Source organism: Carex rostrata, chromosome 18 (assembly GCF_964058835.1).
Source record: "Carex rostrata chromosome 18, lpCarRost1.2, whole genome shotgun sequence".
Classification (NCBI taxonomy): domain Eukaryota; kingdom Viridiplantae; phylum Streptophyta; class Magnoliopsida; order Poales; family Cyperaceae; genus Carex; species Carex rostrata.
In genome coordinates this window covers 9,281,135-9,352,217 of record NC_135935.1, presented here as the reverse complement: position 1 = coordinate 9,352,217, position 71,083 = coordinate 9,281,135, and the positions used below count along the sequence as shown (strand labels likewise).

The 71,083-nt window shown below is 36.4% G+C and overlaps 6 protein-coding genes and 1 non-coding gene across 9 annotated transcripts; 3 read left to right on the top strand and 4 right to left on the bottom strand.

The window, feature by feature from the left end:
• Positions 1 to 14,586: 14,586 nt before the first annotated feature.
• LOC144569673 (alpha-1,6-mannosyl-glycoprotein 2-beta-N-acetylglucosaminyltransferase-like) lies at positions 14,587 to 16,288 on the bottom strand. Its single transcript, XM_078320127.1, has one exon. The coding sequence runs from the start codon at positions 16,071 to 16,073 to the stop codon at positions 14,736 to 14,738; it is 1,338 nt and encodes a 445-aa protein (XP_078176253.1). The 5' UTR covers positions 16,074 to 16,288; the 3' UTR covers positions 14,587 to 14,735.
• Positions 16,289 to 25,936: 9,648 nt separating this feature from the next.
• Positions 25,937 to 33,057, bottom strand: LOC144569323 (binding protein). 2 transcript variants are annotated; one of them, XM_078319613.1, is made up of 10 exons: positions 31,632 to 33,057; positions 30,496 to 31,134; positions 29,956 to 30,261; positions 29,526 to 29,720; positions 29,103 to 29,194; positions 28,665 to 28,752; positions 27,911 to 28,025; positions 27,701 to 27,809; positions 27,278 to 27,452; positions 25,937 to 26,641 (listed from the first exon to the last, which is right to left on the bottom strand). In XM_078319613.1, exons 1-10 carry the CDS (start codon positions 33,054 to 33,056, stop codon positions 26,042 to 26,044), a joined length of 3,744 nt encoding a protein of 1,247 aa, XP_078175739.1. In that variant the 5' UTR covers position 33,057; the 3' UTR covers positions 25,937 to 26,041. The 2 variants fall into 2 exon arrangements, with proteins under 2 accessions (XP_078175739.1, XP_078175740.1); XM_078319614.1 differs by having other exon boundaries at positions 25,939 to 26,641; positions 29,962 to 30,261.
• A 5,890-nt stretch (positions 33,058 to 38,947) lies between these two features.
• LOC144569446 (uncharacterized) lies at positions 38,948 to 40,304 on the top strand. The gene is made up of 3 exons (XM_078319799.1): positions 38,948 to 39,182; positions 39,283 to 39,373; positions 39,964 to 40,304. Exons 1-3 carry the CDS (start codon positions 39,113 to 39,115, stop codon positions 40,094 to 40,096), a joined length of 294 nt encoding a protein of 97 aa, XP_078175925.1. The 5' UTR covers positions 38,948 to 39,112; the 3' UTR covers positions 40,097 to 40,304.
• A 1,649-nt stretch (positions 40,305 to 41,953) lies between these two features.
• On the top strand, positions 41,954 to 42,056 carry LOC144570797 (U6 spliceosomal RNA). The gene has a single exon (XR_013517022.1). It is a non-coding gene; the product is annotated as a U6 spliceosomal RNA (small nuclear RNA).
• A 2,686-nt stretch (positions 42,057 to 44,742) lies between these two features.
• Positions 44,743 to 49,780, bottom strand: LOC144569273 (proteasome subunit beta type-7-A-like). The gene is made up of 9 exons (XM_078319541.1): positions 49,538 to 49,780; positions 48,749 to 48,890; positions 48,087 to 48,228; positions 47,570 to 47,666; positions 47,182 to 47,251; positions 46,641 to 46,745; positions 46,278 to 46,376; positions 45,430 to 45,520; positions 44,743 to 44,994 (listed from the first exon to the last, which is right to left on the bottom strand). Exons 2-9 carry the CDS (start codon positions 48,887 to 48,889, stop codon positions 44,918 to 44,920), a joined length of 822 nt encoding a protein of 273 aa, XP_078175667.1. The 5' UTR covers position 48,890; positions 49,538 to 49,780; the 3' UTR covers positions 44,743 to 44,917.
• A 3,057-nt stretch (positions 49,781 to 52,837) lies between these two features.
• LOC144569386 (putative L-cysteine desulfhydrase 1) lies at positions 52,838 to 54,758 on the bottom strand. Its single transcript, XM_078319713.1, has 2 exons — positions 54,060 to 54,758; positions 52,838 to 53,753 (listed from the first exon to the last, which is right to left on the bottom strand). The coding sequence occupies exons 1-2, from the start codon at positions 54,685 to 54,687 to the stop codon at positions 52,972 to 52,974; spliced, it is 1,410 nt and encodes a 469-aa protein (XP_078175839.1). The 5' UTR covers positions 54,688 to 54,758; the 3' UTR covers positions 52,838 to 52,971.
• A 9,041-nt stretch (positions 54,759 to 63,799) lies between these two features.
• Positions 63,800 to 67,991, top strand: LOC144569472 (hydroxyproline-rich glycoprotein family protein). 2 transcript variants are annotated; one of them, XM_078319839.1, is made up of 6 exons: positions 63,800 to 63,889; positions 64,386 to 64,447; positions 65,016 to 65,962; positions 66,054 to 66,197; positions 66,934 to 67,119; positions 67,685 to 67,991. In XM_078319839.1, exons 3-6 carry the CDS (start codon positions 65,111 to 65,113, stop codon positions 67,763 to 67,765), a joined length of 1,263 nt encoding a protein of 420 aa, XP_078175965.1. In that variant the 5' UTR covers positions 63,800 to 63,889; positions 64,386 to 64,447; positions 65,016 to 65,110; the 3' UTR covers positions 67,766 to 67,991. The 2 variants fall into 2 exon arrangements, with proteins under 2 accessions (XP_078175965.1, XP_078175966.1); XM_078319840.1 differs by having other exon boundaries at positions 64,383 to 64,447.
• The last annotated feature ends 3,092 nt before the right edge of the window (positions 67,992 to 71,083 follow it).

The following is a 71,083-nucleotide window of genomic DNA, read 5'->3' as shown; positions in this document are numbered from 1 at the left end:
TAAGACATATTCTTTCTTTTCACGTCTTAGTACAATGGTGAGAGCACGGAACCAATCAGTGAAATTGGATCTGTCCTCTTTCAGTGTTTGTTTCTCGAGCAGGGAGCGTAGAGAGAAGGATGTTTCTTTAGCCATATTACTACAATGTTTAAAATGTAAAGATTTTAGCTTTGTTCATGTAATGTTTTATTCTAATGATAAAACTCCCACTGCAAATTTGTTCTATTCCCGTTTTGCAGTAGGACCAAGATCCCTATTTTCACTAACAACCAAGGCAGTGTATGCATATCTTGGCTATCAGTTATCTTAGGTAAGCAAACTTGCTAATCACATCTCTTTGCGATTCTTGGTTTCGTTAAAACATCACGTGTATTTAACGAAAACTTTGCCCCAAGCCCAAAACTGTTTTGGAAATCATTGGTAAGTAACCTCACTCTATTTGGTTTGATATGTCGGACATAACCCTCGACCACCAAAAGTAAAAGGCGATGTCTACTGAGTAGTTTAATCATCAACCAATGAACAATGGTTTGAGGAGGATAGAGTGGGAAGGGCATACTACTTAGTATTTAATGGGTTGGTGTTTATGCTTAACAGTGCCAGCAATCTCTAAAAGAGATATGTCAGAACGAATGAATAATGTGATTTTTATTCGTATCTAAAGAGACCTCTTTCATATGCTTCATTAAGCAGTCGTGGAAAGGAAGTCTAGAAAGAATACCGAATATGATTTCCATTACTTTCTATTCTTAACGTGCCATAAAGAACGATGTTCGCTTCTCAGAGTGTGCTTACAAAGTTTCAGGTACAACAAGTTGTACCAGTTTAAACCTTGAATTTACTCTCGTCTAAGGTTGCAAGTGCACAACCCTATCCGTGTAGTATATTAAGGTATCGATCCTCAGGGACGGTTTAATTCGATTCTAAATTTCTACAAATCCGAGTTAGGTACTAGAAGTGTGAAGGGTTTGGTTTGAATTCGTTTCAATTTCCTAATTTCGGGTGTCAATTCAATTAACAGTAAATGAAAGCAATTAAAGGTTTTGGTTTTGAATCAAAGATAAAAGGCGTTCCTAGGGTTTCAGGTTTCATCCCAAACTTTGCCTTCTCTGGACCTATCATGCGACTCGCATCATCTCTGATGCGACCCGTATGATGCGACTCGCATCATCTCTGATGCGGGTCGCATGGCCCTCGAGCAGAGCTGACATGTGTTCGTATCTAAGTTGATTTCTTGTGCGAGGCTTCAACCTGTGGCTCTCGCCTACTGGTATCTAACCTAAATTGATTGTCTGGTTAACTAGAGGTATCTACAACCTTTCGATAATAGAAATTTCACCTCTCGGCTACTATTGATCTTAGATCTACCTCAAATGCTCAATCACAATTACAAGATACATCAAGGCCAAATTACTAGAAGAGATGCTATAGACATCTAACAGTAGACAATCAAGAATCAATCAAGAAATCACAATCAAGCAAACAATGAATACTCAAACAACAATCACACAAGTTCAAACTTAGATCAAAACATCATTCAACTCAAAGACAAGGTTTAGAGACTACATCCTAACCCTAAGAACTAGAGATCTACTCAAGCATAGCAAAAGAAAGCATAAAAGAGAGAGAGAATAGGCAGATCATGATGAAGCTCAAAGATCCAATGTGGATTGGAGAGGATCTTGCAATCTTCTCTTCTTCTCCAAGCGATCTCCAATCTCCCTCTTCTCTCTTGATCTTTTCTCTCTCCTTGAGGCTTTGAATCTTTAAATTTCGGAACTCCCTCTCTGGTAGCAGGGGTGGCCTATTTATAGGCTTTTTAAAACGAGTGCTTCAATTCTGGGCCTTTGCTGTCTGCTCTGAAAACTCGCGATGCGACCTGCATCAGGTCTGATGCAACCTGCATCGACTCTGATGAGGGTCGCATCGACTCTGATGAGGGTCGCATCGGCTCTGATGAGGGTCGCATCGGCTCTGATGAGGGTCGCATCGGCTCTGATGAGGGTCGCATCGGCTCTGATGAGGGTCGCATCGGATGTCTCAGATTTCAGTAACTTCCCTGATTTTGCCCGTTTTCGCCTGATTCCTGCAAAGTAAGAACCAAAACATAGCAGTACCACATTCTATGGATATTCAATGTAAAAGGCACCATTTGTTGGTTCAAAACATAGATTTTTGTATGGAAACAAGTCGAAATAATAGGTCTAATAAAGTGATATCAAATTCCCCCAAGCTTAACCTTTGCTTGTCCTCAAGCAGAGATCTGTTCTTTGTTACCGGGCTGGACTCTAAATGCAAGTTAAGTTCCTAAATGTGAAAATTTACATGAGTTGCTTAAATCAAGAACCTCGAGAATCTTTATGGTATGATTTGGACTTTCCTTGATCAATTTTGATTCACCCCACAAATTGACTAATCAAACTTCAAGTTCTAGAATGTTTTAATACTTGCAAAGCTGAATACTCGAATTGATCAATCTATCATTCTTTTACTAAAATCAAGCTCTCATTTGTGGAGATTTTCCCTTTTTCTCCCCCAAGCTTGGAACAAGCTTAGGTTAGCAAGTCGCGGACTTCGTGTGTTGATATATGCAAAAGTTATTCTCCTTTTCTAAATTTGAGAGACGAGCTCAAAGGCGCCCAACAGGACTTATTGCCAGTACTCTTATTTTCTCCATCCTTTTATTTATTTATTTGGGAGACGAGCTCAAAGGCGCCCAATAGGACTTATTGCCAGTACTCTTATTTTCTCCATCTTTTTATTTTTTTTATTCTTTTGCTTTTGCACATATACCATGAATACACACATCCATTGGTATTCATTCATACCAATGAATATCCAAATCCCCATTTCCCTATTTAAAAGGCACAGTTCAGTTTCAAAAATTGATTTTTGATACAATTCAAGTTTTCATCCTTTCAAGTTCTCAAAACATCCCTTCCTAATCAGTTCTTTGATCAATTATGAGGTTAGTTCTAATTTTTCAAAGTCATCCAAATCACAACCAAAATTGTTCAAACAAGTCCTTAACCCAAGCAATCACACAAATTTATCACCTAAAAATGCAAATTTTGGAAAAATAAACATGACCTAAATGCAGATACATTTTTCTTCTATTCACCCCCCAAGCTTGAATGAAGCATTGTCCTCAATGCTTGAATTCACACAAGAAAAAGTGAAATAGAAGAAAATATGGAAACTAACCAGACGTGGAGTGGGGGGTGAGGCGGGGGTGCCTCACTGATTGGTGGGAGGTGGATCGGGTGGTTTTTGGTGGAGCGCCGTGTCGAATGTGTCGGAGGGATACACCATTCTTTCCTCATAAGGGTCGGGTGGTTTTTTCTTTCTAACACACCAAGGAACATAATGCATCGACCAGGTTGGTTGTGCATGGCCTGTATGATGGTCTGCATGGTCCGTGTGTCCGTGATCGTCCGCTGGTAAGGTCTTGTGCATGCATGTGGCTGGGTTCGTGCCCATCAGCTTCTCGATCAAGTTCGCGATCACATTTCGTTGAGTTTGGAAATCCTCAAAGTGTCCAGCAGTGCAATACGGGGGCAAATCTGAGTGGAACGTTGTGTTCTCAAACACTTGCAAAAGAAAAATCCACCCCATATCTTTCAAGTCTTTGATCGACCACCCGATCGCGCTTATGTGAGCTTTCAATTTCCCCAAGAGTGTGGCAGTCTGATCAGGGTTGAGATCTGCATTTAAGATCACATGACAACTTTTATCTGGATCTAGGAACTCATACCTGAAGTTTACCGGAAGAGGCTTGAGTTCAGGGGTCGGATTCTCTGTTTGGTCCTTGATGCGGGTCGCATCATGTTCTAAGCGGGTCGCATCGGGTGGACTCGGCTCGCATTCTGACCTTGCATCTGCTCCATCCGACTCGCTTCGACCAGCTTCAAGGCCTTCAGACCATGGCATGCGACTCGCATGAGGCTGATGCGGGTCGCATCCAAGTTCTCCCAGGTCAGCTGCTTTCACATCTGCTCCATACACTGATTCCAACTCGCTTGTTTTAACCTGCAACTCAGATAGATAATCAGGGTAATTTTTAATTGAGCTCCCGTATCCCTCGCGAAGTTGTCCCTTAGCCAATTGATCCTCCATGTTGATTGTGCAGCATGCTTCTGGTTCAGCTAATCGTCGGGGAAAGGGTACCGGTGGTCTGTAAGGTGCAGGTTTCTCAACCCCTTTCCCTTTCTCTTTGTCAGACTCTTTTGATGCGGGTCGCGTGGTACCATTGCGGGTCGCGTCCACAGGTTCTTCAGGTGGTGTTGCTGGTCACATTGGCTCGATGCGACCAGGATTCACAGGTTCCTCCGAGGTTGATGCGGGTCGCATGGTGGTGGTGCGGGTCGCATCAGTTGGGATCTGATCAGTTGGGAAAGCTGGTTCATCATACTGGGTCCCACTCCTCAGTGTGATCGCCTTAGCTTCTCCTCTGGGGTTTAGTTCTGGCTGCGCGGGCAGCTTTCCAGGTTGAGGTTGGCTCGAGGTGACGATGTGACTCAGTTGCTCCAACAATTTGCTTTGGGCGGCCATTTGAGTTGCCATCGATTGCATTTGCTCCCACATCATTTGGTTCATCTTCCCTTGCTCATGTGTGAAGTTGCTCACAACGGGATCAATGTACGGCTCGGGTGGATCGGATTGGAATGAGCAGTTGTTTGAGTTGTCGAATGGTGCATTGTTGTAGAAGTTGACCTGTTCGGGTTCCTCATCCCATTCCGCCAGTGGGCAATACTCGTAAGAGTGCCTCCTATCCCCACATATGACACATGGCTGTGGTTGATGGTTACCGACTGCCTTCATGCTCATTTTGATTAAAGCCTCCTCCAGCTCGGCAGCTCTAGCAGATAGAGCTGCGATCTGATCAACCCTGTATCGACCGCCTCCTCCTCCTCGAGAATTGTCGTGGCCGGACCACTGTTGGTATGTTGCCATAGCGTCTTGAACTTCTCTGTCTCTTCCACGCGAGTCGCGTCGGTCGTGATGCGGGGCGCATCGAGAGGTGGTTGTGCAGGAAGAGCTGTGTTCCTGTGGTAAGAGAAAAATAAAAGAAAAAGATACAAATTAAAATCTAGATTAACTTGGATAAGCAAAAATCTAGAAAAGAATTGATAGCCGTCCCTGGCAACGGCGCCAAAAACTTGTTCGCTTCTCAGAGTGTGCTTACAAAGTTTCAGGTACAACAAGTTGTACCAGTTTAAACCTTGAATTTACTCTCGTCTAAGGTTGCAAGTGCACAACCCTATCCGTGTAGTATATTAAGGTATCGATCCTCAGGGACGGTTTAATTCGATTCTAAATTTCTACAAATCCGAGTTAGGTACTAGAAGTGTGAAGGGTTTGGTTTGAATTCGTTTCAATTTCCTAATTTCGGGTGTCAATTCAATTAACAGTAAATGAAAGCAATTAAAGGTTTTGGTTTTGAATCAAAGATAAAAGGCGTTCCTAGGGTTTCAGGTTTCATCCCAAACTTTGTCTTCTCTGGACCTATCATGCGACTCGCATCATCTCTGATGCGACCCGTATGATGCGACTCGCATCATCTCTGATGCGGGTCGCATGGCCCTCGAGCAGAGCTGACATGTGTTCGTATCTAAGTTGATTTCTTGTGCGAGGCTTCAACCTGTGGCTCTCGCCTACTGGTATCTAACCTAAATTGATTATCTGGTTAACTAGAGGTATCTACAACCTTTCGATAATAGAAATTTCACCTCTCGGCTACTATTGATCTTAGATCTACCTCAAATGCTCAATCACAATTACAAGATACATCAAGGCCAAATTACTAGAAGAGATGCTATAGACATCTAACAGTAGACAATCAAGAATCAATCAAGAAATCACAATCAAGCAAACAATGAATACTCAAACAACAATCACACAAGTTCAAACTTAGATCAAAACATCATTCAACTCAAAGACAAGGTTTAGAGACTACATCCTAACCCTAAGAACTAGAGATCTACTCAAGCATAGCAAAAGAAAGCATAAAAGAGAGAGAGAATAGGCAGATCATGATGAAGCTCAAAGATCCAAGGTGGATTGGAGAGGATCTTGCAATCTTCTCTTCTTCTCCAAGCGATCTCCAATCTCCCTCTTCTCTCTTGATCTTTTCTCTCTCCTTGAGGCTTTGAATCTTTAAATTTCGGAACTCCCTCTCTGGTAGCAGGGGTGGCCTATTTATAGGCTTTTTAAAACGAGTGCTTCAATTCTGGGCCTTTGCTGTCTGCTCTGAAAACTCGCGATGCGACCTGCATCAGGTCTGATGCAACCTGCATCGACTCTGATGAGGGTCGCATCGGCTCTGATGAGGGTCGCATCGGCTCTGATGAGGGTCGCATCGGATGTCTCAGATTTCAGTAACTTCCCTGATTTTGCCCATTTTCGCCTGATTCCTGCAAAGTAAGAACCAAAACATAGCAGTACCACATTCTATGGATATTCAATGTAAAAGGCACCATTTGTTGGTTCAAAACATAGATTTTTGTATGGAAACAAGTCGAAATAATAGGTCTAATAAAGTGATATCAAACGACTAATGTGATTTTATTCGTATTTAAAGAGACCTCTTTCATATGCTTCATTAAGCAGTCGTGGAAAGGAAATCTAAAAAGAATACCGAATATGATCTCCATTACTTTCTTTTCTTTTAGCAGTATCTCTTTCATATACTTAGCTTTTGTTAAGCAGTCAGTTCTTGCAACTGACTTTAGACATTCTAGCGGACACGTGAAAGTCGTCTGCCAGAAAGACAACGGTGAGTTCCTTCACAAATCTTTCTTTGACATCACGTTCTTTCACGGTTCCATGAAAGCGATAAATCTAATTTATTCAGTTCATATCAAAGCAGTAAATCTAATTTACTTATATACGGGACCAAGTCAGGTATATATATTTATCAGTTCCTAATTCTTTATTTTGCAGCTATGCTCAGTTCTTTATTCTATACCGTTTAAAGCATATAAACAGTTTACATGTTTTTAAAACAGATATTCTTTTCGTTCCATAAAGCAATTTGGTAACGTGACAAAGTTCCTTTTCGGCCAGCCATTAGGACATGTAAAAGGGGCTCCCAGGAAAGATTGGGGTCACGAGGACCGCTTAGACTCAATCTTTCCTAGACAGAACCATCTCCTTTACGGTGTGGAAATGACAGTTCTTACTAAGGTACTTTATTGCTTCATCACATTCTTCGATGAACTTTATTTTCCGAAGGTTTTCGAAAAGGCGAAAGATTTACACTAAATTTTGTCATTTCAAAAGCGTTAAAGCAATTTGGTAACGTGACAAAGTTCCTTTTTGGCCAGCCATTAGGACGTGTAAAAGGGGCTCCCAGGAAAGATCGGGGTCACAAGGACCGCTTAGACTCAATCTTTCCTAGACAGAACCATCTCTTTTACGGTGTGGAAATGACAGCTCTTACTAAGGTACTTTATTGCTTCATCACATTCTTCGATGAACTTTAACGCGATCAAAAGTTTTTGAAAACGAAAATATAAAGAAAGCATAAAGAAAGCGTAAATCTAATTTAACTTTCTTAGTCGGAAAAACCGAACCAAGAAAATCTCATTTCTAATCGGTTTTGGACTTGTGCTGCAAATGTAAGAATTTAAACCGATACGCGGTACATGCACCTTATTTGCATAAGTTATAACTTTAGAAAATCAATCAGCGGGAGAGCCTTGAGCTCTGATACCACTGTTGGGTTTCGAGGAACGGTTCAAACCCATTTAATTAGCTTAAGCTGCGGAAAGAGTAAAACAAAAAATTTTACATCTAACTTAAGCTATGGATTAAATGAATCAAGAAGATTCGTTTAATCTTATTTACAGATCTACTCCATAATTGATTTCCTAAAGCATTAAATCTATTTACAAATTAAATAGATTAATATAACAATTTATACCTTGATTCCAAATCTCAGTTGGAATGCAGACCGAGCGAGTAGAGCCTCACCAGGGATGGAATCCACTCGCAGTATCACACGTGTGATACCTCTATTGGTTATCCACCAGGACTAACCGGAGAGCGATTTACTTCTTCTGCCAGAAATACCGTAAACCGCAGAATTCTGCAGAAACACTATTCACCGAGAAAATGATGAAATAAATATATTTGTGTCCCGAAGTAACTCGGTTTTGCTTAAAAGCTAAACCGCAGGATTACACAAAATATATTATTTCCTAATCTCGAAATAACCGAAATCAAGGAAGAGAGAAAAACCGATTAACGAAGTAATCAGATTAACACGTGAATTAGTGAGTCTTTCTCTCTACCCCTACCCCTCTATTTATAGACTTTTGAGGAGGTTGGCAAAAGACCAAAATACCCCTCAAAACAAATCTATTTACCAAAAGCCCTTGACACCTCATCCTTTTATCATGTGAAATGACCAAAATACCCTTGCCACCTCACATGACACATGTCAACACAAGGGAAGTCGGCATAGGGTGAAAATGACCAAAATACCCTTGGCCCATTAAGGCATGAATAGTGTTGGGCTTTGATTTTGGGCTTTGACTTTGGGCCTTTAATTTTAATTAAGGCTTTGATTATTTTGGGCTTTTAAATCCATAATTCAAGCCCATAATTAACAATTAAAATTCCAAATCATATATATATAATTGTCATGTACAATTATATTTCTTTTCGGTTATTGTTCGGTAACTTTTATACAACGTAACGTGTACGTTTATAAATTAACCGTTGTTTCTACTTGTCATTCTAAATGACATTTATAATTTAATTATATCACGTATAATTAATTATAACCATCTTAATATTAATTATAATCAATTTATAATTAATCAGTAAGATTCTCCGAGTAGCTCCTATATGGTGTGACCCAATAGGATCTGTGTTATGTTGGTAAACAGAGTTAAAACTGTTTTAACTTCTGTTAGTCATGGGTGGTATCTGGCAACACATCATGACCATCCAATTACACAGATGATGCTGTACTGTACAATATCACGATCCAGTAAACAATTTACTTGTGTCAGTTCTTCTGTCTCATAGCTATCAGATCAGTTTCAAGGTAGATGTGTGTCATCCTTGGTAACTGTATCTTTTCTTGATCTTGAGTAGATTATCAAATATAATTACTCTTGTAATTATACCGCATGCAGATAATCTAACTCTATCAAGGGGCCCAGTGATGCTATAGCTCGTATAGAGATACGAGGGACAAATAGTATTCTTGGCATACTATCACTTCCTCAGCTAAGTTATATATATGGAAATGCTACCGTTATGGCTGCTTTTTACGGACAGCGTTAGATAACACTTACTCATATATATTTCTTAGTGGGAATGATAAATACCTCATACTGTAGAACTTTGACACTGAATGAAAACATAAATGACACGAACACAATTCTATTTAATGTTTCATTCGGGGTCTGTCAAATACCATGTTCCTAGAACATGTATCCATGTGATTAAAATGACATCTCGTGTCAGGTGGTTTGTAAAACTTAACCATCTTTTAATCCACATGCTAACCTTATCGCGGTAATTAGTGTTCCTGCTAATTACCTTGGTCAGTGACTTTTAAGAGTATATATTATCTATATTATGGAGTTTCACAATTTCAGTCATGAACTCGAAATGATCCATAATTTCAATAATACTCAAGGCAACAAAATGATATATAAATAAACATTCAATTCATGAACAAAGCTTTATGATTAACTTATCGTATTATTGACTTCTAGATTATTACAAACTAACATAACAAAGGTTTAAAAGGTATAGCTTGCTATACTGAAACTTTGTAGCATATATTCTGTGCGAACAATGGCGCACTACAGCCAGGCGTTAAAGCAGCGAAAAAATAAAAAACAAAACCTGTCCGTGATGCGTAGTAACGGACGGAGGAAAGAAAAAAAAGGTGCCTATGATGGCCCATCACGGACAAGGGAAAAAAATAAATCGGGCCCTCCCAGACCCTTCTCTCTCGCTATTTCTTTCCCTCTCTGTCTCTGTCTCCGCCGACCACGCCCAGAAGAAGAAAAAAAATCGGTGGTCCTAACCAAGTCAAGCACGTGCACAGGACGTTATAGGAAGTAACGGCCAGGTCTTCTCTGCATTTATTCTCTCAAGTGAGTTTTTTTTCTTTTACTAAAATTAATAATTTCTCCATAATTGATTAATTTGATTTGTTGTGAAGACCATTATTAGGTTTAATTCGGTGAAATTGCAACCAATTAGTAATTTTTGAAAATTATTGTTAGATTTAATTATGTTAGGTTTAATTCGGTGAAATTGCAACCAATTAGTAATTTTTGAAAATTATTGTTAGATTTAATTAGGTTTAGGTTTAATTCGGTGAAATTACAACCAATTAGTAATTTTTGAAAATTATTGTTAGATTGAATTAGGTTTAGGTTTAATTCGGTGAAATTGCAACCAATTAGTAATTTTTGAAAATTATTGTTAGATTGAATTAGGTTTAGGTTTAATTCGGTGAAATTGCAACCAATTAGTAATTTTTGAAAATTATTGTTAGATTGAATTAGGTTTAGGTTTAATTCGGTGAAATTGCAACCAATTAGTAATTTTTGAAAACTATTGTTAGATTTAATTAGGTTTAGGTTTAATTAAAATTTAACAAATAGTATGTACAAAATTCATCATATTATGTATCTAAAAAATGTACAGTTGAATCCAAATTATTTAAAATATTATCCTTGCAGGATGGCAGAAATATTATGATTATGTATTTTTTTATTGTAGGTGTCCTGCAATCGGGGAACAATGGTGTTATAATCGTGACTATAGGTACCATTTCTAGTATCTCATAATAACGTCGAGATGTTGTACCAACATTAACCCGTGCAAGTATTTTTAGATTGTACTCACTCTCAGAATATCCAAGCTGACGATAAATTTCACCTTTCACATCATACCAGCCCAATTCATCAGTTGCCGTCAATGAGAATCGAGGACCAATGCTATATGCCGCTCCTTTACGACCGTGTCGTACTTCACCACCGAAATGAATCCTTAGCAAGAGCATGATTAGTTGTTTTGATAAATTAACCTACACAATAATAAATAAATTAGATATAATTTATTATTATGTTAATTAAAAATAAATTGCATATTATGTTAATTTATTATTATGTTAATTTATATTATCTACATATAATATTTATAAAATATAATTCAATTTGATGTATTTATATTATCGGTACCATTTCAAATTGAAAAAAAAACTTTAGTCAACTTGCTGTCCCTTCTTTTTTTTTAATCTAATCCTAATTAAAAAGATTTGCGCAGCAGTTATATTTTCCTCCAACGAACCTGGTTATCTAGCATATATTTTGTTTATAATAACCACTTCAACTAATTATGATTTTTTTAAGTTGTTTATGTGAGGTGCTTTAGGTACTAATAAAAATGTCCGTAGTCGAATATATGTTCACTTTAATGCACCTAAGGGCTAGGTAAGGTTCATCTATATTTTTAATCAGATTTACAATATTGATATTATGATTATTTCAATCTTTTGTCAAATATTATCATTTAAATTAAAATCACTCAACTCATACTTCTTTTAAGATAGTTGGATTATACGGATTTCATGTTTTAATTATTGGCGAAATTCAAAATAAATAATAATTATTTAAAAAAAAAAAACATAACATACTCTTAAGAAACAATCATAAATAAAGTTATTGACAAAACTCTAAAAGGAAAAATACATTGCTTAAGATTTAGCCATATTGATATATCTGATGTAACATATTCGATTTACACAACAACACAATTCAATCGAGTATTATTTGTATTATAATAAAAAAAAAGTATTTTAAACAAAAATAAAAGATAAATAAATTCAATGATGCATCTGCAAAATTTGTTTTCATAATTATGTTGATACATGTTTAGGTTGAGTTTAACGAACTAATTTTTTAAATCATAATTAACACTTATTTTTTAAAGATGCATCTGTTGTCATCACAGCTATTATTAAATAGAAAAAGAACACAAGTACATGTACTTTTTCCGGTTCTCCAATTGATCAATATACGTCTTATAAAAATTTATGAAGGGTAATTGCAAACATAAAAAAAATTAGTTCATTTTTATTGAGGATCAGAATTAAAACTTCATAAGTAAGATAATAAAAATATAATATGGTCATATATAACTCACATTGATTGAAGCTATAATTTACAATACGGGAACCTGAGAAAGTGATGGGGAGCTTTGTAACGTGAAACAAATATTTGTTCCCTCCATACCATCGTCAACAAATCTAGTTTCAGTCTATGACAATAATGACATAGAAAAATTCGAAAGTTGATGGTGGAACGGAGGGAACGAATATCTAATATATATTTCACGATGCAAAACTCCACAACATTTTCTACAATAAATTAATTACTTTCTCATAATTGAAAAATTACCTAAGAGAGAGAATTTTTTTTTCCGAGGAGATAACGTAATATTTTGGAATTAAGAGTGGATTCTGAAGTTCTGAATGTTCTGGGTTCAATTTATAGTGTGTCTGAACGTTATGGAAAATTACGGACAGAGTAGTGGCTGGGTCAGGCCCTTCACAAAGCATGACGGCCCCTGTCCGTGATGGCCCATCACGGCCTCTGGCCGGTACTAGGCATCACGGACTGCGTGCCCGTTTTAACCCATAACGGACAGGGTTTTTTCCGGTTTTTTTTTCTCTGGTTCAGTTAGAAGTCCGTTTAGGAGGGTAATTAAGTTCTAAACCTGGCCGTGATAAACCATAACGGCCAATGGCCGTAATAATTCATCCAGTTTTCTCTATTTTTGGATAAACCGCGAAACCGTTCTCTAATCTCGATATTTAATTAATATATTTTCTATTAATAAAAATTTCGGGTACTCAATAGGTTTCGTACTTAACACTAACAGGAGAGAGAATTTGTTAATAAACAGCCGAAACAGGCTATTGAGGAAAAAGGGCCATAACTTATTGGGCCGGATATTCAGGGCTTTCGTTGGTCTAACTATTGTTTTTTTTTTCCTTCATTAGCGGGCTCAAATGTCTCAAAATCTGAACCATCTTATACACACTAAAATTCGTGCAGATTAGAACGCTGTATCAAATGAGCCTAGAATTATGAAATTATTCAATATGCATATAATTCGTAGTAAATGCATTGCTAATTTGTTATACCTTTTCTGGCAGTGGCTTGCTCATTATTTTGCAGCTGTGACAGATTCATTTTTTATTCTGTTCAATTTACTAACTGGTGTCTTCAATTGAGGTGCAGTTCCAATGAAGTTTGTTTGGTATTGTAGGCTCACACCATAACCATTAAAAGTTGGACAGGATTAGTCAGGTTGCTTAACTGACAAGTTACAACAAGTAATGATAAATTATCTATTGTGGGCACTGACAGTGTGGCTTTTATCAGTTAGAAGGGTTATACAAATAAATGAGGCACCGTTCTTCAATTGTACAATTGAGCAGGAATAAACCTCAGTTCACCGTTGTGCAACTAAGCTTCATATTTTTCTCAATTTAACCAAAAAACAGAGAAGCACATAAAATTTAAAATTAAAGAGAAAATCCTAGCTACTAAAAAAGAAATTGGGTGGGAATCCATTGACAACTGATAACATGACAATTTTGACAATAGTAAAAGATAACATGATTTCAAAATGAAATGTAATCCATACTTAATGCATATCATACATGCACAATTAAAGTTATGAAATTTGATGGAAGTTTCACCGTCATCATTTGACTTGAGATCGGTCCTTATTGAACAATATTTTATAGAATATCAAATATAATTGCATCAAAATTGAGATACAATGTATATGTATATGGCAAAGAAGAAAGAACATGCCTATAATATTTATTCTATTTTAAAATTATTTTGATTCGATATAGGAAAGCACCCTCACAGTTGTCATGTTAAAGTTGTCAATGGATCCCTACCGAAAGAAATATACAGCCTCAAAATGGAGGCTACAGCAATGCTGGTATCATACTGATACCACATCTCACCTAAATGGTATCAAACAGGGTACACAACCTTCACAACTGATTTGAGCACTTAGTTGTAAATTGACAAACTTGTCAGTGATAGGACAGTAAAATGAAACATTGAAGTTCAAATTTATAACACAGCAACTGGTGTTAAGATGTTTGAATCAAGCTTTTCTATGCAGTATTTGGGATTGTTTCGGGCAGTCTGGTACAACTACTGGTACCATAATTTTTAAGCCGTTTTTTTCTTGCTTTCTTTACAACAACATCTTTGTTAATACAATTCTTTGGTTTTTTTTTTTTTTTTTTTTTTTTGGGAATTTTATTGCAGATACGACTGTATAACTGGAGGCTTGGGGCTAACTTTGGATAAAATGAGAAAACTGAACCTTAATGATTGCACAACACCATTTAAAATTAAATGTACTGGCAAGTGGCGGAAACATCAAACCAAACCTACTATTTACAGCTGTTAGAACTTGGGGTAAGCTCTAAATATTTGTGTAAAAAAAATATATTTGCACCAGACACTTGAGTTATGAACATCATTTAAGACCCTAAAATATAAACTAATCTGATACAAAAAATGAAAAAGCACTATGAGTTGCAATATATATAATCGTGTGTTACAACATACACCAGCTTGATCAGAGCCCAAATAACAACAACAAATAATGAAATCAAACCTACCTATTTAAGCCTCCATGGTTGTGTGACTAATCAATCGAAGCTACTGGTTACTATGGTGTAGATGATAGATGTATGCAAAACTCAAACAGAGTTGGCGGTCTCGCTCATCCCCCCACCCACCCCATCCTTTAAAACCCGCTTTGTACCCGCTTTGTTTCGTAAACAAATGCACTGACCAATCCGCATTTATGTTACAAACACGATCTGCTTCCTCCACCGCAAACTTGAGCTCTCCATCATCTATACAAGCAGAAGCTGCACCTTGACCCTGGTGCAGCCCGCACTTTCCAAAATGCACCGCACTAGCTCTTGATCCCCTAAGGCTATACACTGGCTTGCCAAATGAGGGATACACGGTAGACCACATTGTTATATCCCAATTATATTCATCAAAATTGCAAAACTCCTTGGCCTTCATGTGAATCTTTCTCCACACTGTACGGTTAAACGTGTACCCTATGTTCCCCATTTTCTCTGCGATTAGACTTTCCCAGCCTTCCCCTCTTGATTTTACATCTGATGGTGCCAAGTTCGCCGCATAACACTCGGGGCACTTCCGTGGCTTCAAATCAACCAGAAGCTGGAGATTCCTATAAGCATTGGGTAGTATGAAATGGTCCTCTTCTATGAAGAGAATGTGGCCATTGAAATTACGTGTCTCCGGCAAACCATCCCAGACGGTATTCATCATCCACCACCAGTGATGCTTTAAAGATACAATTTTGGGTGACCTGTGGTTGCCATACTGGTCGGCGTTGCCTCGGCACTTTTCCTCTATGGGATTGTCTTTATCTCTACAGTCCCCTGGTGACACCCCGGGGAAGCTGTCAGGGAAGAGATGCGGTGAATATGGGGCGAAGATTTGCTTCACTTGGCAAAACCGAATGCCTCGGATAATGTTATCCATCTCCCTGAAGTACCCGTCATGGCTGACAATTAACAGTGTCTCGCTGATACCATGAACCTTAGAAAGGCTTTTGACTACAATGTCAAGGTATTTGGGGCGATTGTGAACATAAAGCACGATTTTTATGTGGTCCTTTGCAAGAGACGGGAATAGGTGGGTGTTTGTAGGAGGAAGTCGATTTCTCTCTTCTAAAGATAGCGATAGGTCGTTTTGTTTAGGTAACGCTGGTTTGAAGCTGGGATCTAATTGTAGGAAAATATAATCTTCCCCGCTTTTAATAGAGGAGGAAGAAGGAGAATAAGAAGATGAAGAAGATGAAGAAGAAGAAGGGGCAGAGCCAAGTTTGATTCGCTGCTTGAGGATTAAGGTCAAGGCGAAAACAGCGGAGAGCGAGATTAGAGCTAGGAGAATAGCTCGCTTGGGACCATTGCTGAACCCATCCTTGAACCGATTTCTCCTCGTGAAAGCCATAAACAGTTAGTTGTTGGATTGATTCAACTGCTGCCCCCAGCTACACAGCCAAAAGATCCCACCTTTCTTTCTTTCTTTCTCTACATGAACCAGCAATTGGATTTGGAGGAGAAACCCAAGGACCGATTTCAATTGAAGCTCAACTCAAGCAGATTGGATCGAGCTGAGCTTGATCTGAGACGAGGTCCCTACACTCCAACTCCAACCAACGAAAGGGCGAAAGGGCGATAGGGAAGGGAAGGAAGGAGGATTAAGACCACCTCTTCTCGCAGTAGAAAGTAGAAAGTAGAAACTCCTCCAAGGAATAGGAAGGAATTGGATTTTGTTGCTTTGGACAAAATATAACCACATCCGGGCTTCAACCGTCCAATTTGCACTAAGATTCGTAACAACGATTTAAATATAAATCTAAACCGGTCCTACGAATTTTGACGGAGATCGAACGGTTTTTATCCAGCTTTGGATGAGACTCTGTCCAAAATCCTTTGGACGAAAACCTCAACCTTCTCTGTAGAGACTAGAGACTAGAGACTAGAGAGCCAGAGACCAGTCAAACAATTAATTAATTCTAACTTCTAATAAGCAAGGAAAGTTTTAATACCCTGTCGGACAATTATAGGAAAGTTTTATATAAACACTGTCACTTAATTAATTATAGTATATTGTGCAAAACAGGAGGAATTAATTATTAACTGAATGGAACATAAGGTCAAGAGCTCTAATTAACATGACCTAATTTAGAGCATCATAATTTGAGTTAAATAGATAGATAGATAGATAGATAGATAGATAGATGAGGCCGTCTTATTGGGCCCATCCTTGAATTGAATTTAAGCCTAACTACATTACATGCAGTTTGTTTGGGGTCTTTAGCAGATTCATCAGGCATCAGGCCCATTGAATAATTTATCTTCTAGCAAATTAAATGCCACTTTATTATTGCGTCCGTCCATGATCAAATTGGAATTCCCATAAATGATGGTTTATTAGTGAGTTTATCTTTTCTTTTTTGAATGATAAATATAAATATAAATATAAATATAAATATAAATATAAATATAAATATAAATATAAATATAAATATAAAAAATTTGGAGAGATTTAGTCCAGCTTTTGCAACATATATAATAATTTGTTCGTTCATGCTTGGAGCAAGTCTTAATTTTAGTTATCCGGATTAAAGAGCAACTCCCTGTTACGAGATGAATTATTTTCTTTTTAAGTTAAAACCTAACCAAAAAATAGAAAATCAAAAGAAATACCAACAAGTAGTAATTGTTTGTTTCTTTACAATATCATCCAAGGCAAGCGGCCTGTGTAATCGTAACAATATGAACGTCGACACCATGTCTTTTATTTAAGACATACATAAATTAAGCTGTATATCTAACAATTTGATCCCTAGCTAATCCAGCAAGTTTTTATACATCTTGAATATATGAACAATTAATATATGTATCTTACGTCTTTGTAAACACAAAAGCAACCCACAAAAGAACCCTAAAGCCAGATCTGTAATATATAGAAGCAATTAAGGACGACATATATATCAGATGAAAATTCAACACTACTTGGGATTATATTATCTTCTGTTGACTGTTCGAGATGGAGGTATGACTGCTGGTACGAGATCCGAGGTTGAGGAGGCCACATCAAGTTTCCAGTAAGTATGATTTAGCGAAGAGCATTGCTTCGATTAGCCAACCAAGGTAAGTATGATTCTTGAGTTTAAATTAAAAAATTAAAACATTGTCAAGCTAATTGTATGTTCATAATGCAATTCTGAACAACTGAGTGAGGCTATATTACTATGCATAGTGCGGATTGGTCTGTACTATAGAAATATACTCGAAAATCAAATTTTAAAGTTCAAACAATTAATTCAAATTGTTAAATTAATTAATTTTCATTTGAAATATACTCGAAGATCAAATTTTATATTTTTTTAGAATTTTTTTACTATTTTTTTATAGGCAGAAAATAACTATTTTCTTAGACCATGTAATTTTCCACCAATCTAAAAGAATGTAAAATTTGGTCTCCAAATATATTTCACATGAAGAGTTAACATTTTGGATCCAACTGTATTATAAATTCAAATATTTATTTTCAAAATTCAAACAATTGATCAAAACTGTTAAAAATAATTTTCATATGAAATATACTCGAAGATCAAATTTTATATTTTAAATTTTTTTTTACTAATTTTTAGATAGACAGCAAATAATTATTTTTTAAACCATGTAATTTACCACATATTTAAAAGAATGTAAAAAGAATTATATTTAACAGTTTGAATTAATTATTTAAACTTCAAAAATTAAAATATAAACTCACAGCAGCGACCAATCCGTAACATAAATATTACCATAACCTCACTCTATATATTTTTGTTATAATATATGCCATGACTAACCAAATATGTTGGATCTTTGGATATAATTTTTCTGTGGCAGACATAAAGTTGGAATGATCTGAAAATAAATACCACGTCGACAATAATTTTTGGGGGAAATGTAGTATGAAATTTGAATTTAAAAAAGAAAATCTAAAAAAAAAAAAGGTCACGGGTATTACAGGTAAAGGGTACAGGTAGCATGGGTTTTAGGGTATGGGTAGCATGGGTTTTAGGGTACGGCCGGGTAGAACGGGTTTAGGGTACGGATATTACGGGTTTAGGGTACGGGTATCACGGGTCAAGGGTACGGGTACGGGTTAGGCGGGTACACGGACTGGACTGGGACAGGTTTGAAACGGACCGGATTATCACGGGTTTAATGGCAAAAAACAGGGTCCAGCCCTTTTCAACCCGTACCCGGGTTACCCGTGGACCTGAGTCAAACCCGAGGAAGGTCTGGTCCGGACGGGTATGAATTATGGACGGACCGGACCGGGTTTGACCCGTCCGGGTTATTTCAAACCACTAGATGTTATACATGAGATTGGAGATTGTGGGATAGGATGGAGTGTAGTCTAGGTGTTGAGCTCATGATCAGCCAGGAAACGGTGCATGAAAGCTGGAACAAATGGGAAAAAGAAGTGGTCGGTTTACGTACTCTGTGTAACGAAATAGGAAGATTTTTGAAGGAAAAGAAATTCCACTCAAGTTGATAGAGGAGATGAGAGATTACTCTGCAGGAGGCAAGGTTGTGGATACAAAATTGCTATAAGTGGGTTGTAATTTTTCTGTTTTTCTTTTCATGTTTTGATCTGTAACTAACAGCCGCTGTAAGTATTTAAAAAAAAAAAAAAACAAAGATTGGAGATTGGAGATGAACTAACAATAAAAGTTAGAAATGATTCATCTTTTTTTGTTTTTGTTTATGCGTGCAGTTGTTACCTTCATTTGTTGGTATCTGAAGGCTACAACAAAGAAAACAAAGGCACAAAAAATTGCCGATACACTGGATGCTTTTGAGCATGCAGTTGGAAGGAGCTTTCAAGAAATACTTTGTTGGAAAGAACTTCTTCGGGGGAGACTCCATTGACTTGGATGAAAGCAGCAGAGAAGATATTCAGAATCAAGTGGGATGAAAAAGCACTATGAAATGAATCTAGCTAAGAAGCACATTTACAAATTGCTGATAAATTAAGATACAATTTCCAAAACCAAATCATTTATCACAATTAAATTCAATACTTTTCATGACGCTTTATTGAGAGTTTCTTCAACTAAACACCCCCATTAACATAGTCACACATACCGAAGTCGCACCTGATCCCCGTGCCGCACCGGTTGTAGCATGCGCCACAATGCTTCGGGTCTGCACGGATGTTGATGCACAAGCCATCACAGCAGAGCAGTCCGTAGGGGCATCGACGGCCACAAAGCCCACAGTTGTTTTGATCCCGTGAAGTATCCACGCAATGACGGCCCAAGCAACACGTGTCACCACCCCACGGGTTCTTGTCACGGTCCATACACATCTTAGGATCAGCACCGCACCATGGTCGCCGGCCAGAGCTGCCCATGACAGCTGCCTGGAGGAAGTTCGAACGGGTTGGGGCGGAAACAGGCACGGTTAAAGTCGGTTGCATTGCGATGAAGGCTAACAAAAGGTAAAGGTTCCAATTTTGGCTAAAAATGGTAGGCATGACAACATCTTATTATTTTCTCAAATGAAATGAAATGATATGAGAATAATGTTTTGAAACAATTAATTAAGGCCATGTTTAGGTTAATTTGGATAAGGCTCATCATTTGATTTAATTAAGTTTGTAATTCACTAACTCTCTTGACTTGTGCTGGCGCTGGGTTAAGTTTACGGAATATTCTAACTAACCATTTTTGTTTTTGGTAGTTTGAAACAGGTAGCTTGCTATCAGCATCACCAAGAACGAAGAACGACTATTAATTAGCTAGCTAGGCCGAAATGAGTTTCTTTATATATATAGATGAAGAAATAGGTAATTTTGTAATATCGATCGGTTCACAATATATTAAATAATATGTTTAGTTATATACTTATATCCGATGTGTTGCTTTATTAAATAATTGGACGGTTCAAAATTTAATGACATATACATTGAATTTTATATTAATTGATGTTGGTATGCATGCAATTGGTTTCTCAAGTAGTGTTATAAATATTTAATATTTCAATAATAAAGTATATTTTACAAATCAACCAGCCGCGTTATAGAACTTAATTGAAATTAATTCTCGAATTAACAAATATATGTTCAAAAAAATTTATCCGGAAATGAAGTTACAAACTCCGCTAAGGTTTTAGATGTGTCACTGGAAAATTTTGAAATCTTGTAATTATTTTATAAGTCAAGTTGAAATATTTGATAGGTAACAGCCCCGTGATTTTGACATTAATTATAGTCATATTTTTGAAGTAATTTTGTATCCTTAATTAGTCACTAAATCAAAGGTGGTTTCACAATCTCTCTTCATAATTTGTTCATCGTTTTCTTAATTTCAATAGTTTGGCGATTAGAAATACATTGAATTATATGTTGATATTGATACAATTTTACACCGATCGATGTCATTCCATATTTTCTTTAATGAGTATAAAGGTAAAATTTTACTAAAATATATTGATAACATTTTTTTTATATAGTATTATTTGACTACTAGAAGCACAATAAGATCCCCTCTAAGTGCCGAATTTTTTTAAAATACCATATTAAAAAAAAAAATCAAATAACCACGAAATCCTGAAAATTTGAAAAATATCATGGCCGCATTCTAGATGCGGACCTCTTTTCTGAGAACTGCATCTAAGAGATGCGGACCATAAATGAGGTCCGCATCCCCTATGTGAGGCCCCTCTTTTTTGTTATTTTCCTTCTCTCTGTTAATCGAAAGGTCAAACATTTTGACCGTTTTTTGTTTTGAATTGAACTGCCGCCGCAGGAGTAGGAAAAAAAGGGGGCCGCATCTAGGGGATGCGGCCCCAATTAATGGTTTGCATTCCCTAGATGCGGCTCCCAGAAAAGGAGTCCGCATCTAAGAGATGCGGCCGTGTCAAAATTCGAATTTTCCAGAATCATTGGTTATTTGATTTTTTTTTTTTTTATTATGGTATTTTAAAAAATTTCGGCTCTAAGTGTATATGACAACTGGTCTCTCAATCATTGTTTTGTTAATTTAATGAGTGGTTTTACTAAATGATTGAGTAGTTACAAATTTTCTGAGAAAGGCATTGAATTAAATATTAATATCAATACAAACTCAATAAATAAAGAATTTCAAAGATATGACCATATATAGAACAATGGGCACTAATGTTTTTCATATGTACTTTAATGAAAAAAAAAACATATAATTAATACGAAGATTGTATTGTAACATTTGGCTTCAATAAACAAGAAAAGATCTCTCAAATGTTAGTGACTACTTGTCCATCATATATGAATTAATCCAAACAAAATCAATGTTTGTTTTGCCACGCACAAATTATTCAGCAAAATCAAATGATTACTCAAGCTGGGAAGAGGGGGGGATCATTCAAACAAAATTAAATTGGACCAAAACCCTCCATCCAACTCTGCAAAAGTCCAGGGAAAAAAAGAGAGAGTAAAAATACCTTCAAAATAATTAAAATAAGAGAATTTAAAATGTATCATTGAGCCTAAATTCATTATACCCAAGTTTGGACTTGAATTTTTGTTAATATCAAATTTCCAACCTTTAATTCTTTTTTTGGTATTAATTGTGCTGGGTATTTAGAAAAAAAAAATACAGTTTATAACTCCAACTTTGCAAATACATTTTCATAAATTAAAATAAAAGATATAGAATAAAAAAATAACAAAGATAAGAGCTGTTCAAATTTTTTATTCTTCTTTTATTTCAACCTTTTCAAATTAAAAGTCTCTCGCATGCACTACAACATGAATTAAAGTGTTTTTGCTAAAAAATTTAAAGAAGCCCTTTCTTAAGATTTAAGTTTTATTTCCTTCGATACAAGATTAACTAATAATACAAAAATTGAATAATTATTATCTCATATAAGTTATAAATTACGGTAAAAGTAGGATGCAATCATGCAAATTGATTATTGAAGAAAAAGATATTTCAATTCAATTCATTTGCCTGGGTTAACAAAAGGCATATATCGAATATATATGATTAAAAAAAGCAAAAATTAATGAATGAAATACATAATTTTTGTTGATGTTGACTTCTTCTTCTATAATAACAATCTACTACTAAAACAATAAATCTTTTATTATTGTGCAATCATGCTTCCATAAAAAAATAGTGCATAAAGAAATGAAAAGAAAAGAAGACAATGAAAATTATCATTATAAACCGTTTTCGAAACTTTTTTTTTTTGACGAAAATCAAAGCGAACTGCAATTTAATTAAATTGAATTAGTTTCTACAAGTTATCATACTAAAATTTCTATCAGTCATCACTTCCTTTTTCCAAACAGCAAATAAATTTTTAAGCTCTTTATATTGTCTATTTTATTTTGACGAGTTCATAGTATGAAATAGAAAATGATGGATGAAGAAAAAGGAGTTAAAATTATCAGCTGCATGAGCGGTCTAGAAAACTAATACAACAATGCTCTAAAATTATTGAGAAAACAAAAGAAGTTAGTTTCCATAAACCTCCAAACTAAAAATTTCCATCAATTCTTTTTCATTTCCTCAACCACTAATATTTTTTTAAGTGGCAAAAAATGGCCTAAAATAGTGACAATTTTCTTTTATTTTTAGGTCATTTTTTGCCATCTTTCATAAATCATAAAAAATAGTAAAAATTGGTATTCTACGAGTTCAATATATAACCAATTTACTGAGCTATTTAGTTCGAAGTTTCGAATACACTTTTTTGGAATTTGGACCGGGAGTACTTCGGCCAAAGCGCTACCGAAAGCATATTAGTCAATCTCTACTCATTCATATTCATATTAAAAAAATGTTTCCGGAAACAATATGTAGTGTTAAAAATATTTCAATAGTAAAGTAGATGTGAGAAATCAACCAATCAACCGGTCATGTTATGTTATAGAATTTTAAAATTAATTTTAGTTTCTGACATAGGCATTGAATTAAGTATTAGTATTAATACACACTCAATGAATAAAGATTTTCAAAGATATGCTCATAGAATGGACTTTAATTAAAAGAAACATAAAAATAAATAATCCGACGATTAATTGTATTGTAAATTAATTAAGTTTCTCGTATGAAGATCGTATATATATTGTAATGTTTCTCATATGTACTGTACATCATTTGATTTTCTGAAGCAAAGAAATAGCCTCTCAAGTATTAATTAATTACTACTCAAGCAAAATCAACACATTAATTAATTCTTCAAGAAAATCCTTTGAGCTGAGAGTCCAAGTGAAGTGTAGCAATCATTCTAACAAAATTTAATTTAAAGAAATTACAGTTTATACCTCCAGCTTTGCAAATATATTTTCACGGATTAAAATAAAAGACAAAAAAAATACAAATAACAATAACAAAGATAAGAGCAGTTTAAATTGTTGTTGATTTCAAAGTTCCCAGATTTAAAGTCTCTAGCTAGCATGCACTACATCATAAATTAAAGTGTTTTTTCTTAAGCTTAAGATTTAAGTTTTGTTTCCTTCAAAACCATCTTAACTAATAATCATAAAATTGAATAATTATTACCTCATATAAGTTACAAATTACCATAAAAGTTGGATGCAAATTGATAGATAAAGAAAATTAAAGAAGTTCAAGCAACCTGAAAAAAAAAAAAAAAATAGGCAAAAATTAGTGAATCAAATGCACAATTTGTATTGCTGTCTAACTTCCTCATCAATAATAACAATCTATTATTACTGTGCAATCAACCAACTTAGAAAAAAAAAATGTGAATAAAGAAATGAAAAAGAAAAGAAGACGATGAAAATTAATATTATAAAGCGTCTTAAAAACTAATTTAGATTCTATCCATCGGTCACCACTTATGTTCCCCAAATCACAAATAAATTTTCTAAGCTTTATTTTATTTTGACGAGTTCATGGTATGAAATAGAAAATGATGGATGAAGGAAAAGAATGAGTTGATGGAAATCATCAGCATGAGCGGTCTAGGAAACTAATACAATAATTCTCTAAAATTATTGAGAAAACAAAAAGAGTTAGTTTCCGTAAACCTCCAAGCTGAAAATTTCCATCAATTTCTATTTCCTTTCCTCAACCACCAATACTTGACTCACTGTATTCTATTTTCTTTTGGTGGGAATAAGTTTGACGACAAAAGGAGTTTATATAGATGAAGGGATAGGTAATTTTGTAATATCACTTAATAATTTGTCCATTGTTTAGTTATATTCGATGTGTTGTTTTATTAAATAGTTGAACGGTTAGAATTTACTGACAAATACATTGAATTTTATATTGATGTTGGTACAAATTCAATAGATAAATATTTATCAAAGATATACTCATTCAATGGACATTAATGCTTTTCATATCTTCTTTGTAATATTTCTCATATATATTATTATTATTATTGTTTCTAGAAGCACGTACCATATGATCATCTCAAGTTCCTCAATTTTGATTTGTTTATGGTGACATAATATAATTGAACATATCAGGAATAAAAACTAATTGACACTTAAAAAGATATTGAAATAAAATGGGTAATTGAAGAGATATTGATTCGAAACATGTTTCAGGCAAAAAAAAAAAAAAAAGCAAATCCGTACCAAGAAATAAAAAAACCAATTGACAATATTAGATTCGGGCACAAAATTGAAATGGACACTACACAAACATTCATGTACAATAAAACATAAATATTTTAGAATAAAATATAAAAATTTTAAAACTATTATTATATTATTTAATAATATTCACAGTAGATCAGGCATTTGAAAATAAGAAACTGCATGTATATAAACTAGCTAGAAGTTATATTGACATATATAAATTTTATAATGAATTTGGCATTGTTGTATGAATAAAAAATTGATTGCATGTAATTGGCTCATTTAGGTAATTCGGATGCCCGCTGCCCGCATCTTTCTTTGTAGAGGATCATAAATTATCGTACTCATATTCAAAATATAATTTCAGCAAACAATATGTATTTACAGATAATTTTTGTTTGATACTGATGTTTAATTAATGGAATTTACATGTAATTTTGTTTTTATACATATAGAGTAATAGAGACGAAGCAGATATATAAAAATAAAACAGACCTTCAGATGGCTAGTACTTTTGTGTCATACAAATTGATAATTTTCTTCATGTTTTGTTGAATTTAAAAGTCTATTTTACTCACTGCCGTATGTGTTCATATTCTGTCAATCCTGTTATGCTTGATTCTTAGATATTCTAAGCTTCAATACAACCCAATTAAGCTAAACTAGACAGAAATTTAAAATTGATTTTACTTGGGAAATTAAGAATCAACCAATCAAATTAAGCTACAAATATGCAATCCTTGCCAAAATAGATCCAATTAAAACCATCCTTTCTGCAATTAGGCATAAGTAACAACCAAGAACAACTAATTTTCATCATCGGACTCAAACGATTGCTTACGCCTGATAGAATTGAGCACTGAAGCTGGGTGGGAGGGTCCTGACCTGCCTGTGCGACCCGAAACATATCCCTTCACCTTTGGCAAACTCATGGCACTGAGGGGTGGGGTTGCCTTGAAATTACTTGCATCTCTGAGTACAGACTTGCATCGCTCCTCCACAACATTCTTTCCCTTATTACCCTTAGCCGCAGCCTTGGCTGCTTCCTCATACTTGTTCATGTCATACAAGAGTTCTTTCTGGAGCTGCTTATCAGCTACTAGTATTTCATCTATCTCGTTTTTGTAGTCTTTCAAGAGGGACCGGAGGCAGTCCATCAAACACCCAGTGAGGCGGCTGTTTCGGCTCTCCAGGAGGCGCTTCAGCTCAATGAATATCGGGATAGCAACTTGGATCAGGTTCTTCTTGGCCACTTGTGTTATGATCCGGCCCTTTAAAGCAAGTGCAGCTGCTGATGTGGCATCAGCAGGACCATCAGCAGCTAGTTCTTCATCCATCTCAGAGGTGTCCGAGGTAGTGCTTGCTTGGATTCTCATCTCTTTGCATGCTAATATTTGTAATGCATCCTGAAATAATAAGGCTGCATTATGGTTTGCTTATGTATCTTTCTTTTTATTATAAATAGCAATTCAAAATGAGGTCATAGATGTTTTGTTCTAAAGCTGTCTTTAATAAGAAAAAGATTTTAATCAGATCAAACATTGGATTCCACTATGCATGATCAGGTGTCACATTTAGTTTGTCTTCCCAATATTTTTATTGTGGAGGTTTTCAGGTCCATTGGATTAAAATGAAGCTATTATACTAGCTAAGGGTAATAACATCTTCAAAGATAACAAAAGGCTTGCAAAAACCTACATAAACTATAAAAAACAATTTAGCATAAAGCTCCAAAGGAGTAAATAATGTGTATTGAACCAAATAATTTGGGAAATATCTCAACTGCTCATGCGCAGTCTACATATTTGTGTCTAATTCTCTCAGGTTCAAGGTCCAAATTGGAGTCCTAGGCAGAGATTTGGCTTCCATAATTCCATTTCAGATCAAAGATGATCCAGATCATGCCGGACCAAAATGCTGCCCAAATTTAATGAATGCTGGTCAAGCGAGATTTGAATCATGCAATCAGAAATTATGGACTCTCTTATTGGGTCTTTACAATTGGAAAGAAGGCAGACCATACAAAATATATTAACACAGACCTGTAGCACAGCCTGACCAGTGGTGTCGTCAATATTAAGCAAACCATCACAAGCTGCTGCTAAAATTTCAGCACACAACTTGGCTGATGTGGCAAGAAGGTGCTCTGGTGCCATTTGTTTTAGCAGAGCAATGTAAATGAGCATTCTCTTTGATTTTGATCTTTCATCCATGCCCCTGAAATTTTCAAGGATTGCAACCTCAGTGGAAGTTTAACTATACAAGGCTGTACAAGTTCAGTACTACTGGCATCCTTTTTCTATTTTTTTTTTTTTTTTTATGATTTCTATACTATTTGCTTCTTGTTCACTCTTCTTGGTGCTAATTGCATGGTGAGGAATGGATGATTTACTGAAGAATCAAGTTCTATCCATAAAACAAAATATGAAACAATACAAAGAATAATGAAAATATCATAAACTTACTTTATTGCAAAAAGCTCATTAGCAGGGTCAGAAGAACTCTGTGCCTGGTACCCATTTAACACATAAATAGCTTCTATAAAGCTGTTATATGCAAGTAGTGGTGCCTTAGCTGAAAAATGACATCAGAACACCAGTTACATATTTTTAGTTGGAAAAGGCATGGAACTAATACTAATGGAATTTTTGCCTGCGGAATTTTTGGAACTGTACCTTTCAAGATACTGGAGAAAAGGAAATCAGCTAAATGTTTGATCTTTTCAGACTCATCAACTAGAGAGAGAAGAAACCTAAGGAACACCACTCCTCTCCATTTTACATAGTCCCTCTGTACATAATCAAATGAAATTAAAGAGAGAGAGAGAGAGACCCTCTGGATTTATATCAGCTGGTCTTCTAATTACCATGTTTGTGTTATTATTTCCTCTCGTATTTATTCATGATTTTATTATTTTTAATCATTCCTGGTTATTACAGGCTTTTCTAAATCTTATAAATGATCATAATCATGTTTTGACCAAGCAAGTCCTACAACACCTATACCATACTATACTGTTAATGTTGACAGAGCCTGTACCAGCATGGGCTGGCCAAAATTTAAATACTGCTTAAGGCTATATGAGAGCCAAGTTGTTTCTTTGTCAAAATTGTGTGGCCATTTGCTCATTATTACAAGCTTTGAGATTAGAAAATGCATAGCTCACTTTGACAAGACAAGTTTCATACAAATACAAAGAGCTAGACCATCCCATACTCTTATAGCTGTCAGAACCTTCAACAGCATGTATCAGCCAAAATTTGAAAATGTTGCTCAACACTATTTGAGAGCTAAGTTGTTGCTTCGTCAGAATGATTAGCTCAAATAAATTACAAACATATTAAGGTACAAAAATATATAACAGTACTGCCTTAGACAAGAAATGGCTTTTAAATGCAAAAACCAAAATGTTGAAACAAATGAACAAACCTGTAATAGTCTTGAGAGTAAAATAAATGTCTGCCTCCTCACAACTTCACACGGATCACATAATGACTTTGTTATTCTTGGGATATAGCTGCAAAGTTTGCAGATATTGTGAACTTTTATCAGCTGGAATTAAATGTGAAAGAGCATTATAGGAGAATTCACAATACACTAGTCATAAACATCAATTTGAGGATTGCAGTACTGGAATTTGATCTCAAGACGGTATAATACTGGTATGTCTGAGTTCGTACCAGGTATTTACACAGCCTACAATTATGTTTAGCCCGATCTTGAAATGAAAAGTTCATAAATACAGATTGCATCAGTTCTCTTTAACCAAACAGGCTTTCCAAATTTTTTATAAAAGCCAATATCAAGTTGTAATATAGTATGCAGTCTCATGTTCTCCTTCCTAGTTATAAACAATAAAACCTATACCCATCAATCAAAGCAGTGTATCTGACACAAAAATCTGCCATTGCTACCATTATATTGTTGCGGAGGGCTGCCAAATTACTCCTCTCAAGCTCCTACAATAACAAAAATAGGATACAGATATAAAAACTGATAAGAGGATATCACCTCTGGTCTGGTAGCTACGGATCACAAGTATTATACATGCTAGTAAATCACTATTTACTCAATCTATATACATGCTGGTAAAGCTAAGATAAGAACCTCAATCTAACCAAAATTAGCACATGAAAGGCAACATGGATTCAAACTGTAATGTAAAGAAGGCCAAATGAGGCCAAAAATGAAAGTGATTAAACTCTAGTAGATCGATGTCTTACAGCCCTGTAAATACCAGTAAAGGATACAGCAAAAGGAGCTCATACTTCTATAAGTAAAACAAAGTACCTGAACAAAGAGAGGGATGTAGAGCTTGGCGATCTTGTCATCTACTAAACAAATCTTTGCCATGGTGGACCATGACTGCACATACAGAGATGGAGCCACCACCTCGAATGATGCACTTGTAGCTGACAACTTTCTCAATATTGGTTCATTGTTACTTCCAGATGTAATAATAGTGTGCAGCAATGGTATTATTCCCTGCACTTCAAGATAAAATAGCTAAGTTAACAATAATTTTCGTTCAGTTTAGAGTAATTTCACCAAATTCAGATCATAAATTTCCAATTGAACTAAAGTTAGATTCAATTAAGAAGCCGTTGGGCAATGAAGCAATTGTTTTTATAGTATTGTTACTGTACAGACTGTACATAGTTGCAAACAACCTAACTATTTCATACCAAAGCTTAATGCTTCAACGATGTGTTCATCTGACCTGTACCTGTATGTTAACAGTAGGGCACACAATGACCACTGATCCGACAGTAAAAACCGCAACTACAGCTTGTGACATGGTATCTGGTGACTTTGTCTTCTTCCCCTTTGTTCTGCTGCTACTCTGAGGAGTCGCAAAGTCACCTTGCTTTTTGGTCTCTGACACCTCTGAGAGATAAAAGTTGAGAGCTTCTGTAGCCGTCGAAACTAAATTTTGTGACCACTTCAGCACAAGCCCGTTGCCTTCCTCTGTGGTTTTTGCCTTTCTTTTGCATAGGGTCCTTAAGGACTTCACATGAGCATCAACCTACATATATAAGACAGAAGATATCATTGAATGGTGTCTCTTTGAAACAATACAATTAATTACACAATAATTTTGCTAGTTTAGGTTTCTTTTTCTTTAATCTTTTAGGACTAGGTGCTCCTAACTTGAGACAAAAGCTTAAATGAGCCATTTAAGGTTATCTCATGTAAGCTATTAAAGCAATTAGAGGCAGAATAAATTGGATTGCAATAAGAGTCCCCCTCCCCCCCTCACCTCACTGAGATGCATGTTGAATTTCTCAATTCGTGAGAGCAAGCTGTGTGCCAACTCAGCAGCCGGTTCACTTGGCAATTCCATGGAAACATTTGACATTGTGTTCAGTAGAGAAACCCTGTCACGGGCCCACGAGACAGTTTCTATCTCACCATCATCCCCACACACTTTCTCTTTCCTACCAGCATCACCAAGTAGCTCCCAGTGCTGAGAGAGAAAACCCCAGTCAATGGCCTTTGGAGTATACAACGAGACTTCTGCCAGAAGCCACCAAGCTCCTTGTGGGGCCTGCCGCAAGGAATCCGAGGCAGTTATTATGTTCTGAAGAGATGTTGCAACAAAAGGCTTGAGCTTTTTCTTTTTACCAAGGCTTGTGCAAATTTTTTTAATGAAAGGAGCAACCTCTCCGTCAGAGATCCCCTTCAGAAGATCCAATAGGGATTCAGGAAATAATTGGTCAGAAGTAGTGGAGCTCCCAAAAGGTCTCAGGTCTGCAAATTGGCAGATGCGGTTCAGCACCAGCTCAAGAAATAGGTTCTCACACTCTTCTTGAATGTTTGTTTCATTGTCAACTATTAGGGGTGGTACAGCTTGGAGCCACTCGCGTATAACATTACCATCTGAAAATCTTCTAAAGACCTATAAAACAAGGAAAATCATAACGAAGTGATGGTCAAATATGGGTGTGTCCCTACAAAAACATAAATGTAAAAAAATTATCTGCACCCTGCAGAATGACTGGTGTCTGATAAATCTATACATAATATGGCGGAAACTTGCAACCCTCCTCTCTCAGTTCCCAATTTCTTCCAAAATTAATCTCATTTCTCCCATATTTATGCTGAGAATGGTAAGGAAGGAAGTTTAATTCAGGAATTGTTTGCACAGAATGGGGAAATAAAAGGTTCAAGATAATATTTTCTGATCATAGGGTAGAATATTATTTTCCAATGTTCAGCAGGGCCATTATTAATATTTTTTTATTTTTCAGGGGCATACTACAGTTTTAAGATATTTTACAAGTTCACCAAAAGTAGCACAGCCTGTACTACAATAATTCTTTCCAATTGGGTTTTAACCTTGATGAACACAACTTAAAAAACAAGAGGCAGAAACGAGTTAGAACAGAAGTTTACCTCTGAAATAGCCAAAAGAGCAGCTTTCCTAATACTGACAAGTGGGTCCGAGCAAGCCGATCCAAGAACCTCAAGGAGGGACACATCTACTGTCCCGATTAAACCCATAGCTTTGGTTAAAAGCACCAGTGCCGCCTTTCTAACTGCAGCCTTGTCATCTGAGCATCGTCTCCTCACCATGTCAGTAAAAACCTCCATTCCAATCTCTTCTCTCCTCTCAGACATTTCACTGAACACCTGAGTTATATTCCCTAGAGCCCTTGCACGTATTCCTGCCACTGTGTCAGAACATCTCTCCACCAGAGCTTTCAAGCAGACAACCCTCCACGAGTTGTCTGAATCACTCTCTTTTGGAAAGCTCATGAGACCGAGAATTAAATCAACTGCTAATAACCTCAATTTGGGCTTCCCATTTGCTAATTTTAGCACATAATCAACAAAACCGAGTAATTCGTCCCCATTGAAAATCTTAGTAATCTCCAATATTGTTTCTACAGCAAAAGCCCTTGGTTCAGCCCTCTCCGGTGCCTTGTTAGCCAAGAATCGAGGTAGAGACAACAAGGCCTTTTTAACACCTTCATCTTCATTACCAAAAGGCACAATCTCTCTCCTTACAAACCCAATTACACCAACTCTAACAGGAGACTTGACTGATAATAGCATTAAAGGGGCCAAAGACCGAAGGATTTCCACTGTAGCCTCACCTTTATCGCCATGCCCAGGTTCAGAAACAATAATTGTAAGGATCTGGAAGCATGAATTGGACACTGCATGATAATAACTTGAATTCATAATTTCTGAAATTGAGTCAATTAATGTTTTTCGGGTATCATTGTAGGAGTCGAGTTGGATTCTTGTGAGAAGATCTGAGAGAAGTGCGAGAACTTTGAGGATGAGATTGGAGGAGTCGCTTGGTTGTGGATTGTGCTCAAATTTGGCACTGGGCTTGGATTTGGATTTGGATTTGGAATTGGGCTTGGTTTTGGATTTCTGTTTGGTGTTGTCAGGAGAAGTAGGTTGGTTTTTAAGGGACCGGCGAAGGGAACGAAGAATAGAAAGAAAATGGAGAGGAGAAAAGAGAGATACTAGAGGGGATGAAGGGGAGAGAAGTAGAGAGAGGTAAGAAACCGAGGCGAGGAGGGATGGTGTGAGTGAAGTGGAGTCGATGGAGGTGGAGAGGTGGCGGAGGAGGGAAGAGAGGGAGAGATCAATGGAGGAGAGGCAAGAGAGGAGAGTGGCGGGTCCATTGGAGGTGGAGAGATGGGAGTATAGGGTGGAGAGGAGGGAGTGGGAGAGTGGCGGAGGGTCACTGGAGGAGGCAGTACCGCCCGAAATGGAGACAAGAAGTTGGAGGTCGGAGAGGAGAGCGGAGAGAGGCTGAGTAGTCTCCTCCGCATCTAGGTCACCACCCATGTCTATGTCCATCATTTCTTATTTTCTTTCTTGAGAGAAGGAGACGAGTGAGTGAGAGATTTGGGTTTTTGGCTAATTCCTATTTCCTAGCCTAGCCGCAATTGGGAGTTCCCGCCCTTTTACACCCAAGTTGAAGTTGTCAACTTGGGCCGGATTTTATTCTCTGATGAAGACGAGTATGATCGAACGGTTGTGTGCAAACTACGATATATTGCCATTTCACTTGTATAATGTGAAATCTCAATTCAATTGTCATGCATATTTATGGATGATTTGCTAATCCAATCTATTAATAATCAGTCTTATCAGATTTTCGAATAAAATTCGTATTAACTTTTTGCATAATGTTTCTACAAATCAACGAATTAAAATGGTTGTTCACATATAATTAATGTTGGATCCTAATCAAATGTTGAGTATATATGTAATATAATTATAAATTGTATACTGTCGCAATGAAATGAAGTAATCTAAAATAGAATTAACATATTAAACAATCTATATATTTAATAAGTTATGATTGAATAATTTACACAGAGATTAAATTATTTATAGATTGATTCTGAGATTTACAATTCAGAAAACTGTCTTTCAAGATCCTGTCCAATCATTGTTGTGGCCCTATGTGCGGCCAGGCATGGGCCATCCGAATTCTCTGCGGCAAGTTGTGTCAAACATATGCCACACGAATTCTCTGCAGTCAATTATACGGTTAGGTATGGCCACACAAAATTCTGTGCGGCTGGTCGTGCAGCCAGACTTGGCCACACAAAATTCTAGACATGAAAATTAGGGCTGAAAGAAAGACGGATTGTAGTACAACAGACTTGGTTTGTGTAGTCGTACTAAATTTGGTGCGGCCGCATGTGTGGTTCGGAAGTACACCCCTATATATAAGGATGAGTTCTAGGGCACAAGAAAAGGAACAGCTCAATTTTTTAACAGTCGCAATTTCACAGATCTGAGTATTTTTTTCTTCTTTCATCATAAGACATAATTGTTTGACCTTATAATTTCCAGCAGATAATTCATCCCACACCCGTATTTGCAGAATCAGTAATATCACTTTCTCGAAAATGATTATTTATATTATTTCAGATTTTTACTCAAATTATTTGCGGAATCAATAATGTGATTTTGTTTTTTACTTCTTAACAATATGAGTGTTTTTTGGCATTATAGAAAGTTAAAACTCTTTCTAAATTACACCCATATTATACCTAAATTATGAAACATAGAAGTCAAATTATTCTTGAAAATCCAAATTTATTACTATATATCTTAACCAGTATAGTAAATAACGGTACGCGGTTATCGAACGAACAGGCTACCGCCAAGTGATTAGTCAGAAATAATTAGAAATAATCGATAATAATTAGAAATAATCAGTCGATTAATCAAAAAAATCCGTAACGGTTTGATTACCGCCAACGATTAATTAGCATAAACAGATATTTTTTACAACACTGATCTTAATAATATAACTCTTTTGACAACCACTCCAAGTTGACTTTCATTTTGTATGAGTTATCTAATCTAATAGACATTTGTATTGAAATTCGGAAATTAGTTTTTAATTTAGTAATAAGAGACATTTGTATTTAAATTCGGAAATTAGTTTTTAATTTAGTAATAAGAGGCTACAGTAATATGCATATTACATAAGTGCTATGAATTCATATTTTTGTATTTAAAGTTCAAACTCTTATTTTAAATTGTTCAACGTGATATTCATATTAAAATATATTTGTAGGTCAATTTTTTAATTTTTTTCTTTTATTTTTTTAACTAGATAGAAAATTATTTGATTTGAAAATTATAGACTCTCCAAAATGTGATTTTCTACGTATCTTAAAAGTCGTTAAAAAATCTAAAAATTATAAAATATGCTCTTAAGTATATTTTCATATGAAAATATATATTCATATGGATTTGGCTAATATGCTATGGATTGCATAGAGGCCTTCCATGCTACGGCTCAATATTCGAATTTTTAAAATCCTAACAGTCAATCCGAACCGTTCATCTTGTTCTCCATATTAATATGTGTTTGGAGACCAAATTTTACATTTTTTGGAAAAATTTTACTATGTTTTTAGATTTATTGAATATCGCTGTTTTTTATAGTCCAGATTTGTCTAAAAAACAACGATTTTCAATAAATCTAAAAAAATAGTAAAAAAATTCGAAAAAATATAAAATTTGGTCTCCAAACACATATTAATATGGAGAACAAGATGAACGTTCGGATCGACCGTTTAGATTTTGAAAAGTCAAATATTGAGCCGTAGCACGGGAGGCCTCTATGCAACCCATAGCATCGTAGCCAAGTCCTATTCATATTTAATAGTTTAGATCAACTAATCAAAAAAAATCTGGAGACACAACATCTACATTTTTTCTTCAAAAAAAGCTTCAGATTAATTCTTTGAATTAAAAAAGGAATATTATAAGGAGCCCCTCATTCCTGTCCTCCATTTTTCCCCGCATAACCCTTCACCAGATTAACTTCCTTAACTACCTGGTGGACCCCGCAATTAACAGAATCTAATTCCTAATCCCTGCACTGCTTTTTGAATTGAAGCATATTCATCCCCGCATATATATTCTGTTCGCATCCCCGCAATTTCCATTTTTAAAATTCAAAATTAATGCGTCCTGCAATTTCCATTGTTGGCTCTGAGGCGATTTTTTCCAGCGATTCGATATTTCTGGCGATCCGAGGCGATTGAAGGTTGAATTCAAAGGCGGCATAGGCGAGCATAGGCGAGCATAGGCGGCATAGGCGAGCATAGACTGCAATCGATAGAGGCAAGATAATCATTTATCCTGTCGTTTTTGCACGAGCATTCATCTGATCTCTCTTGTTCTCCGACGATCTTCCATATTTCAGGCGAGTGCGTTTTGAATTATAACTTTTTATCTGGTTTCAATATATTTCTATGTCATTTTATTATCGGAATTCGATGAGTTCTTAATTGATGAATTTTTTTAGCGAATTCAACCGGTTGTTGATGTATGATAGATTATTGTAGGGATTAATACTTGTTAGATTTAGAATTAATACTATTTTTGGATTTGATTTCAAGTGTTTGATCATATTTTCAGGCGATCTATGATATTACTTTTGCGATTTGTCATTTTTTTTTCATAGTGATCAGTTAATTGAGCAATTGATCAGGTATGTTTTCACAAATTATCAATGATGTATGCATTCATTTTGTATTAATACTTGTACATTCCAGTGTTAATACTTTGATGCATTGTTGTTTTAATTTGTCCTTCATATTGTCAGGTGATCGCTGGCGAGCTGTGATTTTTTCAATCGATTAGGTATTGCAAGAATTGATCAGGTATTTTATGATTTTGTGAATGTATAATTGATTGATGTAGTATGAACACTTGATAAAACTGATATTAATACTATATCATAGTACTAATACTGGTTGAATTCAAGTTTTTTGTTTGTAATGTCATGTTTTTTGTTTGTCAGGGATTAATACTTTCTTATTCAGTTGTGGATATATATGTGTTAGACCAATTGTGATTTATTACTAAGGATCTGGAAATTTTTGATTGCTTGTAAATACATATTGATTTGCAGTTAAATATTTGTACATTTAGGGTTTAACATTAAAGGAAGTGTAACAGTTAGTAGAGTTAAATACTTACGGAATTAGAGTTAAATACTTGTACAGTGAGTGTTTAATCCTAATCACTTTAGTTCTGACATCTTTTGGTGAAGTTAACTTTTTTATACATTGTAAATACATACTGAATTAGACTTAAATACTGGTCTCTAAAGAGTTCAATATTGAAGTTCCTTCAATTTTTATATATGTTTTTGTTATTGTTGAATGCAGTATGGATATTGATCTGAATGAAGAGTTTGGAAATGAGTTTCAGTTATGTGATGAGTTTCATGAGGTCGATTTGTACTATTTATTTGAGGATGTTTATTGTGATAATGAACGAATTGAAGATGATGTTGGCATAAGGGAGTTGGGATATGATTAGAATTTGAACATTTAATATGTTGACAATGAAGTCGATGATGTACAACGGAAAAGTTTACATTGTCAAGGTGTTCATATTGAAGTTGCAGAAGTTGAGATTGATCCGGTGCCAAAAGTGTCCACATAACACATAATATAGCATAAAAACTACTACAAACTTAACGAAAAAACTAACAAAAAGTAATATAAAACATAATAGACTCTAAAAAACGTAGGAAACACCCGTTCATGGCTCGTCTTTGAGATGAACGGAACGTGGTGGTGGACGTTTGGCCCTACGGATATAGGGCTTTGGTTCAGGATGGCACCTTGGGCTATGTCTTGGCTTAGACGGGGGTGGCCACGGCCAGCTTCTCCTAAGATACTTCTCAAACCCTGGTGGTACGCTGGGGTGCGGCACGAATTGCTGTGGTGCGGCATTGGAGTCTAATGGTTCTTCTTTGATCGTAGCCATTTGGTATTGAGTATTTATCTCTGTGATGGTGTGTATTATCCAGTGTTAAGTCAGTATATATAGCATAGTTGAAGCGTCGTTTTGTCTCCATCCAGATTATTATATTATTTTCATTATTTTATTGTTTTTCGTCCAGATTAATTGTTTCCTTAATTCGAAAGGAAAATGCTTCGATATCTTAGAAATCATATTTCTTGTAATCTCGGAGTAGCACGAATCTCGTAGCAAGTGAGGGATCTTTTCAATTTGTTCGAGAAGTTTCTATTTGGGTCTATTAAATACGTGAAGTTTGTATCGGCCCAAGAAGTTTTGGGACCACAGAGTTGTGCGGGAACAAAACGGACAAAGGAAGAATTGTTGTGCAGGGATAAAGGATCGAAAGCTTTGGTCCAATAAATTAGATTTCACTATATAGAGATTAATACTTTAATGAGTAAAGATAAACATTAGAGTGATCACTGTTAAATACTCACATTTTTTTCGCATCAGATTGTATTCCAGTCGTTATTTTTTGTCATTTAGTGCGGGATTTTTTGCAAAATTGATGCTGCGGGAATTGTTATCAGGATCCATTAAAAAAATAGAGATATTGATTTATAACACAGATACGAATGTTCATTTTTTGGTTTTTGTTTTTGTTTAAGTTATTAATTAATTTATTGTTAAAGGAGAAATAATTTGATGCGTACTAGATTGAGGAAGGCAGGCCTCAGCCTCACAACGTGCGTCGAAAGGTTGGAGATTCTCAGCCCACGTCAGCACATTAAGTGTAGTCTTAATGGGTCAGATCCGGAATATCTACATTAATGCGTCATACTTACTAAATTTCTCAGTCATAATTTAACCTCTAATTTTTCATACGAAATACTTTGTCTTATCAATTAAATCAACACCGATTCTCAAGATCTTATATATTTTATGAAAATTAATTGATGAACTATTGTATTGGAACTTTTACTGTAAATTACAAGATCACGTATCTTAATTTTTTTTATAAAATTGCGCATTACTATTAATGTGACTTAAAAATTTGACTAAGTCAACCTAATTAACATCTCCGATAAGAATCGATGGTGTTTATTTACATTGCTCTCTAAGTTATTCTGTTCCATTTCTCCAACCTTTTTTTTATTTTTATTTTTAGTAATTAGTATAATCCTTAACATTGTATAAATGTGATAAGGAACGGTTTAAGTCCACACGAACTCGTACAATTACTTTATGAGTGTAGAATGTATAGATATATTTTATTTCACAAATATCCTTATTTAATTCATGTAAGAAATCCCCCCTAAAATAATTAATGCGGAAGTTGATGAAACTTATTTAACAAAAAAAGAAAAAAGAAGACTAAATGGATTTAAGAAAGCGGGTTTCAGATATTTTTTAGGATCCTACCCACTTAATTTCTTGAATTCGGGTATTTTTTAGTATTTGTTCGCTAACAAGAAGAGGAGAATCCGGACTTTGCTGCGCGTCTCTGCCGTGGGCCCGTGAGAGAGAAGAAAAACATCAAAAAGAAAAAGAAAAAGCAAATCGGAGAAAACAAGGTTTTCTGTCGCTAGAAAAAAAAAAGAAGAAAAAGGAGAGAGAGAGAGATGGCCGAGGCGCCGACAAAGATGGATTCGATCAGGAAGTGGGTTGTTGAGCACAAGCTCCGTACTGTTGGTAATTCATAAACAATCTTCCTTCGATCTCAATTTATTCGTTTCAATTCGATCTTCTAATCATATATTTTTCTTTTTTTGTTGTTGTAAAAACTAAAAAGGGTGTCTATGGCTTAGTGGAATTAGCGGTTCCATCGCCTACAATTGGTCTCAGCCGAATATGAAAACCAGTGTCAAGATTATTCATGCCAGGTTTGTTGATCAATATCCATTTTTTCTTTCCTTGCCTATTCATTGTTATTTAATTTCTTAAAAGTGATGCTACACTGTCTACACATCAAGATCTGGCTGAATAACACACTATAAAAAATTAAAAATGGACATTGTACCCTTTTACAAATCATTTGAAGCTAAAAACTAAAGAGAAACAAAAAGGTGAACTCACAATTCGAGGTGTGGAAAAAGCAGATGTAATTAACTCAGGCTAGGATTGAAAATAAGAAAACATAAAAGAAAATAAAAGACAGGTACTGTTTTGCGCAGTCCATGTTTCTGCAACAAAGTTATAAAAAAAAAAAAAATGATGCTGATATCTTCCCTGGGTACTAGACCAGGATTATATGCTAACAATCACTGAATTAGAGCTGCTTATAAATATTTTTGCTTATACTTTTTTTTTTTTGGGCAATTTCTTTCCTGGTTATATTTACCGTAGCATACCAATACCTATCAAAATCCTATGTTTCTACAATCATTGGCAAACCAGATTGTTTATAGTATATTTATGATTTCAAATATCAATGGATAATGGATGTTTATGACATAATTTATATATGATGTAGGTTGCATGCACAAGCTCTGACACTGGCTGCATTAGCTGGAGCTGCAGTTGTTGAGTACTATGACCACCACTATGATGCAGCTTCTAAGACCGATTCAAACCAATTGTTGCCGCATTCTCACAAAGATCATTGAATTTCAACTGACTACCAACTGGATCTTTTCTCTTTATTCAAATTTTCAAGTAGTGGTTTTTCTGATAGGAAATATGTTTTTTCATGACATGTGAAATTGGATGCTCCTTGATGAAAGGTTACTGTAGAGATTTTTGATAATTTACATTTCTCCTTGCCAATAAAGACTTCATTACTATAAAATAGTATCATTTTATCTTGCCTGTGTATTATGTATCTCTTAGTGCCTTGATTATTTTGCTCTGTTTATTGAATGTGTTATATTTTCGCTGGTTAGATTTCTCTCTGATATAACGACGCATTTATATTCAGATGCGTATCCAGTGTATACCGGTGAGTATACCGGTGAGCAATGAGTGCCTGTTGAAAATGTTTTGTCATGGGATCATGCTCTGCTATCAGTTTTGGGGCTTTCAGGTAGCATTTTGAATGGTTGGGCATCAAATTTGCACCTTAGTCAATGTGCTATTTAACTCCCCAAAACCCACCTCTAGGACAGTATTTTGCCCTCATCACTTGTGTCCATAATTTTTCCGAATTACATGCCATTTCCCATATGAGTTTCAGTATCAGTTCCTTTATTGTGTGAGTGGGTATCTTGTTTAGTGACACGTAGTATACCGGTATGGTCATCAGCACCGATTTGATCAAGGCAAGTATACCCGCATGAGACAATAGGTTGATCTTCCAACCCGCTAAGCGGCTATGGAATTTATGTACCAGTAGGTCATGCGTGAGATCTCTTTGTGAAGACTGTGTGGATATAAACACTCCCAGTCCCAGGTATCGTTCATCATCCTCTGCCAATTTTGCCCCCAAGTGTTGCATTACTGCCCCTTTCTCATCTTCAGTGCAGCCAGAGCTGAACCATATGGATGATTTTACTGGATTGATTTGCAAACCAGAAGCTTGTGCAAAAGCATCAAAGATTGCCTTAAGTTCCATGACCTCTGTACCCGACGCCTGGCCAAAGTATCACAAGGTCATCGGCATATAGGGCATGTGAAATAATGGGTGCCTGTTTTGCCAACTTAATTCCTTAGCGTTCCTCTTTGTATCGCCATGTTTATTCTCAATATTTAGTGAGGAATTCCATAACAATTATAGATAAGTACGGTGATTATAGACACCCTTGACGTAATCCCCTTGTACCTGACCCGTTAACTAGGATAGTGACCCGACTGCAAAGACACATTTGGGATGTTTATTTCCTTGATAGCACCGAAAATGAACTGCCATCCAAGAGTGTCAAAGGCCTTCCCAATATCTATCTGCCTTGAACATAAAGGATTTCTCCTCCCATGTGTCTTTGCAGTCGGTTTGCTAGCAATTTCATAAGCATCCGGTATGTGGTAGCGGTCTGTATTCCTGTATTCCTTTGGAGTTTTTGGCTATCTACTTTAGGTATGAGGATGATGTGGCATGCTAGCCACTGTTCTGGTACAGTAACGAATTGAAATGCATGTCAAATTGTGTTGGTTAAGTCTATTTTGAGCACCTCCCAGTGGTTTTGTAAGAACCGGGTAGTGATACTGAGAGAGGTAGGTGCTCATTAATGCTGAGGTAAGTGCTCAGGACTTGCATTGTGCAAGGACTACCAGTCTACCACAGGAGGAATGGCCCAATTAATCTTCTATTTGTATTCGAGCCCAAATATGTCTTCAGCCCAAGTTCAGTTAACTTATTGGCATTGAATATCTGCCCGATCCAAATACGAACTACATAAGAGTTAAGACACCTAAAAATAGCCCACTATCGGTAACCTATCCTTCCGGTTCCCAAGAGGGAGATATATCCCACAACAGAAATATATCTTTACATAGAGGCCATTATATACTTGTTTGTAGAACAGACTATCGTCTCTTCGGAGACATCCGATAAAATTGGAACGATACAGAGAAGATTAGCATGGCCCCTGCGCAAGGATGACACGCACAAATCGAGAAATGGTCCAAATTTTTTTGCCATTTTTTCCCCTATTTTTCTCTGGATCTGGTCTCCTGTTGCTCTTCTCCGAGTTTTGTGCGCTATTCTTTTCCAATCTATTGTTCTGCTTTCTCTTCCATGAGCTGATTTTACTCTGCGCCTCATCTCCTTTCGCTCATTTCACCCCTTGTTTTGTCAGAGATTTAGTATTACAATTTTTTTTTCAATTACTCTTTTCTGTTCTACAAGCTGATTGATCGCCTTCTTTTACGTCTTTAATCAGTTGTTTTTGTTTGTTCGAACCACTATACGAAGTATGTTTTTTCTTTCCCCTTTTGAGAACAAAAATTCAAATTCAAATTGACAGCTTCTGAATCAGCAGTATCGGTTTCTTATCTAATATATCCAAAAAAACTTAGAACTCTCTTATATTTTCTCTGGTTCATTTGAGAGAACTTATGATTATTATTTTCTTACTAATTTTAGAATTGACTGAACAATGAATTCTCTATGATGTTTTTCTATATAAGAAATAAGAGTTTTTGTCATGCTTAAACCCCAATTCAAGTACTTGTTATTGTGGATTGGTGTTCTTATTCCTTGAACTCGGATCAGTTCCTCAGTAAGGACTAATCATGGCTAAAAAGGTGAAATTAGGATCACTAATGGTAATAGGTGTTGCTTGTTTTGGACTTGCTTGGTTGCGGCTTCTAATGGGCAACTAAGTCTAAGCCACAAGCTCCTCCTAATTCCTAAGTACATGTTCTGATGTTCTGTGCCTTCTGAATCTAAAAAGCAATGGCAAGGCAGCAAGCAGTCTTATTGATTTTGTAAAATTGAAACTGGTACTGGTACAATGCCTAAAACTGGTACTGGTACTGGTACAGTCAGTTTAGTCCCTTGCACTCTCTAAGTTAAAACTTAAAACTTAAAATGGTACCGGTAGAGTGCCTAAAATTGCAGTAAGGGGTGTATTGGTCTTTTACTCTTGTTCCATAAGGTAATGCATGTTTGGTTGAGACTTAAAAAGTTTTGGATGTGTAAGTTAGTTATTTCATTTTAGGTCGGCTTAAACTGTTTATATTTGGTTAACGTACGTCTAAAAGAATGCAATGGAGTTTGCAATAGCTCAACAGATGAAAGAAGAATGCACTTTTTATACAGATTGCCAAACGCTTGCCAAGTGGTGTATGGAGCTACAGTCACCTATTGAAGCTGATTGACATGCATACAAGGAAATTTATGAAATTTGGAGAATGGGAGGGAGGTATATCAGGTATACATACCCCATGATGGATATATATACATACATGAGCAGAGTCTGAAGTGGAAGTCAAAGGAACAAGAAGGATGCAGGCAGGCAATACACATACTAAAATTTATGTTGTACGTCTAATATTTACAAAATTTCATTCGAGCTTCGAATCTACAAATTTGAAAAATATTACGTTTTGTCAATGCATTCCCCCACAACATAAATGATGTTCGTTAATTTAAAATACAAAACAAATTACACAACTTAGCGGACGTATGGGTACATACGTTGTGCCGTCGTTTATATCATACCTACACAGAAATTTAGACAAACCACTTGGGAAGGGTTTGATGAAAGTCTTTGCTTACCAGAGAAACTCCATGCACCGCATCAAGAAATAACACGCGGTCACCGATGTTGTCGACATTAACCCATCGGGGGCACCCACTGGCGTAATCAAACCGATAAATTTCAAAGTAATCGTTTCCCAGAATCTTGTAGTCCTTCCAAACCTTTAAAACTCTTAGAAGCTCTCCGCTCGACACGACCAAATATTCGTAGCCCAATAGCTCCATCCACGAACTTTTTAGATTGACAAACTGGCAATCCGAATTTGGAACAGAAAATACAAATGAACCTGTCATAGCATCAATTGCTGTTGTTTTGCCCATCTCAGACTCATTGACAAAATACATACCTTTGTAGTATGATATCCCTCCAATCATAGTATCAACTTGGTGTTCCACTGTCACCCATCGGTTGTCTCTTGATCGATAGAATGCCAGTAGAAGGATCCTCTGTGATGTGTACCCTGAGATTGCCACAACCTCGCCAGCACAGATAAATGTAGGTAGAAAGTATAAAGAAAGAGAGCTCTATTTGAGTTGTAGAGGTGGTAGAGGAAATTCATTGTATGTGAATGGGTTAATTTTATTGATTAAAGCATAAGATTAATTTTAGAAATATTTTTTTATAACTGACTAATTGATTAAAGCATAAGATTAATTTTATTGAGTGAAATTATATAAAATTCATGAAATTGGTAAAGTTCTAAGCTAAATTAATTATTTGGATACCCGAATGATAAAATTGAAAACTTATAAACTTTGAAATTGGTTACAAATAAAGTTTAATCGAAATCATATTTATAATGTAGATATTGATTGTACTAATAAATTAATGAAGATATCTAATGTTTTCATTTTAGATGAACATTCTGGACCGTAGGTCTTAGAGAAAAAAATGAGCAACAACTCATATTTGGTAGGGTTATCATTTCCCATTATCTAATATTTTATTAATTTGCTTGTACTTATCTCACTGCCACTTCAAAGTGCAGTTAAGCATCAAAGTGCTCATATATACATGTACAAACCGTTGTTGTTTGGTCTGTGCGTGCGTGCGTGTCTTTGTGAGTTAGTAATTTATGGTTAAATGATAAAAAAAAAAAAAACACCTTTGAATACAACAGAACTAAAAGGAATTCTTTTTGCGGAAAAACTAAAAGGAATTCTACCACAGGCAAAAACTAGTACATAAGAACTTCTGTTCAAAGGCACAACGTACAAGTACCATAATAAAAAGCAAGAGAAAGTGTACATATATGATAAATTAGGAACAAGAATCTCTAAAAGAATTTTATCACTCTTCCATGGCATCTCCACCTTCTACAGTCTCAACCTTCTGCTGAATTTGTGTTATCTTGGTAGAAAGTACCTCTGCAAAACCAGCAAAGTACCCCATGTAAGTTCAGCACAAACTTCACAATTAAATAAATCTTATGTACTAACAGAAAATTGTGCGTGATCAGCACATTGAGTACCGGAATAGTACAGCACAAATCTCCCAAAAGTATTTAACCTCGATAGTGCAAGTACCCAAATGTTGAATTAAGAGCCTCAGTTAAGCCTATATTGTATCCATTAACCCTCAATTGCAAAAAAGCAAGCTAACCCTCAAGCCAATTTTGACTTTAGGAACAAAATTTGCACAAGAGAAATTCAGATTTCTCAACAGAGCAATATCATCCCTCAAAATCAGGATATTAACACTTGAACTAGAATAGAATGCAAGTAGTACAACAAAACATCTCTGGCTACAAGCACTTTATTCACTTGCACCCAAATTATGAAAGATTAATGTAGAAGTCCTACCAGTCTGGCCCTTAACAAAGGTGTAACCCTTGGAGCTAATGTAGGTCCTGGGATTTGGCAACTGGTAATTCCTCAAGTACTCTGTTTTACCCTGCTTGCAAAATAAATGTTTAATTAGATCACAACATACTATCCACACTTCATAAACTGTCTTGTTGAAAATTTGATATTTTCCAACACTTGCAAGTAGCATCCAATATTTCTCATATTGGGGGTTCTTGCTCACCTGTTATCACTGTATGTTATCCACAAATGATGACCTAGTAGTTAAACTCAAATAAAACGCAAAATATGTTGTCCTTGCATTACTAATTTACTTGAATTAGTGCTAAAAACTAAAGTGAAATCTCTCATCCTTTTTCAGAAGGACAGCTCACTCAACCTGAGCAAGGTATTTCTTTTCATGGTGAACATGATTGTATTTGTATCTGTGATCTTCACGCTAGCCTGGGTTGGGTCCCCTTGCCTTCTCTATTTTAGTCGACCTTTTGTTTCATTGAAATTTAAGTTTTTCAATTTTCAGTCTACTGATAAAACTTGTTAATTACATTCTCAACTAAAGATATACGTTATTCCTTAAAGCAACATAATTTGTGCATATACTGCCCAAATCTGGCATGCTGGGCAGATGGGGATACTCAAGCCTGGCCTGGAATCTCAAGCCAAGTGATCACCCTATTACATTCTCCCTACTTAAACCAAGTTTAAGATAATAGGCAATACGTAAATTGAATCGAAAATGATCAGAAATGTCGAGTGCTATTTGTAAACATGGTTATACTGCATGCATGCAATAAAATATCCAATAATAAATAATAAATCATTTGAAAACATATATCTTTGAGTACCTTGGTAATAACACAAACATCGACATTGCTTCCACTACCCAAGTCATTGAAGATACCAGCACATATTGCCTCAGCAACTAGTTCTATACCCTCTTCTCTCTGAAACAAAGGAACAGAAAGGAGCATAACAAGTAATGTTAATTCAACAATTTACTAGTTTGGCCCCAGCCAATGTCCAGTACATTCCAGCTATTTCATTGGCCTGTTTGTTGCTTGCTTGCATATCCCAGGCATATGTGAAAGTAAGCCTTAATCAAAACCCAATTTTGAAGAAACTTAACCCAAAAGGAAAATACAAAGGGTACCAGCAAGACTTGCAGTTCTATGTAAAACAAAAGATAAAAATAGAGAAGGCGAGCTTACAGTGAGGCCTTCTTTGTACTTGGACTCAAACACAGACATAGCAGCCAAAGATCCCGAACCCATGGTTGCAAAAGGAAGAGTGTCAGTTGATCCATGTGGGTAAACCTACATTCAGCAACCATTATAGCTAGCACAAAGGGGAGAAATCCATTATAAGCTCGGTCCAGATTCTTACTATAACTTCATTATTTGCAAAGAAAAAATGCCCACATTTCCTTTTAAACTCATCCACAGAGTTGCTACTTTAATTTAGTTTAAAGCATATTGTAAATTGAAATGCACAAAATACGGGAATTCCTTCGTTTGGTAGTTAGATGACAGCAGTTGTCATGTTTTCTTTAGCATGAGATGAGGGTCAAAGCCCTTAAACTCACTTATATAAGCATCGAGTTTCGGACCTGCGACTTTCCATATAAGGGACAATGCCTTAGCCACTAGGCTAGACATGGTTCTTGCCTATATATGCCATGTTATGCAAGACACATCAAATTTTGGAAGGGTACAAGTGCAAAGATATTTTTTCTTTGTTACAGTACTTAACTGTATGGAGATGAGGTCCTGTAACATCAACCCCACCAAGAACCAGAGCGGCACTGACATGACCTTGGTAGCTGCAATTGAAATTCTACAAATTTATTTACATATACTACATTGGTTCTCAAATAAAGGTTCTTCTGAAAAATAGTTTTTTTATTATTAGTTTAGATGCCAAATTAATTGTTATGACAATGATCGAAATAAAGACGAAATCCGACCAAAAGATTAACTAGAAAATGAACCAAAAAAATGAAAAGTTCATCCCAATAATAACTGGACAACAAATTCATACCAGTACATGCCTGGACATTAGGGCTCAATGGCCCACTAATTAATTATCAATGACGGATGACATATTGGAAAAAGTACAAATGAAAAAACAAAAGGAGTACTTGAACAGATGTGATTTGAGGAGAGTAAGAGCAGTGACGACTCTTGATTCACGGCCGGTGGCATATCGGTGAAGCTGCAACTGTGAGCTGACCATGTCTAGAGAAAAAAAAGAAAATGAATAATAAATTAATACTTGTATATACAATTGTCTAAAAATTTAAAAGTACAAATTGCAGTACCAGATTACAGGTCAGTACTGGTTGGTAATGGTTGCTTCAACCAGCCAGGAGCATTTTCTTCCTTGAGTTTATACATGCTCTACTAGGGCAAATGATGGACTCTTTTAGGTAAACTAGGGCAAAGCTTCCTTTGCTGTTTATCATTTTAAAAGGTATAACCATGAGGTACAAGATCAATTGGATGCTGTATACATTCTGTGTACCTCATAGAACCCAGACACTGGTAAAATCCATCTAAAAAATAAGTATTGGAAGTATGCAACTCTAAAAGACTAAAAAGAAGAAAGAAAAGGGGGCAGTTGGTAGTGTGGGAATAAATGAGTTGATTTGTACGAACCAGTAACTGCCTCAGTATCAGCAGCAGTGCCAGCACCGCAACAGTAAATGTTAGGTGACATGAAATGTATCTTTTCACAATTTTTATCGGCCACAATCGGTCCCTCTGTTGCCCTGGTATCTGCACCTAATACCACTCCATCCTAATAGAATCATATCACAGAGTAAGGATTTGTGTGAAACAGTTAGTATTTGGATATATGTTATAACATGAAATTGGCATCATTTTTTCCTTATTTCCTAAGTAAACCAAAAAAAGCCCTCAAATGTACAAAAAAGGGGACCTCAGTTAACCCTTTACAAAGCAATCATCACTCAATTTGACTAAATATAAGTCGGTTTACTGCCAAATTATGCAATTATGCCTCAATCAAGCTTCGGTATCCCCTCAAGTGTCTTGCTAGTCCATGAGTTAAACAATTCAGTGTCAAGTCAATCCAAATTATGAATATGTGTATCAATTAAACCTCGATAAGACACATTGAACTTCAATTTATCCTTCATTATTATGAAGTAAGAATGAGTCAGTCAAAGTACCACAATGGAATAAAGTTATCAGTATGTGTTATTACTTCATCCAAACTAGGACCTAACAATACTGTGCTTTGAATCCTTTCTTTTCGTTAAAATACAATGCAGATACTAGATTAAACGAAGACAGACCTGGAAAACCAGACCAACGATGGTTGTACCAGTCTTTCTAAAAGGGGGCATCTGTAGTCCATTCTTTTGCAGCATCTCATTCCTCCTGCAGAGATCAAAGCTGAAGCCACCTTTTGTTGGTAAGTCTGTCATCTTCACCATTCTACAAGGGAAAAAAAAAGGAGAAGGGAAAGACAGCTATTGAATGTTAGACATTGTATCCACATAACATTGATTATATAAGAAATTATGTTACAAAACAGCCCTGGACTCCCAAGCAACAACATTTTAACTAGCTAATAATTACTAAGATGCCCTGTGTATGTAGAGAGTTTAGTATGTTACAACGCTCTCATGATGTTCACATAAATCACAGAATGACATTTATATGCATAAAAGGATTATCAAGGACAGAAGTAAAACATCTTAATCCCGTTATCAACAAAAGATAATTCAAGTGTGCATACTGCAAAACTGAGTAATAAAGACTTAAGAGGTGTAAACAAGCACATTTAGGCGAAATTACAGTCCACATAATTGTCTTAGGATAGAAAATCATTAATAGATCAAATTGCTTGAATCTCATGTTCCTGCAGATACTAATGCAATCACGTTTGCAGCTCATCGTTCGTTTAAATATCCTATTCATTTCTTTCCTTGCGGTGTTTTCTGCTGCTCAAATACTACTGGAAGCACGATCAAATATAAACATCAAATATTTGGCAGAACAAGTCACAAAACCCTAAAACAAACGAGTTCAATGAGAAATTCTGAGAAAATAAGAGAATATTACTGGAGCAATTGCCATACCTGACACCTCCGTTGGCGAATAGAAGCTCGATTTAGGTTCTGATCGAAATTTATGTCTTTCTCGGACCGAATAGAGGAGACAGAAGAGAGCTCTTTGCGAATTCGTATACTCTACATTAACGAACGTGCGCGAATAGATCTGAACCGTACGATTGAGATCCGCACTAATATTAAAGGGCCCGTGCTTCAAAGGAGGGGGCCGGATTGGCTCCGATCCTGATCAGACGGATAAGATGCATTAAAAGAGCCTGACACCGGTCTACTTCTACTTCAAGTAATAATACTGGACTAAATCGGGCCGAAAGAGCATGAATAATGGGCCGTAGGAAAATGATATATGCCCAAATTCGGCCAGGGTGAAAATTTCACAATCAATTTTCAATTTTGAGTCTCGTAAGGTCGACGAGGTTGTGAATTATTGGATCTACATCTAGCTACTAGCGGAGATTATTCTGATTAGAAGTCATATCATATATGTGATATGTCATTGATGAAGGGACCGCCCCACGTGATAAATGTGTTGGAACTTGGAAGGCAAAATTCGCTCGCTGTCAACAGCCCAAGACTTTGCCCCAGATTGATTGATTGATTGATTGATTGATTAACCGACTCTAGGAATGAATGAAGTATTATTTGACAATTTGTAGCTCCTTTACAAACTACTTTTACTGAACACAAATGAATTCAGATCATTGAAGTAATCCAAGTTTTGGATTTTAGATTGGGACTGTTCAATTCGAATCCACGACAATTCATCTGAAGTGGAGTGCACACATCCCGAGCAATGAATTTGAATCCCGAGACGATCATGAACGACAAATTCGAATCGGACGGTCCCGATGCAAAACCCAAAAATTGAGTTACTTTAGGGTGTGCTCCAGACGAAGGGAGGCAGAAGAAAGAGAAGGGAAAATTACTGTGGGAGGGAGACACTCACCTAGCCCGGTTCTGCCCGAAGATTTCCTCTGCTCCAGAAAAGAAGATTCGGAGAGAGAGCGGAGGTGAATAACTACTATTCAGAGGGGAGAGCAGAATCGCGTAGCGTTGATTTTCTCCGACTTTTGTCACCCCCGATTTGGAGTATAAAATTACTGTTCGGGAGGTTGCCTCCCCCTCCGAACTCTCATCTTCCTTCCCTTTAATGAAAAATTTATCCTCCGTTGTGGAGCATAGCCTTAGAAGATTCAGACCCCACATCAAGTTAAGTATTTTGGAGCATAGCCTTAGAAGATTCAGACCCCACATCAAGTTAAGTATTTTGGGATGAGAAGGCTTTAAACTTCTCAGTTTTTCATATTTTTATCACATGTCTATTTTTTTTTTTTTTTAAAAACTCTCAACAATAAAAATAGAAGTTTGAACAATCGATAACAAAATGAGATGTGGTAGTAATACAGTTGGTTAGGAAAAAAAAATGTTCTAGAACTGTTCACAATTTCTGCAAAGATTAAAAAAAAAAATCAATAACGAAATAAGATGGTTAATTAATCTATATAACTTCCTGAAAATGTACATGAAAAACAAAGGTAATCTAACTTTATCACCCGATATTTTTAAAAATACCCACCCAAAAAAATATTTTATTAAAAATAATCAGATTTCAGCCAAATTTTTAAAAATACCCAAACCGTGAAATTTTTTTTTTTTTTCTGACCGCGGATATTTTCCACGGCCCGGATTTTTTTTTTAGAGTTTGGAGTTAGGAAAATAATGTTTTTTTGGAATTTTTTGTCCAACTTTGCATCTCTGATTAACATATAAAAACACCTCCAAAAAGCATGAAAATTTACCGACATGTATTCTTGACTTCATAAAATAAGACTGTGAAGTTTCATACAAAATCTCAAAACAGATCGTGAGATATCGGCTCTCAAAAATTGCCCGAACTGCTGAAGGAGTGCTTCTGAGCCCAAATTTGCACCTCTGATTAACATAACAAAACACCTTCAAAAATCATGAAAATTTATCGACATGCATTTTTGACTTCATAAAATAAGACTGTGAAGTTTCATACAAAAATCATGAAGCACTCCTTCAACAATTCGGACAATTTTTGAGAGCCGATATTTCACGGTCTGTTTTGATATTTTGTATGAATCTTCACAGTATTGTTCTATGAAGTTAAGAATCCAAGTCGGTAAATTTTCATGATTTTTGAAGGTGCTTTGATATGTTAACCAGAGGTGCAAAGTTGAGCTCAGAAGCACTCCTTCAGCAGTTCGGGCAATTTTTGAGAGCCGATATCTCATGATCTGTTTTGATATTTTGTATAAAAATTCACAGTCTTGTTCTATAAAGTGTAGAATGCATGTCGGTAAATTTTCATGCTTTTTGGAGGTGCTTTGATATGTTAACCAGAGGTGCAAAGTTGGGCTTAGAAGCACTCCTTCAGCAGTGCGGGCAATTTTTGAGAGCCGATATCTCACGATCTGTTTTGAGATTTTGTATGAAACTTCACAGTCTTATTCTATGAAGTCAAGAATACATATCGGTAAATTTTCATACTTTTTAGAGGTGTTTTTATATGTTAATCAGAAGTGCAAAGTTGGACAAAAAATTCCAAAAAAACATTATTTTCCTAACTCCAAACTCTAAAAAAAAAAAAAAAACCAAAAAAATCCGAGCCGTGGAAAATATCCGCGGTCGGAAAAAAAAAAAAAATTTCGGGCCGTGAATTTTTTCCGCGGCCCGGAATAAAAATTCCAGGCCGCGGAAAAAATCCACGGTTTGGGTATTTTTAAAAATTTGGCTGAAGTCTGGTTATTTTTAATAAAATATTTTTTTGGGTGGGTATTTTTAAAAAAATCGGCTTTATCACGATGAGAACATTGATTTTTAAAAATCAATGTGCATAAATTGTTTATATTATTAAATGTTTACGAGTTATTCATTGTGTATAAAATAAAGTCAAAATGCCGTAAACATAAATTACATTTTTACTGTTTTATTTTGACAATTGATTTAGATTTTAAATTATTAATATTTAAAAAATGAAAACATAATAATTATATATGAAAAATGAAGGATTTTGCAAATTTGTTGGGACTTTTTAAGTTTTAACCACTAACGTTAGGGAAGGGTGAACTTGTTTGCTTTATTCTTAGTTCAATGAAATGAAATGAAATAGACCCACTAGCTAGCTAGCAGCCTTATTACAGGGAATTATATATGGATTAGTGGAATTAATATATCCTATTTCAATATTCATCCATTTAATTCTATAGAATACACATTAATTAATTTCACGCTTATTTCATCTGATTACAATAGAGATCCATCTAGATCTAGCTACATGATTCATGGGGGGGCTAAATGTAAAATATATTTTGCTCCATATATTCCATCAACACAAGAACTAATTAATGGACAAGTAAAATCATATGCAATTGAAGAAACTGTGTGTGCGCGTGAGAGAGAGAACCTTGCGTTGAAGTTTAACTAAGCATGGCACAATTGAAGCCATTGTTTACAAGCTTGGTGATGGCATCTCTGAGCACAAAGTACTCGGCCTCCACATTATACACCTGGTATGAAATTCTGGCGTACCCAGTGACGCGTGTGGGCCCTTCTTCTCGATCTCCAGCCTCCAGCCTCCTCCTGGAGTTATAATAAATGAGTACCACCACTTTGTACTCCTCCCTCAGCAGTCCCCGCAGCTTCATTGCGTCAGAGTCAGAGCAGATTCCCAGGCATCCCGGCAAGCCAACCATGACCATGCTCCCGCTCATCTCAGGAGGGGCCCCCAGGTCAGTACCCCATGCTTGTGCTAGCATTCTCCCCATTTCCACCACCTTCTCATGGTTCCTCTTACGGATGCCTTCGATCCCACCCTCAAACTTATTCACAAAGTCGATCGCATCGGGGACCACAAGCTGGGCACTGTAGTCCCGGGTCCCAATCCAGCCAGATTCCATGGGCAGACCGTTGCCATACTCATGAGAGACGACAGGGTGGTGGAGGCTGTTGGATCTGCCCTTGCAGGAGTGAAGGAAGGCAACAGCTGGCGGGCAGAAGAACCACTTGTACAGGTTACTGGTATAGAAATCAGCTCCGATGGCCTCCACGTCCACTTCCACATTGCCGATGGCCTGGGCCCCGTCAACGAAGACCTGGTCAACCCCTTCCTCACGGCAGATCTGGACCAGCTCGCGGACAGGGACTACCACACAAGGCATGGAGGTGATGTGGTCGATCACTGCCATACGGACACGCCGACCTGGCAAAGATTAATGTAGCAGTTGACAATCAATATAAATGTTGTGAGTAGAAGGCAAACTGGCAATTGCATGCTATGCAGTACATGAGATACTATCATAGGCAACCATGCATGAAACAAGCAATATATATTAATTGCCAGATGGAAGAGAGGGACCAGGACTAGAGGACTAATTAAGAGGGAGCATAATTAAGTAGAAGGAATGAATTAACTAAGTGATACTGGTAAGTTTGGATATTTACAGAGCTAATAAGCACATGCATGTAGAAATATGATATAAAAGAAGAAATAGAATAAAAAAAAAACCATTAGAGTTGCCAAGCTGGAGGGAGTTGCGAAACTCGCAGATGATGTCATCAGGGGAGGAGAGGGGGAATGGGAGGGGGACCTCAATGACATGGGCACCGGCACGGGCGACATATGCATGGATAGACTTCTTGACAGCACCGTAAGCATAGTGCAGCATGAGCACAACGTCACCTTTGTGGAAGGTCCCCTCGGTGAACTGCCAGGCCATGTGCTGCAGCACAATGGCTGCCGCGGTCGTTGCATTGTCCACCAGCGCCACTTCTGTTGATGATTCTGATTCCTTGAGGCCAATGAAGGGCATCAGTGCCCGCCGCGACCTCTCCAGCGCTGGCTGCAGCGTATTGAAGTAGAAGGCGTCTGGCTGGGCTAGGAACAGCCGCTGGAACTGTCCCTGCGCCTGGAGCACCGATGCTGGGCACGACCCAAAGCTACCGTTGTTCAGCCGCGCAACCCCTGCCTCGTGGTGCACGAACTCCGACGCCAGGCACACCCCATGCAGAGGCCGTTTGGCCAGGGGGAGTAAGTGGGCCCCGTTCAGATCCGGCGCACAGTGTCCATTGGTGGAGGAACTGGGCTTGTCGTCGACAGAGGCGGAGGGTTCATGAGGCGGAGTATAGGGTTCCATTTCATTTGATACGTACAGAGGTCTTATCTCAAGTCACCACCTCATGACTTTTCTTCATTTGGACTCTCGTAAGGTGGACGAGCTATTCTATGATTCTATTTATACAGGAATTGGTCCCCGGTTCCGGGTCCCGGGTCCCGGGTCCCGGGTCCAGACAGCAGTGAATTCTTTCTTGGATTGGGTCTACATTGATCTACTAGCGGAGCGGAGATTATTCTGATTAGAAGTCATATATGCATGTCATGTCATGTGATAAAGGGACCCTAGCTCACACGTGATAAATTAATGTGTTGGAACTTGGAAGGCAAATTAAATTCGCTGTCAACAGCCCAAGACTTTGCCCCAGATTGATTGATTGATTGATTGATTAACCGACTCTAGGAATGAAGTTCAGCACAATTATTAATACTTACAAAAATAGTATCCCTAATAATTTAGTTTACTGTACAGCATAAGAGACGCGTATCTTCTCAGATAAGCAATTAAAACATAAGGGTACATTTTGAGATCGTAACGGCAGACCAAACGTGTTGCAAGCAAGATTAAATAATCCTGTGAGTATGAAATTGACTGACGTCGACGATTTTAATTTTTATTTATTTTTTCTTTTTTTGTATATATAGTTTTCCAAATCCGGAGATCATGGTTGAAGACTTCAAGTATATATGACTAGTTATTCGCAAAGGTAGTTTCGATGATTTTATATAAAAGATGTGACCCTGCTCTTTTTATATGTTGTTCTTTAAGAACAGTTACCTGGCCATGCTTTATATTCTGATTCAACCCGAACTGGTTGAAATTAACAGATTGAGATCAGTCAATGAGTTGGAAGCTCGAGGTTAATTTTGAGATCGATCGAAAACATGGAATTGGTTGACACATTTCCAGTTAGTTATTATATGCATTTATTTAATGAAATAAATACCAAGGAGTGATAATAATTCAAGCCTAATAACATGAACTACGTACTTAATTATGTTAAGATCAAGCCCAAGAGCTTAAAATTCATATCTGTCTCAACATCGATCAAATCAACTCAACTAATTACCATATCTGTCTTAACTATAGTCTAAGCTCACTACTAATTACCATTCAAAAAAACCCTAATTAAAATCAATCTCGAACATGATATAAAAAAGAATAGCCTTCAAATTAAGTAGCTAGACACCTTAATTTCATAATATATATATAGCCTAAACATAAGTTAACTTTATATTTGGGTTTGAAGAAATCTGCATTAATTAGCCTCCTTATATTAGGATCCTTGAACGGACAGATCTAGTAGGAGGCCAAGCAACCATGGATAGTAATCTCCTCCATTGTTGTTGTATATTCAACCAACAACTTCACGAGCTTAAAATGAAATTAATATACAACCACGGAAACCACAAATCTCTATTTCTCTTATATATTTTAGTTCCAAGGTCATGTATATGTTACTACCCGTTTAATATGTTGGTATAAATTTTCAGAATATTCGGATAGTTAGAAATTAATTAAAATAAATCAAATTGAAATAGAGTTACCCAGATCGTGTACGGAACACTTTCCTTAAGCGTATTCCGTCTCATCGTGCAAGATGGAACCGCAACCAAGATAATCCGGAGTTGTTGCTCCTTAGGCACGCCATGGAAGCAACTGACGATAACTCCGCAATATCCAGCATAAATCAGATTTAATTTAATTTGATTGATACACAATCAAAATGGAGAATAAATCAAAGAGGTTTATTCTGTGGGAGAAATGAATCAAAGAGATATTATTTTATGAATATCTAACAGAGGAGAAAAGGTGTGAGCAAAATGAAAAATGAGTTTTTACTCATCCCAATCAAACAGGAGATTGCTTTATTTATAATAAAGATAGAGATTTAATGTATTAAAGATCATCTTCAATAACGCCTTTTAGGCTTAATTAAACTTTATTTTAATAACGGTTCAGAGAAAACAAAACGGAATTCAAATTGATTAGATATGAGAATTTTCATACTAGTCCTCAGCTTTACAAAATATTGCAAAAGGTAATTTTAACAATTTTGAGTTTTTAGAACTAAATTTCCAACATAATATCCATCCAGGCGTCTCCTTTAAGATTCTAAAATTTGCAAGAAAAAAATGGATATATATATATATATATATATATATGTTAGTGAATCGTTTTGGGGCTGTAGAAAGAATAAGAATTAATACAGGCACCATGTTTGTTTCCATTTCCATCGATCTTGTTTACTTCTATTTGTTTCTTTTCTAACTGATACATTCAAATTTCTCATTCCTACAGTTTCTAAAGAGAGAGATGTAGAGGCACTCCAACAAGGGAGATGCTCGGATAAAGCACAGCACCTCTTCAAGTGACATGTTGTCCTCTACATTTCTTTCAATTTTCAACTTCTTGAGCTGACTGAACACTACAGGAGTTGGACTTGTATAGTGTCTCATCATGATTACATCCTAATCAAGGGAAAAAAGAAAAGAAAAATTAACCAAGATTACCTAGAAAGGCACTTAAAAACAAATGAGTACAGTTCCTAGAACAAGAAATAACCTTCGTATCATAAAAGGTAACCGTCATGAACTTGGCATGAGCAATCTGCTTAATGAACTTGGCTGCAATTGTTCCAGAAAATATGGAGAAATGTTCGCCAGAGCTAGCGAGATAAGTTGAAAGTGGCAGATACCAGACCAGGAGAGTTAACAAGATGAAATGAACACCTCTCTTGTACTTCAGTTTTGGAGCTTCAACCTCAATGTTGTTGAAGCAATGACAGCATTTGAAGGCTAAGCGCTCAAGTTTCGGGCAAGGTCGCACATCTTTTATCCGGGAGGAGGTAAAATTCTAAACCAAATACGTACTTTTAGACCAGTGCAAGCAGAGGTTAAGCCCTGCACCATATTTGCTGAATGGTGCCTTTGGTTGGATAGACCCGAGTAAGCCAGAGAGTTTCAATGCTCGCAAAATTCTGAAACTCTGAGATATCTATCTTGCAATTCTCGAGCTTGAGAATGTGCAAGGGGCAGCCATTAAGGCGGCTCAATTTAAAATGCAATGAGATCAGATGAATACCAGACATGATGTAATACCTGCTGCTAGCTTCAGGACAATTGCAGCGGACTTTGTTATCACTATAGCCTGGTGAATTTGTTGCAAAATCCATAGTAATTTCCTTCAACTGGCTTCCTAATGCTTACCAATAAATTCACGGGTTGTTATCGAGTAATCTGGATGTTGAAGTAATTCATACATGTTTCTGACTCCAAAATCTAACTTTTTAATAGGAGCAACACCACGGCGTTCCAGAATCAAGCAGCCTCGGTTGAGGAATTCGATCTATAGGAGAGGATCTCATTCTTTCTGTTTTAGTTCTACGTTACAAATGTCGGTCCAGAGGCTCATCCATCGATGTGAGAGGATGCTTGACTGGACAGCCTCAGCAAATGGTAGTTTTGAGAGGATTTGTTGCAAAATCTCATCTTGAAAGGAGGGAACGGGTTTTGTCCGAAGCCCTTTGGACGACACTCTCCTCCAAAGCGTTTCATTACCGTATGATATAATTTCATCAAGATTATACCGTGATTTGTTAATTAAGGCTGACGACGTTATCTCCTCCTCCGTTAGACAAAAAAAAATAAAAAAATATTGGTCGATCTCTCTCTTTCTCTTCTGAAATCAAAACCCGTTAATTCCCATCTTGAAATCGGCTAAGCCAATCATCTGGGCCAAATTGCATGTCCATTCTACTTAAAAATTAGGATAGGAGAGAGCAGCACATATATATATATATCCAAGTCAAATAATTAATGGTTAGTTCCTCAAAATAGGTGAAATAGCATATTAAATCAATAAGAAAAATTATCCATCTATGGCTGGTAAGTGGTAATTCCTTACCTGGCTCGGTAAAGACAGACCTATTTGTTTTCCAAGAGGCAGATCTGCTGTGCCCATTCGTTACATAGCCCGTGTGCATTCTATTTTATATTAATGACAATCTTTTTTTTTTCGCCACATATCATGCATTCTATTAATTGCAATTTGAATCCAAAGCAGAGAAAAAAAACTAGAAAAATTTAGATTGGAGTCTGAAAAATAAAATGTATAATATGTGAATATATGAATAATGTGTGAGTCGAATTATAAATATTAAAAACTTATCATTTAGCCTCACTTATTCTTGAGTCGAATTAGTATAAGTTGTTTTTATTAAAAATATTTTATAAATTGTTTGACCGGTAACTTTATAAATTGTTTGACTTATAAATTAAGACTATTGAAAGAAGGATAACGAATTAGCCTGATAACCTTATTTTAACTATTTTGGTTGGTGCAGAGAATTTAAGAGGAGATTAAAATGAGTATGTGAATTGGTTCTTCCAGCATCGGTACGTAAGATCAAGAAGGATGCAAAGTTTTTTAGAAGGAATTAGTGATATTGGGTCTGACAACAATTGATATCAGGTCTAGTTTCAATTCCAATTGACACTTCGTCCGAATTTTTCATTAGTGACAAACCAACTGGTTACTGGTACGGATTTAATAATTAAAACTTTTACCTAAGTTTTTTTTTTATTTTTTTATCATTTTGATTGTTACATTTACTCTTCCCTCTGTAGATTATAGTTTACAGTTATTTTATTTTACTTTCATTTGTAGTTTAGTTTATTTTTATTTTTTTTATGTGTATTTTTTAGGATCTTATGTAAATAATGACACTACTTGTGGTTTTTTATAAATGAAAACGTAAATAATGCACTAATGACTTTTAATAATAATGTTGACAACTAAAAATATTGGGGGTGAAAGATCTCTGATTCCGTACCTACCTATATGCACTAATAAGTATATGTACTTATTAGATGGAATTCATGAATATATAGGACGAACAATGTCACTCATCCATTTTTTTTTTAATTGACTTTTATGTACATGTAGGATCATGGCTGATACATTGGCATTCGAATGGTCCAGTGATACAAGTGAATATTCTGAAGAGGAAGAGTACTATGATTCTGATGATAATATTGATGAGGAGATAGAAGTTGAACATGATGGTGGTCTCACAAGCATAGCTACTGCTATTGAAGCAGACAAAATTCCACAGGTGGACAGTGAGTTTGTCAACAACCCGATGTCTTTCAATACTGATAAATCTTGGTTGGCATCATACGAGATAGAAGACTCGACTAACAAGAGTCAAATTGCCACCCACGGCCCGGCAAATGCAAACGGAGACTGGAAAGGACTGATATTTTCTGATAAAAAGACTTTATCAAGGGCACTTGGAGAGCGGCATGTCACACACTATGTTCAAATGAAAGTGAAGAAGTCTAACACTTCCCGTTATACTTGTGTTTGTGTTTAAAGTGACTGTCGTTGGAGGTTTCATGCACACAAACCGAAAGGAGCTACATACTTTTTGGTTAGTCAATACAATGGGTCTCATAATTGTGTTATTCCAATAGGTAACAGTATGCACCAAAATTGCACATCTGCTTTAATTTGTGAGAAGATACTTCCATCAATGAGAGCATCATTATCCATGAGTGTAAAGGAAATTCGACTCAAGATCAAGGATGATTGGAAAACAGATATCAGTTATGATTTGTCATGGAAAGCACGCAGCAGAGCGTTAAGAATTATATATGGTAGTTGGGAAAAGTCTTTTTCTGATTTACCAATGCCTAGTTGAACTACCCTTGGCCCAAGAGATACATAGAACGCTGATGGCAATTGGGCCCCATAAGGTCGCAGGCCCGGATGGATTTGATTCTAAAACCATTCAAAAAAATTGGACTGAGTTTGGTCTTTCTGTCTCAAAGGCGGTCACAGATTTCTTCTCCACAGGAGTAATGCCTTCCCAAATTTCTCGCTCAAACCTAGTGCTGATCCCAAAGGTTGAAGGGGCAGCAAAAGTGGGACTCTTCAGACCAATTCGGTGTGTAATCTTATTTATAAAGTGATATCAAATGTCTTATTTTTTGGCATACACTATAAACAAAAAAAAAATTTCTTCATAAAATTATTTAAATCAAAATATTAAGATCTCTCTAAAAAAAAAAAAATTAGAGGACTGCCCGGCCCCCAGGCAGTTTGGTCCCTAGTGGACTGCCCATGGCTCGGGCGGTCTGCTAAGGAGGGTGAGCCCAGCGGTCGGAGCAGTTTAAAAAAAAAACCCAATGTGGGGCACTTTTAAAATTTTCTTTTTTTTAGGGTATTAATAAAAATGGCCGCTGAATTTACGTTCAAATTTATGTGGAGATCTATGTGTGAATTTATCTGAGCATTAATATTCATATGGGTATGATTGAGTTGAAATTTGGTTTTAAAATGATTTTTAATATGCTGGAATTCGATGTAATTCTTTCCTCTGACATGTGACACAAGTTATTTTTAATGGGAATATTTGCATGTTTTGAGTGGAAATAAATTCATGAACAAAACCGCATTTTACAACATTGGATATTTATAATGTCTAGACTTATTGTACCGTTGGTATCTAACATTTAGGGATGACAAAAAAGTTCAATTGGCCCGGAGGCTCGTTAATATCTGTCTGGCCCGTCCTTTACCTAGTCGGCTTGACACTGTGATGGGCCAGGTTAGGCCGGGTCTAAAGACGGGCCAGGCTAGGCCTGGGCTTGAATCAAAGCCCACGGGCAGCCTGTTGGGCTTATATGTTAATAAAACATTGAATTTAGGGTTTTTAGCACAGATCACAACCGCTGTACCTCGTTCCCTCACACTCTCGCCTCTGTTAGGGCTGCTAATGGGCCATTTTATTAGCCAAACCATAACCTGTTCAAATTGAATGGAAGGATAATTGGGCCCAGTCCAAATTGAATGGACAGAGGAGAAGTCCGGACCATGTCCAAACCGAATGAAACTCAAAATGTCCGAATCAGGCCCGTTTCACGAAGAGACTGTCCGATTAATCAACCGGCCCGGGCCCTGTTCATTTATGTCCGAACAAACTTGTTTGGTCACAGCCATTGGACTTCGGACATTGAATTTGACATATTTGCAGAATCCAGAATAGCACAATTTTTTTTAAAACAACTCGGACATTAACAATATTTTTCATCAAAATGAACAAGTGATATTCTTAAATCTTAATTCCTTAACTTCTTCGGACTTTACAAGTATTATTAAATTAACACATATTTACTTCTTTAAAATTTAAAAACATATTTTCTTCTTGGAAAATTAAAACCTGCAAATAATATTTTTCAATTATGAAGGCTATGATTTGAATAAGTTGTACCATAAAAAAAAAAACTGTATGCAAACCTTTTTACATATCAATGCTTTCAGTGTATATCTTAAATTAAAATTTCATCAAATATGCAATTTGAACACACAACTCACAAATTAATACAAACTAATAAAAAATTAACTTGCAGACCTTCATAATTTCATCAAAATGCAATTTAAACACACAAATCACAAATTAATAACAAACTTTTCTCTCATCTCTTAGTTCTAGACATGTAGATTACAAAATTTGCTCTTTATTGTACCTCATTAACTTGCAGATCTTCAGAATTTGCAATTTGCATCAGCCTTTTAGCCATCTGCCAGTAGGAAGGCACAAATCAGTAAAGAGAAAATAATAGTTTCCTAAATATTTCAGGAAGGCACTAATCAGTAGGATGACAGAAAACGTATGCACACAAAACTGAGTATACCAGTCATGTCCATACCAGCCACAACGCCCAGATCTTTGCACTAGACATATTGAGACTCATAGACATCAAATAGATACCTGTACCAGCATATGAATGGTACTGGTACCAACTTGATTTATAAATCCCACCCGATCCAAAAGTGAAATCTGGTCAGTACTTACAACTGCCTTTTTATGTGATCTATTTTCTCCTTGTTGCTTTATTAATTATTCCTTTTTTATCACCCATCAACTGACCTAATAATAAATCTTGAAATTGAACCACTCAAACCAAAATTAATCTGGAACCAATTAATTGACAGCTGATTTTGATATGAATCTCACTCATAAGGGAACTTCCATCAGAACTCTATTCTTTCGAGTTTTGTTGATTACTAATTAAAGGAATTATGAAATTATTTTTTTGCGATTTTTTCTAATTAACCGATGAAGAGGAATTATCAAATCAATCTTGATCTGATAATTTAAAGAAAAAATGAACTTTCAGTTTTACCAGTGTTTAAGATATATTTTTTAGCTGAAATGAGAGTTTATACCTACTATAAATGGTACATAGAGGGATTAGCTGAAAAGGTTTGTCAATCGGGCTGGTCATTAAACATGAATTGTATTTTTGTTTGGTTATTGTCCAGGTTCAGCCCGTGACCAGTCCGTACTTGTTCTTTTCAATTAAATCATTAAGTCCATTTATATTACAGTCCGTCCATACTTTGTCCAATACTTGTCCGGCCCGATTGTCCATGGACAAAACTGTCCAATTAGCAGCCCTAGCCGGCCCTCTGTCCCTCTCCTCTCCGTCTCTGAGGCTCCTCTCTCTGCGCTCTCTCTGTCCTCACTCCGCCACCAGTCGCCGCCTCCGTCACCAGATCGCTGCCTCCGCTCTCTCCTTCACTCCATCTCTTTTTATTTTTCATGTGATATGCTAATTCCTTTAGTTCTCTCTTTTTATTTTTCAGATGTTGTGCTTGTCTTGGTTGAAGATTGTTCTGTAAAGCATTTTGATTTTCTGCTTAGTATATTTCTGTGGGTGATGTTTTCAAAATTTAGTTTTGCGCAATTGAAGGATTTTGCATTTTGTACTACCTTTCTAAATCCAAGTTTTCCTAGGGCTTGGTTTAGTTTGAGATAAGGAATCATGTGAGACATCAAATTTCCTTCATTGCCTTAAAATAACTAAGTCCTGTACCAGTTTTAAACTTAAATTGACTATAGGGAAGGACATTATAAGTTCTGATTTAGTTTGTTCTTCTTCTTTTTTTATTCTCAACAAAATCACAGTACTTTTTCTGATTGCCTTGTGAAATATATATTTTTTTTCAACGTTCCGCTTATATATACTAAAAAATCTTTTGTGGTATTTATCCTTTTTTTCTCAGATCCTAAATTTAGATCTTGTGAATGCTCTGATTATTATTTTTTTGCTCTTTTCTACAGGTTCTAGGAGACTAGGACCATACTCTACAAGCATAAAACAAACTGAGAAGGAAATTAAGGAGAAGATCAAGAAAATTAACGACCTATGTGGTGAGTGTTGCTTATTTTTTTCAATATTTGTAAGGTTTGAAAGTTAGCAGACTATTTTAGTGACGAGGGAGTCATTTTGCATTTAGCAGTGATAAAATGGTTGATACATCACAACACCAGTATATGTTTTAAATCATTTTCTTTCATGGTTTAATCACCACACATTTCCAAACATGATACTAACTTGTTAAATAACATAAGTATAACTATGGATTGTCCTACCATTGTAATTCCATAATGCCACTGTTTTATTTATAACATAAGTATAACTTGTTAAATACCACTATTTTATTTATAAATTATTTGTATTGAAGTTGCACATATGTTGACACGTGAACAAAAATTGTCAGTCGCAAATAAGAAGTGGGCCAAGAAGGTTTCTCAAGGTCTGATTTTAATTTTCTGATATAGTAGCTTACTAGCAATTGTCAATATTTAATTTTTGCAAAAATTTCAAATCTGATTTTTGGAAAATTTTGTGATTTTTGCGAAGAAGGTCGGAGCAAGAGAAGTTTTAGGCAAAGAGTGGTTGTTGCTTAAGTGCTAAATACTATTTGGGTAAGTATAGATTTTAATTTTCTGATTTTAATTTTGCTGAGATCAGTTCAGACTAGGGCTGCTGATAGGGTATATATATAGAGAGAGGCAGCAGCTGTTAGGGTATCACTTTATTCCTGTTTTTTGGTTCTGATTGTAATTTTGTACTCAATTTTTTAGTATATATAAATATAGAGGAAGCTGCTGCCTATTTATCAAAATAAAGTTGTGAAACTTGGATGGACTAGAGGTATATCATAGATTATAAATAATCTGTGCTGTTGCACTTTGCTGTAAAAATGAGTGAATACAATATTTTATATTAAACAAGAGATTATAAATAATATCTTATACTTGATCTGTGCTGTTGCACTTTGCCTAATCTTTTTATTTTGACTTGTTATCATTTCTTTGTTGTATAAGTTGCTTCTGCCTTATTTGCTTGTTGATTTCTGTGCAATTTTGCTTGACCTGTTTGCTAAATTTGACAATTTTATCCCTCTAAATAACATTGACATCTAACAGTAACTTTCTATTACTTTTTCTATTTTACAATTTTACCCCTCTAAATAATTTTATTCTTCAACAGCCGGACCGAGGCAGGGTTGACGGAGAGGCGCTAGATCCAAACCTTCCTTTGCTCGCTAGACAACAGTGAAACCCTCATAGTCAGACGCCAACGCCATGAGGCGGGGTCTCGCCAAGTTCACACCACCTCCTACCTCCGCCTCCACCGTTGCCGCCTTTTCCACTTTCTCCGGCTCCGGAGGTTTTGGTCGTGGACGTGGCCGGGGACCCTCTCCTCCTGTCTCTGGAGAAGATTCCTCTGTTGCTTCCGACGATGATCCCTTCGTCTCCGACTATGGTCGCGGTCGTGGCCGCGGTCGAGGAGATGGACCCCACCCTTCTTCCCCTCTCTTACCTTCCTTCTCTCTTTTTGCCTCTTCCTCCCAAGGCCGTGGCCGTGGCAGTGGCAGTGGCATAACCTCTCCTGATGCAGATGCTTCACCTAAAAAACCCTTTTTCTTTTCCCGTGAACGTGATGATCGGGATCCAGTTCAACCACCCAGACCAACCAGTGACATTGAAAGTGACATTGAAAGTGACAACCCGTTATCACGCAAACCGGATATGTCATCCTTTGTGTCAGCTTTAGGCCGTGGCAAACCAACCACTCCAACTGAACCTAGTCCAAAAGAACAATCTGACAGAAAACAACAGCAGCAGATGAGCATGAGTAATAGAGAGGATGCCACAAGACGGGCCATGGAGGTGTTGTCCCGGGCTGGAGCCGGAAGTGGAAGTGGTATGAGGGGCCGTGGTGGGTCTGGTAGAGGAATGCGGGGCCGTGGTCGTGGTCGTGGGCGCGGCCGCGGCAGGGAGTCATCTGGGGAATATGATGATATGGATTTCGAAGATGGAGAAGTAGGGGATGATGAAGTAGAACTTGATGAATATTTCGAGCAAGCAGCCTCTGTTGCCCTGCCATCTCCATTGGAGGATGCCTATCAAGAGGCAGTGCATACTAATAATATGGTAGCTACTCTTTTACCACCACTTGAGCTTCAATCAAACAAGCACAAAATTCAACTTAAATAATTTGTTTGTATGTTTTTATTTGATGTAGATTGAGTTTGAACCAGAGTACTTGGTGGGATTTGGAAACCCAGATATAGAAGAGAAGCCACCAATGTCCCTTGTGGAGGCATTAGAAACAGCAAAACCTTTCTTGATCACCTATGCAGGAATGAGCAGCCAAGAAGAGTGGGAGGTGCATTTCATTCTCTCATTATTTCTTAAAATTGACATCTAATGATCAAATAAAAAGGAAATTCACATCTAAAATGTTGAAAAGTGAAGCGGAATATGTTGTTTCTTTCTTTTTGAGAAATTAGATTGTTCTTATCTCGAAATAAATTCCCATGCACAATGAGAAATTTGTCAGTTGATGCAGAAATGTCTAACATATATAGTTCTCTCTTGAATTTTCCAAAATATGTGCGCGCTACTTCTATTTATGTGAAAGGAACGGTAAGTAATAGTGTAATTTGGACATCCAAAGTAATTAACGAGCAAAAAGAGTGGTAGATGTACCTTTTTGTGTTCATAGTTTTTGTTTGTTTTACTTTTTGGCCTGTGGGTACTTTGGTATTTTCCAATGCTGATTTTACAGTAATTCCAGCAGCTTAAGACTTGTCTTTTATTGTAAGAATTTTCTTGGTGGATACCAGCTAACAGATCATTGTTTTTCTTTCTTTTTTCCTTCTTTTCTTTTAAAAGAAAAATTAAGGATTAGTACTCATCCCATTTATATCTCATATTTTTACAATGACTTTCTTAAATCCAAAAACAATTGTTACAAGATAATTGGGAAAAATGTCAAAGGCCTGATCAAGTTCATTTTTTAAGTTAATTATTCTTGGTGGATTAGGTGTTATGTTATTTGCCAAATTTGGGAAATTTTTCTGCAAAAGGAAAAAGATAAAATAAATAATTTGCATGTTTAGGAAGCGGTGAAAGACGTAATGAAGAGGCTGCCTAAAATGAAAGAGATGATGGATATGTACTGCGGGCCTGACCGAGTTACTGCAAAACAACAGCAAGAGGAATTACAGCGAGTTGCAAACACACTTCCGCCAAATGCACCCACCTCTGTCAACAAGTTTACTGACCGTGTTCTCCTCTCTCTTCAGGTTCCTTTCTATCTTTTTTTGTGTTCCTTTGCATGGGTGATACTGTTGCTAGTTATGATATTGCTAGTCATTCATTTGAAGTTTTAAAAAAATTTCGCTTGCAAGTTACAGCTGTTATCATATTGTACTTGCAACCTCTTGTAGTGATAAGCATGATTTCTTACACTGTTTCTGGTACGTAGCAAGTTTGGAAATTGCTAAAACCAAACCATTGATGTGTTGAAATTATGCCTTCTAACAAACATTAGGACAGAATACTATCTCTGATGAAAGTTTCCAACTTTCTTTGTTAATTTAATTGTTTGATATATAATTATTACCGTTCTGGTTGATTGTGAACTTGTGATATTATCCCTTCTTTTTTCTTTTATTGTGATTTAATGGTCATGGTACCGAACCTGAACCTTTCTCTTAACAATGGGGCATCATCCAGAAAGACTCGAGAAAATGAAAAATTTGTTGTTAGCAAATGCATAATAGGTTGCTTATGGATTTTCTGTAAAGAATAGTAGAAATGCTAAATACTCCCTTGGTATTCCTTTTTTTTTTCCTTGGAAAATTGCAGAGTAATCCAGGATGGGGATTTGACAAGAAATGCCAGTTTATGGACAAGCTTGCCTGGGAAGTAAAACAACATTACAAGTAGATAGAGAGGCTTCGTTTTATGAAATAATTCAGTTGAATGGCGTTTTTTTTAGGTGGACAGAGTTTTCTTTTTTCTTGTTCGATTTTGTCTCAAGCTACTTTTAGATTGTACTATTATAGCTTGAATAAGTCTGGGGTGAATTTATTATTTTTGTGTTTTTTTACCCCCTGAATGCCAAGTTGCAAGCAGATTATACTGATAAATTATAAACCAATTCTTTTATTGGTGTTTCACGTCTGCGGAGATTTCAATGTTTTTTTTTTTTTTTTTTCTGTATTTTGGACAAGTTACTTTGAACCCCCTTTTGTTTTAAGCATTATGCACCAGTTAAAAGTAAAATTCATTTGATTACATATTTGCAAAATAGGCTTGGTGATCAATGAACCAAGTAATTTACACATAATGAGATCTCATTCTTACTCTGTATAATTAATTATCCTGTAGTTTCTATTTTTTTTTCAATAGCTGTTCCTATACAAGGCGCAGTATTTACCTACCCAATGGGTCTACATCTTTGCTACATTTACAATGCAAAACAGAAAAGAAAATAAAAGTCTACATCTCAACCTCATCTTACAACATAACAACATAGCTGCCTGCAATCTGCTGTGTACAGCAACTCATCTTCTGCAAAGAAATCAAACTTATATTAATTGAATTCTCCATTATATTTGCATAAAACATCAAAAGAACATATAGTATAAGCACCTTAGGCTGTTGAATCTTGCCGCAATGGTTGGGTTTCATTCTGATGGTTATCCAACGGCATTTACTGGGACATAATTGCCATGATCTCTGAGTCCATATACGACTGCAAAGAAAACAAGAAAAAGAGAGGAAATCCAAGTACAGAATGGCTTTTAAATGGGTTTCATGGAAATTGCTGATATATAAGTATAAAATTATCCGAATAATTTTTGTTCTTTAATATAAGAAAGTAGAAAGAATTTGCAAAGTTCTTCAAAGGGCAGGTTTGTCACACCCCGCGGCCACGGGTAGTAACAGTCCCCCGCCGTAAGCATACAACGCCGTGTATGCTTACAAGGCTAATCAAAATTTAAACCAACAACACACAATTCAAAACAAGTTTCTAATATATATAATCAGAGTACACAGTCTGGACAGTAAATAATACAATATAAGTATCTCATCCGGATACCAACCACGAGGCCTACCCTAAATCTATACAACAAAACATATCTAGGGTCGTATACTGGTAAGCTACTAAGGCCTACTACTCTCGTGCCTCTCCGGAATCCATCGCACCAATACCTGTAAAATAACGGGGAAGGTGGGGGTGAGAATAAATTCTCAGTGCGAATTTTGCCACATATGAATTATTGGACTTGCAATCAAACTCTATATTCAATAATGAAACCCAAACAATAACAATGCAACAGTATATAAGAAAACATAAATAACAGAATGCCCCTACTCGACAACAGTTAATCAACCTGAAACACAGTTTACGGAATTTCAATATGGATTTCAAAACACAACATCTATTTTGGCTTAACTCGATTCCTAACTCAGTTCATTAGGGCTGGTAGCAATTACAGATGTTCTTTCGAGCTGAACCGTTATCAAACCCACATCTGTAGGGTTACAAGCGCCTACAGATGGCCAACCAAGCTGAACCTTTATCGGACACCCATCTGCAATTGCTGTTTGGCTTAACCATTTCCTAAGGTTCGGTTACAAGTCACCAATACAGGTCAACTTGACACAAATGCAACACACGGAATCAAAGTTACCTATACAGGTCAACTTTGCTAAATCTCAAGCAAATATATCTCAAAGCCACACATACAGGTTAGTCTCACAAAATCATAACACATGGTCAACGGATAGCTCACCGTCACCTTATCCAGCCACCTTAACAGGTCGGTCTGGCAAATCCATAACAGGTCAAACGCATAAGTCAGCAGCGTCACCCTATCCAGCCACCTAAACAGGTCGGTCTGGCAAATTCTAACAGGTCAAACGCATAAGTCAGCAGCGTCACCCTATCCAGCCACCTAAACAGGTCGGCCTGGCAAATTCATAAACACCGGTCAACGGATAGGCCACCGTTACCTTAACCAGCCACCTAAACAGGTCGGCCTGGCAGATTCATTCACAACAAGAACAATTCATAGAACTAAACAATTAATAACCGTACCAACATGCCAATCAACCTTAACTAAAACCATTCAATCCTTCTCATTTATGCAAGAATCAATATGCAGTATGAATTCCAAAATATGCAACAATTAATCATTCAACATGACAAACGAATAAACAGTTTAATTCCTGAAAATAAAGTATCAAACAAGTCCAAGAATCCCGCACCTTTTTGACGAGCGTACCGCTTAAGCTAAGGATCGGACGTCTCGTATGGTCTCGCAAGTTCTTGCTCGACCGAGCCTACACCTATATCATACGTATACTAGGTTTAACATTGGTTCAGGGTCGAGAGGTTTACTCGAGTTACTTCTAGGGCTTATACCTTCCCTAATCAATTTCGATGTTTTTGGTATCAATTCGTTCGGTTCATTAATTCTTACCAAAATCCTCTAAAACCACACAAAATTCATCTAGGTCCTCGGGACCATACAAACTCCATTTGGTGACCATCAATCACCGTTTCACTACTTTGGTTCTCGGTTCAATTCAATCCACCGTTTGGTTAACCCTAATTTGGTCAAAACCTCAAATCGGCCGTTAAATGTTCTAAAAATTCACGATCAGGAGGCAACCCTACCGATTACAAGTCTAATTGGTCGGGTTAGGCAAATCAAATCACGATTATGCCAACTTTCAATTTTGGCACGAAACCCTAGAAATCAGATTTCATAAATCGGAAGAAATCGGGAAAAAGAATGACAAACAAACTAGTAAGAAGTGTAGAGGAACTAGTCCTCGAGCAATTCGAGCACAAATCTCGGGTTTAAAACGAGAATCCGAGAAATCGAGAAAATTCGAGGTTTCGAAAGTAAAAAGGAGAGAAAGAAATACCAAATAGAAGGGTTCTGAGAGATCCTCGGCTGCTTTCTCGGTTCCAAACTCGATTTCTCGCAACAATCGGGAGTCTGGAAGAAACGGAAACTCACGGGATCTTTTCCTTCTCTCTTAACCGAAAATAACTTAGAAATGGGGATAATGGTGAAGTGAGAGAGAGAGAAGGTTTAATTTGGGTTTTAGGGTTAAAATTACCCTGAATGCGGATTAGCCAATCCGCACTGCGGGTTACCTAATCCGCACTCGAGACTTAGTCGGTTGTCAGCCGAATCCAGGAAAAGTCCGAGCCTACTGCGGATGAACCTGATCCGCACTGCG

Excerpts from the sequence above, each read along its gene's own strand:
- LOC144569673 (XM_078320127.1), bottom strand. The coding sequence starts at position 16,073 with ATGGCTTTCACGAGGAGAAATCGGTTCAAGGATGGGTTCAGCAATGGT.
- LOC144569323 (XM_078319613.1), bottom strand. The coding sequence starts at position 33,056 with ATGGACATAGACATGGGTGGTGACCTAGATGCGGAGGAGACTACTCAG. Across the intron at positions 28,753-29,102 it reads TACACTGCTTTGATTGATGG|CTATATCCCAAGAATAACAA; the intron begins GTATAGGTTTTA and ends CAAACTTTGCAG. Across the intron at positions 28,026-28,664 it reads TACTCTCAAGACTATTACAG|AGGGACTATGTAAAATGGAG; the intron begins GTTTGTTCATTT and ends GATTATGTACAG.
- LOC144569446 (XM_078319799.1), top strand. The coding sequence starts at position 39,113 with ATGGCCGAGGCGCCGACAAAGATGGATTCGATCAGGAAGTGGGTTGTT. Across the intron at positions 39,183-39,282 it reads GCACAAGCTCCGTACTGTTG|GGTGTCTATGGCTTAGTGGA; the intron begins GTAATTCATAAA and ends AAAACTAAAAAG. Across the intron at positions 39,374-39,963 it reads GTCAAGATTATTCATGCCAG|GTTGCATGCACAAGCTCTGA; the intron begins GTTTGTTGATCA and ends TATATGATGTAG.
- LOC144569273 (XM_078319541.1), bottom strand. The coding sequence starts at position 48,889 with ATGGTGAAGATGACAGACTTACCAACAAAAGGTGGCTTCAGCTTTGAT. Across the intron at positions 47,252-47,569 it reads CTCAAATCACATCTGTTCAA|CTACCAAGGTCATGTCAGTG; the intron begins GTACTCCTTTTG and ends TTTCAATTGCAG. Across the intron at positions 44,995-45,429 it reads CTTTGTTAAGGGCCAGACTG|AGGTACTTTCTACCAAGATA; the intron begins GTAGGACTTCTA and ends CTGGTTTTGCAG.
- LOC144569386 (XM_078319713.1), bottom strand. The coding sequence starts at position 54,687 with ATGGAACCCTATACTCCGCCTCATGAACCCTCCGCCTCTGTCGACGAC. Across the intron at positions 53,754-54,059 it reads CCAGCTTGGCAACTCTAATG|GTCGGCGTGTCCGTATGGCA; the intron begins GTTTTTTTTTTA and ends AATCTTTGCCAG.
- LOC144569472 (XM_078319839.1), top strand. The coding sequence starts at position 65,111 with ATGAGGCGGGGTCTCGCCAAGTTCACACCACCTCCTACCTCCGCCTCC. Across the intron at positions 65,963-66,053 it reads CAGTGCATACTAATAATATG|ATTGAGTTTGAACCAGAGTA; the intron begins GTAGCTACTCTT and ends TATTTGATGTAG. Across the intron at positions 67,120-67,684 it reads GTGTTCTCCTCTCTCTTCAG|AGTAATCCAGGATGGGGATT; the intron begins GTTCCTTTCTAT and ends GGAAAATTGCAG.